This window comes from Hevea brasiliensis, chromosome 6 (assembly GCF_030052815.1).
Source record: "Hevea brasiliensis isolate MT/VB/25A 57/8 chromosome 6, ASM3005281v1, whole genome shotgun sequence".
In the NCBI taxonomy this organism is placed as follows: Eukaryota; Viridiplantae; Streptophyta; class Magnoliopsida; order Malpighiales; family Euphorbiaceae; genus Hevea; species Hevea brasiliensis.
In genome coordinates this window covers 1,002,449-1,074,537 of record NC_079498.1, presented here as the reverse complement: position 1 = coordinate 1,074,537, position 72,089 = coordinate 1,002,449, and the positions used below count along the sequence as shown (strand labels likewise).

The window sequence follows — 72,089 nt, the reverse complement described above, 5'->3', positions numbered from 1 at the left end:
AATTTACAGTGTTTCAATACTATACCTCATAAGTAATCCTGTCACACCTTACCCCTCTGTAAGGCATAACATGATCCCGTAGTATACCTAATGAATTACCGACTCCGTCTACCGATAACCCATTAAATACACTACAAGGGATTTTAAAACAATTTTCTTACTTTTTGAAAGTGGTGAGCATTTCTAGCAGGCATTAAAAACATTTAATTGAAGTTTAAAAGTTATGTCAAATTTTTATCTATTTTTATTTCTCCGCAAATTTTGGAAAAATTTCGGCAGAGTACCTGCTATATTTGAGAAAACCGAAAAAATTTTACCTGTGAAAAACACTTCCAAATATATCACTTCATCAAATCACAACCACCATTAAACTCAAGTCAACACAATTTTCTCCAAACTCCACAATTTAAATCAATTTCCACAATTCAGAATTCTCAATTCAATTATTCTAAAAAATAATAATAATTCATCTCATTTGCATTTCATTGAAGAAAAGTTTATTTACATTTATCAGTCCAAAATTTACATCAGAAAATTCAAAATAATATTATTACAAAATTTGTACAACTGCTCATGACCAATTTACAAATGTACATACAGTTACATATATCAAAATAAATATGTACAATCAGGGTCTAAAATTATACCCGTCAAAAGGTCCAAAAGCAGCACTGAAATCCTCAGTAGCTCACTCCACTGCTCTACTAGTCTATTTGTGACAGCAATAAACAGCCATCGCTGAGTACTATGACTCAGTGGTGCACAACATACTAAAATAAAATTTTATGCATAAATCAAATCACATTTATTCAAATATGGTACTAAAAATGAAAAACAAATACCAAACACAATTTATAATTTTAATCAAAATAATCTCATTTCGGAAGTCCCAAAACAGATTTCATAAAAACACAAAGTTATATCATGCCATTAGTACAATGTTCATCTCAATTGCTAGAGGCTTATGAGAAATCTCAAGGCTAGCTAGCTTAAACTATGGGTACCCATTCAATTTCTTCCTCTACTGGCACACACACTTCAGCCAGAGAGGGAATTAAAATTCAAAACTAATTCCTTCCACTAGTCATGCTAGTGAGGCATTCAGATATATGGTTATGACACTATGGTTTCAAAATTATCTTAACAATTTACTAAACATTTATTGATAATTCAAACACATACAATTAAATTTCTAACAATTTAAGTCAAAAGCATAATATTCATCTCATTCACAAATTTACAATAAAAATAAATCAAAATTTATTCATCAAAACAAATTGTCAAGAGAATTTACAGAGAAATTTTATATTGTGCACAAACCTTGTGCGAGTCGCCTCTAAACCATGACTCGATGTCTCGAGTTCTTTCCCGATATTCTTTTCAACTGAAACACAAAATTTCAGTGTTTTAATATCACAACTTATAATAAATCCAATAACAAATTCACATCTATTTATTTCTAGCTCTAATACGCTTAAATTAACGTTCTTTGAAATTTGCATTTTGGGGTTATTATTCATGACACTATTCAAGTCAAATTGTTGACTTTCTTATACTTAATAGGTATAGGAATTCCCATTACACCCACATACCACATTTTGGCTACCAAATTTGTTGATTTTTGGTTGTCCCTTAAATTTTTTGGTCTCCTAGGCACAATTTCAAATTTTCAGATTTGGTGTCCTGTTTGCACTATTCCATTGGTCAAGTTGCTATTGGAATTTGGCTAAGTGTTCTTCACAAAAGTTGTTCCTTATTGTCTTATCTTTAATTCCCTTTTTGAATCACTCCATTTGGACTTTTGTAGCCCAAGATATGGCCATATGAATATGGCTGGCCGAATTGGCCTAACCCAGATTTCTGGACACCTACTTTGGTTCTGGCAGTTTTGGACCACTAACTTTAGGTGGCAAAATGACTAGGTTATGGGCAGAATTTGGATTCGTGTTCTTCATGAAAGTTGCATTGCTATGTCATACCTTTCCAATGCCACAAAAATTAGGTCATTTGGACTTGTATAGCCCATGTTATGGCCAAATGAACAAATACTATTCATTTGGTCATTTTGGTACAGTGACAGTGCACTACACCCGGGTTTGACCTAATTGTTCACTATCCTAATGTCATTTTCTGAGCATAATTCCTAAATTAAAAATAGGCCATTATGTTTCCATTTTCATTTCCAATTGGCCTCACATCAATTGGGTTAGTAAATTTTCAGTTTTAGTCCCTGAAAGAGACCTAGGTCAAGCTGCCAGAATAGTGACTCTAACCAATCCGAATTGTAATTTCATTCTACCAATTCAAACACGCCACAAATGGTCCCAATTGACCATTTTCAACCTCACTTAAGGTCATTTGCATCATTTGACCAGTTTCTCAATTTTTCCCAAATTTTCAATAGGGTTAAGAACCCTAATTTCACAATTATGAGATTTAATGCACTTGAAGTGTAAATCCATTGTCTACATGTTTAATTCACCTCAAGTAGCCATTCACTTTCATCAAAATCATGCACTACTAACTCCCTTAATTGCTGGCCGAATTCCTAACTAATCCCCCATAGTTGTTTTCTTTTGATTTTAAGTTAATTTCTAGGTTAATTGAACTAAGAACACAAGTAGTAAACTAAACTTTCAATTTAAATGACTTACCTCAACTTTGAAGTTCAATCACCCAATTTCTTATCTCTTTTCTTCTTTCTTTCTTACTCAATCTCCTTCTCAAGGAAAGAAAATAAGGTTTTATGAAGTAATTATAGGATAATTTAGGGTTTGGTGAGGGATTTCAAGCTTGAATCAAGCTTTCATGGAGGTGTAAAAATGGAGGTTTGAGAGAATTCGAGAAGGAAGAGGACGGCACAACTTGGAAAAAAAGATGAAGCAATTTTTTTTTCTTTTAATTTTATAAGATTTTATGTGTCATTTTATGTATTTGACTTGGTTAATTATTGGGGGCAAATTAATTTTAATTTTTGACATCATTATTGATGTCATCACATGATGTAATAAATCAACTTTTCCTTACTTTTTCTTTTTCTTAAATTTTTCAATAGTTCTTTAATTTAATTCCCAATTTCGAAATTTTCATTTCTCCTATTTTATTGGACAGTTAGGTCAGGAGTCAGCTCTAGAGGTAAATTGACTAAATTGCCCCTCGCCGGTCTGATCCAGTTTGCGAGTAATTCAATATTTCTTTCGGATTCCTGACTTAATTATTCGACCTACTTAATAATTCTTTTCTGTGATTTTCTCTTTTGCACTATATTCGCAATAGTCCTAAGGACCGCAGCGTCATATTTTTCGGTTCAAAATTCAAGTTAAGACGAATCTCGCAGTCACTTCCCGGGAAGGTCACCCATCGCTGTGACTCCCGGCTCACTTAATCTTTTATGTTCTGTTTTTCTTATTTATACTTAACTATCTAGCAATCACTAATTATTTGCATTCAGGGCTTATCTAGGTGTCTTAGATATGGTTCTAATCTCCTTAATTATTCGGACCGACACCGGTCATCAGAACAGTGAAATATACCAGGCTATGCAAATAGGGGTGTTACAATTCTCCCCCCTTAAAATAAATTTCATCTCGAAATTTTATCTGATATCAGTTTCTAAACAGTTGTGGGTGTTGTCTCCTCATGTCCTCTTCTAGTTCCCAAGTAGCCTCCTAGCCTGAATAATGGTTTCACAACACCTTTACCAGTGGTATTTGCTTGTTCCGTAGTTGCTTCACCTCATAAGCAAGAATCTCATTGGGTCACTTGTTTGTACTGTTCCATTGGTCTGTCTACAGTAGAAATTTGGCCAACTTTCCTTCATCAAAGTTATTCCTTAATGTCTTAGCTTTAATTCCCTTTTTGAATCACTCCATTTGGAATTTTATAGGTCAAGTTATGTTAATTCTAAAGTAGCTGGCCGGATTGGTTCAAACCCAAAATTCTGGGTACCAATTTGGTTCTGGCAGTTTTAATGTACCAATTTTGGTTGACAATTTGACTTGGTTATGGGCAGAATTTGGGTTTGTGTTCTTCATGAAAGTTGTAGTACTATGTCATAGCTTTCCATTGGTATAAATTTCAGGTCATTTGGACCTTCCTAGGCCAAGTTATGATCATTTGAACAAGTACTGTTCATATGATCAATTTTGAATAGTGGCAGTGTGATTAATCTGGGTTTGACCTAATTTTACACCACTTTGTGTTCAGTTTTAGGGTTGGGTTTCTACATAAAAATTGTAGCTTTAAGTCTTAATTTTCATCTTCAATTGGCCTCACACCAATTGAAGCAACCAAATTTCAGTTATGGCCATTGACCAAGGTTAAGCTGCCATAATTGGCTATTTCACCTACACAATTTCAATTCCATTCCATGCATTCAATTACACTCTAAATCACACCAATTGACCAATTTCAACCTCAATTAGGTCAATTGCATCAATTTACCATTTTCCCCCAATTTCCCATGGTTCAAGAACCCTAATTCCTCAATAGCTTCAAATCATGAAATCAAAGTGTATAAATTGTATCTACACACTCATTCAAGCATACTCACACATTTAATTCAATCAATTCACATCAATTCCCTACTTGACATCAAGCTAGCCGAATTCATGGGGTCCCTCTATATGAATTTTTTTTTCAATTTCTTTTACATAATCAATTAATTCTTCATTATACTTAATCAATCTCACTAAAGAATTAGATTGAATTGACTTACCTCACTTGGAGAATTTCAAGCTTCTTAAATTCTTCACTTTTCTTCAATTTTTTTCTGCCAATCTTCTTTCCAAGACTAAATCACAAGTTTTAACTAAGGGACTTAAAATTTTGATGGATAAATTTAGGGTTTCTTCAAGCTCAAAGTGAGCTTTAATGGAGGTTTGGGAGAGAGAAAGGAAAGAGATGAGAGAGAAGATAATTCGGCCAAGGAAGAAGACAATAAGGATTTTATTTTTTTTTTTTCTCTTTTTTTAATTGTCTTTTGTGTTACAATTATCCCATAATATAAAATTTTAAAAATTAGAAATTATTGCATCATGCACACCTCATGATGATGTCATAATTTTCAAATTTTCTTATTTCCTTTTCCCTTTCTTTTACACAACTCTTCATATTTTAATCAATCTTTCATCATTTTAATTTCATATATTTTATTGGAAAATTATGTCAAAAGTCACCTCTAAGAGTGAATTGACCAATTTACCCGTTATCGGTCTGATCCGTTTTTCCAGTAATATTTAATTGCTTCCGGAACCCTTGTTCAATTATTTGAGTTGGTTCTTGGTTCTTTTCTATGGTTTTCATAATACCCTTAGCTTCGCAATAATTCTTAGGCCTGGAGTGCTACAATGTCCCACTCGAAAATAGGACAGCGATTGACCTGACAGTCACTTCCCGTTTCGATCACCCATCGCTGTGGCCTTGGCTCATTTAATCCATTATGCCTTGTTCTTTTATTTTCTATTTGACCTTCATCCAATTGCTATTAGTTTTTGTTTGTGGCTTTTCTAGATGACTTAATTCTGGTTCTAAGCCTCTTGACTGTTCGGACCGACACTGATCACCGGAACAATAAAATTATACAGGACTATGCATATAGGGGTGTTACACTGGAGCTTTGGATGGATGAATGGAAAAAACTGCTTTTCAGATTTCATCTAGAGTGACTTCTCTTATAAAAGAGGCATTCATATTATGAGTGATCCTAGGCTGAAAAGAATCCAAAGTAGAAGAAGTGATAGGAGGGTTACTAGTAGTATAAATATGGCGAAAATAATCCATAGCTACTTTAGTAACCTCTTGTTATCCTGTGTGCCAAACTTCAGAAGAATCAAGAATTCTTGAGATAGTATTCCTTCTTCGTCGTTAAACAACTTGAGCATGAAAGAAAGATGTATTACGATCCCCCAAATAAAGCTAGGATTTTCTGGATTTTTGAGCCCAAAGGGCTTCCTCATGTCTGATTGCATACGAAAGATCATGCTCTAATTGTTTGATCACTGTCATATTCTGTCCATGTGATGAGATTTTCACTTGTTGCAATTGTGTTTGGAGGTTGGAAATGCAATGGTTGGCATTAACACGATGGGTCTTACTCCAATGAGAGAGAGCACATCGACAGTTTTTCAATTTTGAAAAAACTCTAGAAAGATTCAAACCCCTTGACTCCCTTTGCCAGGCATTTTCTATAATTTGTTCCACCTTAGGATAATGTTGCCATCGACTGTCAAAATGAAATTATTTCCTAGATTTCATAGGAAGAGGAGCAATAGACATTATAATAGGACAGTGGTCTGAGCCTTGATCATCAAGATGAGTTACAGCAGCTGAAGGATATTTGAGTGACCAAGTAGGAGAAACCAAAAATCTGTCAAGCCTTTCCTATGTATTAACTGACCCATTTCGCCTATTATTCCATGTAGTAGGAAATCCATAAAAACCAATATCAATCAATCCCCAAGAGTCAATGAATTGAGTGAAGGCTTTGATTCTTTGTTGGGAATGATTATTGCCTCTAATTTTTTCAAGAGGAGAAGTAATGCAGTTAAAATCCCCTGCAAAAACACAATCTTACTGCACAAAAGACTCATATTGAAGTAAAGTTTGAAACTGACTATCTCTTATCTCATCATCACAATTTGCATATATTAAAATTAAGTCCCAATCATCATTCAAATAAGAATTTGTGATTCAGCAATGGAAGAAAAAATTGTCAACAGTTATAATATCAAGTTTAAGATCATCAATCCAAGCCACACACAAACCACCAGCAGTTCCTTTAGGATTAATGCAATACAAATTGAAATTTCCAAGTTTATCAATCTTGATTTTAACCACATGGTAAGCATTTTTTGTTTCCATCAAGAAGATCAAACCTGAATTGCAAGCCCGGATGATATTCCTGAGATTATTTAGCGTGAGAGGGCTTCGTAGCCCTTGGCAATTCCAACAGCAAATGTGCATAGCGAAGAACCAGAGCACCAACCCAGCTTAAGCTTTAAGGTGATGGAAAGTAAGAGGATTTCTCAGCCCTTGACAATTCCAGCGAAGCAATTTATGAATCCAACAAGAGTAAGAGGTCCCCAGATGCAAAGGCTACTCGTTTCATAGTAAGTCACTGAGGCATTTCGTCAAACACCTTCTATGCCAAGTCCAAGTATTACAAGAAAAACACGCTGAAAACCCAAACTGCAAAGCTGACCTTCAAGGCCTAATAACAGATAGAAAAGATAAAAGAAGATAACTTGTACCTTTAGTTAAGAATTCGATAAAGAAAATTAGAGCACTAGATAAAAGTAGCGCAACCCAATGGTTGAGAAGAGAGCTCGTCCCAATAGCTTGACGAGAAGTGTTTCTCAGAAGCAATGTTTACGATGCTGAAGAGGTGACTGGCATGGCCCTTGATTTTTATTAATATTAATCATAAAAGGTCTTGATTGTTAAAATTTATTTTTTAATATTAATTTTTTTATATGCAATTGATGAATGAATTTCTAATTTTAATGTGATTAAAAATTTAATATAATATGGTATATATTATTTTGCAGAAGTTTATTATCGTTGTTTCTTCTGATTATGTTTTTAAAACTGTTTTCATGAATATAATACTACAAACATTAGCAAAAAGTGAATTGTAAATTTATAATAAGAATTTTATTTTATTTTAAATTATTTATAACAATATTTTTATATTTAAGATACTTATAAATTTAAAATTATAATAATAATTTATTATTTTATAAAATTATTTATTATTTTATTATTTTATTATTATATATTAAAAAATTGTATACATTATAATTTTTTTTTAAAAATAATTTACTATTATATATACTTCACTGACTTAGTTTCCTGGCGCCACTACTGATTACTGCCATGTCCAATAGCTCCAATCCCTCGATTTTCTATGCTGTGTAACAATAATCGAGCTCAAATGAAAAATTAATACGGTGTAGCATTAAACTATTTAAAATTTGAAAAACTAGAAAGTAAATAACTATATTTAATTATTGTTATTAATTAGAGTACCCTACAAAAAATATGAATCTTTAGATGGCATTTGCGCTTGTAAGAAATACGCAACTTTCTCAATTTTTATCCTGATGGGATTCTAGGGGCTCTAAAGAGTGAGGTTTTACCGTCAAGTGCAAAGGCTTAGTCTCTTACCCCATGTTTGGATATGGAGAAAGTGATAGGGAAGGAAAATAAGTTGTGGAAAATGAGGGAGAATTCTCACTTTCCTTTATTTGGAAAGAGAGGGGAAAATAGGAGGGACGAAACTAATAGTTATTTTACTTTATTTATTTTCTCTCCAATTTAGAGAGAAAATAATAAAAGTGGAGAAATTGTGCATTAAAATTTATGCAATTATATATATTGCATTTATTTAATTTTTTATTTGTGTTTTTATCAAGTAAAATGATAAATACAATTTATAAAATAAGGATAAAGTAGTAATTTTAACTATTTTTTTCTTTCACTCATTCTCTTTGTAAACAAGGGAAAGTAAATTTATTTATTTTTCATCCAAATACAAAAAGAGAGAATAAAGGACAGACTATAAAAATATTTTTTCTTATGTTATTTTCCTTCCGCTCCCATAAATTATTTAAACAGAGTGTTAATTTTCATTGTTAATAAATGCAAAGCCAAAATTTGAGAAATTTTTACTTAAATTTAATTCATTATAAATTTAAAATGCAAATAGGTGGATCTGCGTATTTAATAAATAGATCCTATTATAAATTTTATATTTTAAATTTATGATAGATTAGATTTGGGAAAAAAAAATCATGAAATTAATATGCCCACTAGAAAATTATTTAAAACTTGGAAAACTAGAAAGGCCTGAGATGCCAGCATTATCTACAGTAAGCATATTGCGAGTGTATGAGGATATTGCAGATTTTATGATTTAATATATTTATTTCAGCAATATTATTATAGCATGAATTTTATTTCAACTCAGCTACATGATTTGGATTAAATGATATTTATTCAACTGACCTGTTCTAATATAGCAGAATTGGTACTATTAAGTGCCAAAATATTATCTGTTCCCCTTTGTTATTTATTTATCCGCTCAGTGAGTAGTTGTACTCACTCTCTTAATTTTTAATATTTCAGATTCTTTTGCTGATTCCATCAATAGCAGCCTCCCTTTCAATGTTGTCCTGTCTTCCACTTCACCAACTATAGAGTCTAGTGGAGGTCTGGCCAATATGCTTCTTTTGGATGTTTATTTTGTTATAGTTTACTGTACATATGTATAGACAGCTAGAAGTTTGAATTGTAAACATTCTCTTTTGATCCTCACAAAGAGGATGTATTTATAGTTGTGTATTTAAATATGTTTGATGGGCATGAAGTCCTATTTTATATGTCAGATGTATTTTAACAGGTTTCACATGTTCATTTAGCTATAAATTTAAGGAAAACTCTGTTAGTTTTCTAGGTTACATCAATCTCTATAGGTTAGAGACGGGTGTGACAGAGCCAATCTGGGATGGCTCCAATTTTAATTTCTTTTAGTTTGATTCTAGTTGAAACAATTTAATGATTGGAATTTTTTTAAATTTTTTTTGATGGATCAAACCGAACTGCTTAGCTGAACTGCAGGTTCCTATCTACTACAAGGTTCAAAAAGAGGTGACTGACATTGCCCTTAGGAGTCTGGATTCTGGATAGGTTCGGAATCATAAACCCATTAATAGTCTTGGACTTGAATTTAATCAGTCTAATTCAAATCCGATCTAATTTCTCAGTTAAATAAATAAATTTTATCGAATATCTTAACCTCTAAGAATTTTCTTAAATTTATCGGAGAACATGATAAACAAGGAATCACAAACAAATGGAGGATACAAAAACATTCAAAACCATAATATTATAGATCATTCCACTCTACATAACACAACACCTTAAATAAGTGTGTATAGCACTCACCATACATGCATTAATACTCTTAATTAAACGTCTCACACATATTTCTAAGCACTCCACACTAATCTACATAACACAACACCTTAATTAAACGTCTCACACATATTATTAAAGTTGAGGGATGATAAATGAAATTTAACTATAAATTAATTTAAAAATTAATAATAATAGTGCTTAAATTAAAATTGAAGGATATTTATATTATAAATTAAAATTAGTAGACGTTACTAATATAACTCATTAAATTGAGAGGATATGAATAAAAATAATACATATTTATTATGATTAGATAGATAAAAGAAGTGATAAAGACAAAAGAATTCGTTATATAATAATCATAGTATTTAAATTTGACAAAGACAAAAGAGTTCCTTATAGAATAGTCATAGTATTTAAGTCTCACTAGCCACCGATTTGTTTGATTTGAAGAGTTTTGGATTTTTATTTTAATGGTGTGGGTTGGGAGGGTGAGCAATAATGTATTTCATTTTCTGTGCAATTCTAAACCATTTGTGTTCAATTCTAAACCAATCAATGATGGGTATACTATGTGGACATGGTTCTTTTATTTATTTATTTTTTAATTTTTCACCAAATGAAATAAATAAATATAATTTTCATTAACTATATATTATTAAAATTAATTTTAAGTTAAATTTTATCTTGTGACCTTTTATTACATTTTTTTAAGTTAACTTATTACTAAATTTCACTGATCATCCGTCAACTTAAATAGCTTCATCATAATTATCCCTTAACTTTATAGTTAGTTTAAAATTTTAAATTTTTATTTATTTTTTATTTATTTAAAATAAAATCATACTTTTGGAAGAATTGTTTAATATTTTTATAAATATTTACAATTATTTAATTTATCATATAAAAATATTATTTTTACATATAATATATTATTTAATTTATCATATAAAAATATTTAACCCTAATTAAATATGAATGATTTATTTTTTTTATATAAGTTGATATTGTATATAGTTTTTATCTTTATTTATTAAACTCGCAAAATAATATATCCAATCTTAATTATTATTTAGTATATTTTGTATTAAAAATCATTTATATATTAAATTAAACTTTAAAGATTTTTGTGAAATAAATTAAAATTGAGGAATGTGTATGGCATATTATTGAAGTTGAGGGATAATAAGTGAAATTTAACTATAAATTCATCTGAAAACCTATAATAATGATAATCAAATTAAAGTTCAAAGTATTTTTATGTTACAAATTAAAGTTGAGAGATATTATTAATATAACTCACTAAATTAAAGGACTATAAAATAAAATTAATCCGCAAATGGAGGGACCAAGGTGAAATTAATCCGCATTTATCAAGATTAGATACATAGAAGAAGTGATAAGGACAAAAGAATTCGTTACATAATAATCATAATATTTAAATCTTATCAACCAACGGTTTATTTGATTTGAAGAGTTTTGAATTTTTATTTTAATGGTGTGGGTTGGGAGGGTAAGCAATAATGTATTTCAATTTCTTTACACTTCTAAACTATTTGTGTCCAATTCTAAGCCAATCAATAATGGATATACTATGTGGACATCGTTCTTTTTTTTAAAAAAAAAAATTTCACCAAATGAAATAAATAAAATATAATTTTTCATTAACTATATATTATTAAAATTAATTTTAAGTTAAATTTAAAAATTTTAAACAAATAATTTTTAAATTAAAAAATAATTTGCCACTATAATTTCAAACAAATTCTAATATAAATGGTTGTTGCATTCGCAAATTTAGTACTATCATATATATATATTATCTTAATAAAAAATTAAAATAAAGTTTTTTATATATTTATAAATAAATAAAAAAATTTAAATATAAATTCTAAATTTAAATCAGATTATCCAACGGACAATTATTTTTACTTACATCATTTATTAGCTAAGGTCATTTGTTAGTGGGGGTGGGGCAAAAATATAATGTCCAATTCTAAACCAATTAATTATGGAGAAATTACGTGGACAACACTCTTTTTGTATTTTTTATTTTATTTTGCTAAATAATAATAATAATAAAAAATAAAAAAAATAAATTTCATTTTAAAATTTTATTATAATAATATTTTTATTTTGCAATTTGCCTTTGTCATAGTATAATTGAATGGAATATTATAAGTATATTATATAGTTGTAACTGCGTATTTATCATGATTAGATAGACAGAAGAACTGATAAGGACAACAGAGTTTATCTAATAATCATAGTATTTAAATCTTCTGCATCTTATTTATTGACTTTAGATTTTGAATCCAACCAATTGTTTTTGGATTTTTATTTTAATGGTCCAGGTTGAGAGGGTGAGCAATAATCGATTAATTAAATTGATTATTTTACGTTAGTTTTTTTAAAAAATTAATTTAATTTTAGTTAAAAAAATATTTAAAATATATTTTTTAAATTGGGTTCAATTAATGACATTTTTCTCTTTCTTTTAAAATATAAAAATTCAAAGTGCTCAACAGTTAAAATGAGACTTTTTTTTTTCATTTAAATGAGTTTAAGTGAAGGAAAACACCCATTTAGATCAATTTCCGTGCAATTCTCCATTTGTGTCCAATTCTAAACCAATCAATGATGGATATACTATGTGGACATCGCTCTTTTATTTGTGAACTCTCAAGCTCAAGTATCTTGGTAGCCTCCCCCTAAGGGAACTCTCAAGTTTAATTGTGATATGGCATGGTAGCCGCTCGGGGATTTTAGCGGTGATAGTCAGGAACTGTTTAGGCAAAGTTGTTGATGGAGTAACGAAAAGAATTAGCTGTCATTCCCCCTTGATGGGAGAAGCTTATGCAGTTCTAGCTGCAGTCCGTCTTGCCATGAATTTGGGAGCCAAATCCATTGTGATAGAATCTGACTCGGCTTCAGCTGTCTCTAATCCACTTGCTGAGAAGGTTTGGGAAATCCATGCTACAGTGGAGTCTATTCTTTTCCTTAGTCATCAGTTTCCATATGTGGATTTCCTTCATGCCAATAGGAAAGCTAATAATGCTGCTCATTGTCTAGCCAAATTAGGTTATAAGAATTGCTTGCATTGTAATTGGATCTCGTCTCCCCCTGTTTCCCTCCTTTCTGCTTGTATTGTTGATGGCCAAAGGGCCTCGTAATGCAGAGTATTTTGAAATTCAAAAAATAAAAAATAAAACTTTTATCATTATTTTTTTATCAGCAAATGATAAAAAATATAAATTTTTATTAATTATATATTATTAAAATAGTTTTAATTCAAATTTAATATATTTTAAATGTAAAAAGTTGTTAAATCGTTTTTTAAATTATTATTTTAATAATATATTTAAATTAATATTTCTTAAAAATAATTTAGCATTACAATTTCAAATAAATTCTTCATTATATTTCATTTAATTACAATATACTTCATTATCATTCAGAATTTAGTTGACTTTAAAAAAGAAAAAAAAGGAAGCATGCTTGGACTGCCAACGCCATACTAATCTCACAAAAGACATGTACTCTGATGAAGACTACCAACAGGATGCTCCAAGGCATGGAATCCCAGAAGCAGCATTTGCCCGGAACTCGTCGTGAAATGGGGAATATATTCTTTTGCATATGTAACAGCTAGCAGAACCACCAACCACGCAATGCACAAATTGCTGAAACCATTTAATTGCTTCCCTGACGAGGATTGAAGTACCCATAGGCAGCAAAGAAAGACTGAAACATGGTGAGAATGAGGAGTATGAGAGCAGCTAAAGCAGACATAAATGCCCATGGACTATCAAAATAAGTATACTTGAATTCTGCCCATCTAACATGCCAGGTGTTCTTGTAATACTTATTCACTTCTTCAAACACCTTTGCTAGATAACTCCCTTTGATATTGAAAAGAATATCCTTGCTTACCTCATTGAAGTATTTAACAACTTCTTTATCAGTTCCAAAATAATTCTCAATAATTCCATGTTCCCGCAAGTATCCTGCATCACAAGTGGTATTGATGAGGCAGCCCATGAAAATAACATATGACGTAAAGTGGCTTGAGTGATCCTTGAAACATTGTTCAAATGCTACACAATTGAGCAAGAATGAGCCGATAAAATCATCTGTTATCAAACACGGGATTTCAAGAACTCCATGAGGTTTAAATTTAATGTCCAAGAAGCTCTCAGTAGCAGTCCTACTGCTTTGCTTGAACTTGATCCCAGATGCACGGAGCTTCTCGACAGGTTGGATCAATCGAAGATCATCATTGTTAGACGCTTTCTCTTGGGATGAAGGGATAAAAGTAGAGCGAAGAAAGTCTAATAGATGTTTCCAATCGCAGTTATTCTTAAACCTATCTCGGACTTTACGATGATGTTCCGGCATTGAATGATGAAAGAATTTTAAGATGAGTTCTGTCAAAGAGAGACCTTTTCTTGAATCAGCTGAAATTGACCGCTCAAACAAATTTCGAAGAACAAAGAAAGGGATTTGGTTCTCTAGCCTGAGAAGATCCCTGGAAATGGAATAGTATATCCACTGCGACTTGAATATAGGGTCATCAGGATCCTCTTGGACTAACTTTCCAACTTTGCAGAGGAGCTCAATAATGAAAATACCATCAAGTATCATCATTTCAATCAGTTGGCCGCTATCAAATCCATCAGTAGTCTCTGAATAACATTCCCTTATCTTCTTCTCGTCGATTGCTATGACCTTGTAAAATTCTTCCAATCCAACACCGAATTCTTGAGTTCGATCAAGAACAGCACCAAGAAATCGTCGTTTATGTTGTTGAATCATCTCTAGCTGTTTTGCTCCATAGTGGTATGGTCCAATGGAGACTATCTGAGGTTTAAAGGCCTCGGGGTGAATTTTCACCAGGCTTTGAGGCACTCGAAAGATGGAACAGGAGGCCTTACCAGCTGTTTTGTTCAGCAACTTGGGGACTTGTTCATTGATACTCTCTTCCACGGATTTTAACCATTCCTTATGTTCATCCTCTGGAACGATAATCACAAGTTCACAAGCTCCAGCCTTTTGTTTTTGGTGAAGCTCCGTCCAACGCGGATTTCCTATGAGGTCGTTGACTTCCCTTTTGGTCCGAGTGCCTCCAAACCGAGGCACTGTCTCAACTGCTGTCTCACTGTCTGATTCTGAGGGCTCAGATTCTTGCCACAGAGATGCTCCTACGATTGGTGATCTACGCCTAGATAATAAATTAAATAATCATTTTTAATTGAACCAAATTTTCGAAAACATCAAACTTGATTTCAATTGTCAAAAGTTGATACTAAAGTTCGAACCCTGGTAGTCCTGGAGACTCTACTAATATCCCATATTGGTTGTAATTGTTGATAGTTAAAAGCAATTAAGCCGATGATTAATGAATGTTCAGTTCAATTTGACAATAATTATGGGTTTGAAAACCTATTACGGTTTCCTTGGAGTTGAAGCGTACAATTCTTCAATCTCTGGGGGAGGTACTTGTTCAGAGGCTCCAATCTCTGGGTTTTGGTTACTGCGAAGCAGAAGCAGAGCCACAAATTTTGGTGAAAAAACAAATATACAATACAAGGAAATTCCATTTTAAATATAAATGAAATGTAGTAAAGAATATCTTGTTTCTAGGAATTGGGTTTAATTTAGCATGTACCTATGTCCATCGTCAGGTATGACCTCCTCATATCGATGCAAAAACTTGAGAAGCAACACCGATGGGTATTCAGAATCAGGAGAAAGTTGGGAGAGCAGCTCGGCGAAAATTCTAGCTCTATAATTTGAATCAATATGCAATTCTGATTCATCAATTGAAACTCTTTCAAGTAACTCATTACTGTCTTTCAGCTTCTGAATCTCCTCCTTTTGTTCATCTTCAAGAAGAGCACGGAACAAACTTGCTGCACGAATACGATCCTTGGTATTGTCCATTATTTCAGCCTTCTTGTTTCTCGCTGGTTCTTTTTGGTTGGGCTCTGTTTGATTTCATATGGATATTAGCTACATATTTTCTTTCAATTTGGCCAATTATTGCTTTTTAGAATGAAAGTTGAATTTTCAAAGTTAAACTAATAATTCAGCAAAGGAAATCTCATTATATAAGAGTCCAAATTTTGATATACGGTTTGTTTGATTTGAAGAGTTTTGGATTTTTATTTTAATGGTGTGGGTTGGGAGGGTGAGAAATAATGTATTTCAATTTTTGTGCAATTTTAAACCATTTGTGTTCAATTCTAAACCAATCAATGATGGGTATACTATGTGGACATGGTTCTTTTATTTATTTATTTTTTTTTTTAATTTTTCGCCAAATGAAATAAATAAATATAAATTTTTATTAACAATATATTATTAAAATTAAATTTAAGTTAAATTTCACCTTGTAACCTTTTATTACAGGTTTTTAAGTTAACTTATGACTAAATTTCACTAATTAGCTATTAACTTAAATAATTTTATCATAATTATCCCTTAACTTTATAATTAATTTAAAATTTTAAATCTTCATTTATTTTTTATTTATTTAAAATAAAATCATACTTTTGGAAGAATTGTTTAATATTTTTATAAATATTTACAATTATTTAATTTATCATATAAAAATATTATTTTTACATATAATATATTATTTAATTTATCATATAAAAATATTTAACCCTAATTAAATATGAATGATTTATTTTTTTTTTATATAAGTTGATATTGTATATAGTTTTTATCTTTATTTATCAAACTCGCAAAATAATATATCCAATCTTAATTATTATTTAGTATATTTTGTATTAAAAATCATTTATATATTAAATTAAAGTTTAAAGATTTTGTGAAATAAATTAAAGTTGAGGAATGTGTATAGCATATTATTGAAGTTGAGGGATAATAAGAGAAATTTAACTATAAATTCATCGGAAAACCTATAATAATGATAATCAAATTAAAGTTCAAAGTATTTTTATATTATAAATTAACGTTGAGAGATATTATTAATATAACTCACTAAATTAAGGGACTATAAAGTAAAATTAATCCGCGAATGGAGGGACCGAGGTAAAATTAATCTGCATTTATCAAGATTAGATACATAGAAGAAGTGATAAGGACAAAAGAATTCTTTATATAATAATGATAATATTTAAATCTTATCAACCAACGGTTTATTTGATTTGAAGAGTTTTTGAATTTTTTTTTTAATGGTGTGGGTTGGAGGGTGAGCAATAATGTATTTCAATTTTTGTGCACGTCTAAACCAGTTGTGTCCAATTCTAAGCCAATCAATGATGGATATACTATGTGGACATCATTTTTTTTTTTAATTTTTTCACCAAATGAAATAAATAAAATATAATTTTTCATTAACTATATATTATTAAAATTATTTTCAAGTTAAATTTACAAATTTTAAACAAATAATTTTTAAATTAAAAAATAATTTGCCACTATAATTTCAAACAAATTCTAATATAAATGGTTGTTGCATTCGCAAATTTATTACTATCATATATATATATATATATATATTATTTTAATAAAAATTTAAAATAATTTTTTTTATATATTTATAAATAAATAAATAACTTTAGATATAAATTCTAAATTTAAATCATACTATTCAACGGACAATTACTTTTACTTACATCATTTATTAGCTAAGGCCATTTGTTAGTGGGGGTGGGGCAACAATATAATGTTCAGTTCTAAACCAATTAATTATGGAGAAATTACGTGGACAACACTCTTTTGTATTTTTTATTTTATTTTGCTAAATAATAATAATAATAATAATAATAATAATAAAATAAATTTCATTTTAAAATTTTATTATAGTAATATTTTTATTTTGCAATTTGCCTTTATCATAGTATAACTGAATGGAATATTATAAGTATATTATATAGTTGTAACTGCATATTTTTCATGATTAGATAGACAGAAGAACTTATAAGGACAATAGAGTTTGTCTAATAACCATAGTATTTAAATCTTCTGCATCCTATTTATTGACTTTAGATTTTGAATCCAACCAATTATTTTTAGATTTTTATTTTAATGGTCCAGGTTTAGTGGGTGAGCAATAACCGATTAATTAAATTGATTATTTTACGTTAGTTTTTTTAAAAAAATCAATTTAATTTTAGTTAAAAAAATATTTAAAATATATTTTTTAAATTGGGTTCAATTAATGACATTTTTCTCTTTCTTTTAAAATATAAAAATTCAAAGTGCTCAACAGTTAAAAGGAGACTTTTTTTTTTTTTTCATTTAAATGAGTTTAAGTGAAGGAAAACTCCCATTTAGATCAATTTCCGTGCAATTCTCCATTTGTGTCCAATTCTAAACCAATCAATGATGGATATACTATGTGGACATGGCTCTTTTATTTGTGAACTCTCAAGCTCAAGTATCTTGGCAGCCTCCCCCTAAGGGAACTCTCAAGTTTAATTGTGATATAGCATGGTAACAGCTCGGGGATTTTAGCGGTGATAGTCAGGAACTGTTTAGGCAAAGTTGTTGATGGAGTAACTAAAAGAATTAGCGGTCATTCCCCCTTGATGGGAGAACCTTATGCAGTTCTAGCTGCAGTCCGTCTTGCCAAGAATTTGGGAGCCAAATCCATTATTATAGAATCTGACTCGGCTTCAGCTGTCTCTAATCCACCTGCTGAGAAGGTTTGGGAAATCCATGCTACAGTGGAGTCTATTCTTTTCCTTAGTCATAAGTTTCCATATGTGGATTTCCTTCATGCCAATAGGAAAGCTAATAATGCTGCTCATTGTCTAGCCAATTAGGTTATAAGAATTGCTTGCATTGTAATCGGATCTCGTCTCCCCCTGTTTCCCTCCTTTCTGCTTGTATTGTTGATCGCCAAGGGGCCTTGTAATGCAGAATATTTTGAGATTAAAAATTTTTTTTTATTATTTTAATTTTTTTTACCAAATGATAAAAAATATAAATTTTTATTAATTATATATTATTAAAATAGTTTTAATTCAAATTTAATGTATTTTAATCATAAAAAGTTGTTAAATCGTTTTTTAAATTATTATTTTAATAATATTTAAATTAATATTTCCTAAAAATAATTTAGCATTACAATTTCAAATAAATTCTTCATTTTGTTTCATTTAATTACAATATACTTCATTATCATTCATAATTTAGTTGACTTTTGAAAAAGAAAAAAAAAAAAAAGCAGGCTCTAATGACATGTACTCTGATGAAGACTACCAACAGGATGCTCCAAGGCATGGAATGTTGAGGAAAAAATGATAAAGAGACAACACAAAGAAAATAGAAATAAAGTTTGCAGATGCTTTATTGCTTATATCAGAGAGTACCCAAAAAAACAATTGTGATATGCCTATATATAGGCTTATATGGAAACTAAAAAAACAAAATTTTCGGAGGTCCACTACACTATCAGAGTTTTATTAGCAACAGAATCCACTATGCATTTGACCAAAATAAACTCACAATTCTCGGAAACTACTAACAACCCATGAGCCCAAAACTTGGTCAACCTTTGAATCACATCTCAACACTCCCCCTTGATTCAAAGTTGCACACACCAAGTAATCCCCTAATGTAGCAGAACTTCTCTTTTGATAAATCCTTTGTAAGTATGTCTGCCAGCTACTCATTGGTGCTACAATACTTCAAAGTTATCTCCTCTTTTGCAATGAGGTCACAAATGAAATGGTGACGAAGTTCGATATGCTTTGTTCTGCTGTGAAATGTTGGGTTTTTGGTCATGGAGATAATTGTTTTGTTGTCACAAAATATCTCTGTTGCTCCCTTTTGCTCTAGTTGAAGATCAGCTAACAGTCTCCTTAGCCAGATCGTTTGACAAGCTGCTGAAGTTGCTGCAATGTACTCAGCTTCCGAAGTTGACAACGCCACTGTTGCTTGCTTCTTTGAGCTCCAAGTGATCACTCATGATCCTAGAGTGAAAATATTTGCTGAAATACTCCATCTATCATCTAACGAACCTGCCCAATAGCTATTCGTGAACCCACATAATATGAAATTAGAAGTTTTAGAATACCAAATTCCATACTCCATAGTTCCAGCAATATAACGCAAGACTCGCTTTGCTACTTCATAATGAACCTTTGAAGGTTGTTGCATAAACTTGGAAATAACACCAACAGGAAATGCAATGTCGGGTCGAGTGTGTGTTAAATAAATTAGGCCTCCAACCAAGCTTCTAAACCTTCCAACATCTGCCATTTTGGCTCCATCTTCATGCTGCAATTTTTCATTAATATTCATGGGTGTAGCTGCCGGCTTGCAAATAAGCATGCCAAATTTATTGAGAAGGTCTCTAGTGTGTTTCCTTTGTGAAATAAAAATTCCATCTTCATCTTGATGGACTTCAAGGCCAAGGAAATAGTGCAATAAACCCATATCCGACATCTCAAATTCATTCATCATTTGAAACTTGAATTTATCCACAAGAGAGCCAGAGGAGCTAGTGTAAATGATATCATCAACATAAAGGCAAACAATGATGAAATCATTTTTACCTTCCTTTTTCACATACAAGGTGGGCTCGTTCTCACTTCTCATGTACCATTTTTTCTGAAAATACCCATCAATCTTGCTGTACCAAGCTCGAGGGGCCTGCTTCAATCCATACAATGCCTTTTTCAGCATGTACACCTTTGTTTCGTCACCCTCCTTTATGAAACCCTCTGGTTGTGCTACATAAACCTCTTCTTGTAAATCTCCATTGAGGAAAGCCGACTTGACATCAAATTGATAAACAGGCCACTGCAGTTGTGCTGCTAGTGCTAGAATAGTTCTTACAGTTTCAAAGTGAGCTACTGGAGAAAAAGTTTCTTCGAAATCAACGCCTTGTTGTTGAGCATACCCTTAGTCACAAGACGAGCTTTGTGCTTCTGTATGCTTCCATCTGCAGCAAATTTTGTCTTGAACACCCACTTCAATTTAATTGCATTTTTGCCTTCCGGTAAGTCAACCATCTCCCATGTTCCATTCTTCTCGATAGCTTTCATCCCTTCCACCATTACTTTCTACCACTCTTCTTTTTCAGCTGCTTCTTCATAATGTATAGGATCTGAAACAATAAGAGGAAATTGACAAGATGTATATAAGTTAGCCAAAGATCTATACTTTCTTGGTGGTGTCTCATTTGAAGACTCTTCAGGAGACGAGTTTCTGCTTGGTGTTGCTGAAGTTGACAAACTTGGTGACGCTGTGGAGGAACCAGTAGGTGAACTTGCAGGAGTTGGCTCTTGTCTTTCATCTAGAGAAATTTCAATAGGAATCTCTTGTCGCACCTGCTCTTCACCCCAATCCCAGCTCGCACTTTCATCAAATATTACATCCCTTCTAATTGAAATCTTGCCACTAATAGGGTTATACAATCTATATGCTTTGGATTGAGTACAATAACCAATAAAAATGCATTTTTTAGATTTTTCATCAAGCTTTTAACGATCTTGAGAATTTACCAAAGCATAAGCAACACACACAAAGACTCGTAAATGACTTACAGATGGTTTCCTTCCACGCCAAACTTCATATGGAGTTTGATTTATGATAGCCCTTGTTGGTGAGAGATTCAACAAATAGACGGATGTTACTACAGCTTCTGCCTAAAATTGGTTTGAAAGTCCCCTTGCTTGTAACATGCTTCTTGCCATCTCCACAACGGTTCAATTTTTTCATTCAGCGACATCGTTTTGCTCCGGAGTGTAATGAGTTGTTAACTCCCTATGGATGCCATTTTCTTCACAAAACAAATTAAATTCTTTGGATATGAACTCTCCACCTCTATCTGTGCAAAGAACTTTGATGTGACAGTCACTCTGGTTCTCCACCATAGCCTTAAATTTCTGGAACCTACCAAAAGTTTCTGACATGTTTTCTAGAAAATAAACCCAGCTCATGCGACTGAAATCATCAGTAAATAACAAGAAATAACGACTCCCACTCAAGGACTCACTTTGCATTGGCCCACACAAATCAGCATGAATTAGTTCTAAACATTCTGAAGCTCTCCTAGCTTTTCCAATAGGAAATGACTTCCTAATTTGTTTTCCATAAATGCACCCTTCACATAAATCAATAAAGCCAATTTTCGTAAACCCGAGAACCATACATTTTTCACTGAGCAGCTTCAGGCCCTTCATGTTGAGATGCCCGTACTTGAAATGCCATAGCTTCGAGTCATCCTTTACACTTGCAGCAAGGGAAAAATTCTCCATGTTAGAAACATCCAACGAAAACATCTTGTTTGAAGTCATGCTAATATGAACCCTTTGGCCTGATTTCTTATTTTTAATGACACATGCGTTGTCATCAAATAGAACGGAATATCCACCAGCCATCAATTGTCGAACGCTTAATAAATTGTATTCTAAATCAGGTACAAATTGAACGTTGTCCAATACTTTTACTTTACCATGGCTAGTGTCAACTTTCACCGTGCCTTTTCCTTCAACTTGCATCTCCTTATTGTTGCCAAGCTGCACTTTTATCCTTTGTGTCTCATCAAGCTCCTAGAACAAGGATTTGGTGCCCGTCATATGGTTCGAACATTCTTGACTCATGAGCTTGAAGGGATCCCATCAGTTCATCAACGGAAATAACTGACAAATCCTTAGCTTCTTCTATGGCAGCTACCACATGGTCAAATTTTGGAGTCAAGCTTCTCAACACTTTTGCAATAATTGTCTCATCCAAAATCTGCTCATCGTAGGACCGCATTTGACTGACTATTGCCATTGCTCTTGACAAAAAATCAGCAATTGATTCACCATTCTTCATAACCGAAGTTTCAAAATCACGTCTTAGTGATTGTAATTTCACCACTATGACCTTTGAATCACCTTGAAACTCCTTCTGCGGAATTGACCATGCTTGCTTCGATGTGGTTGCCGCTGCAATTCGTGAGAAAATAGTCTCATGGACTGCTTGCTGGAGAATGAACAAGGCTTTGGCATCCCTCTTCTTGGTTTCTCTCAGCCTTTCCTCCTCTTCTTCGTTGGGTTCTAGTATATCAACAAACCCATACTCCACCAAGTCCCATAGCTCCTACGATCTGAGCAATATCTTCACCTTGATGCTCCACCACTCATATTTCTCACCATTGAAAATTGGTATGAGTGGTTGAGAGGAAGAAAAAACTTGTTGCTGCTGCCATTCTTGAACAGCTTTCTTCAAAAACAAAATAATACTCACTCTCGTGTTTCCCTCAAGCACCCAAAAGTGTTTCACTCAATACCCAATGGACCCAAGCCTCACGTTTCACTCAATTGCCCAAAGGACCAAAGCCTCACGTTTCACTAAATTGCCCAAAGGACCAAAGCAGGCTCTGATACCAAATTTGTTGAGGAAAAAATGATAAAGAGACAACACAAAGAAAATAGAAATAAAGTTTGCAGATGCTTTATTGCTTATATCAGAGAGTACCCAAAAAAACAATTGTGATGTGCCTATATATAGGCTTACATGGAAACTAAAAAAACAAAATTTTCGGAGGTCCACTACACTATCAGAGTTTTATTAGCAACAGAATCCACTATGCATTTGACCAAAACAAACTCACAATTCTCGGAAACTACTAACAACCCATGACCCCAAAACTTGGTCAACCTTTGAATCACATCTCAACATGGAATCCCAGAAGCAGCATTTGCCCGGAACTCGTTGTGAAATGGGGAATTTATTCTTTTGCATATGTAACAGCTAGCAGAACCGCCAACCACGCATTGCACAAATTGCTGAAACCATTTAATTGCTTCCCTGACGAGGATTGAAGTACCCATAGGCAGCAAAGAAAGACTGAAACATGGTGAGAATGAGGAGTATGAGAGCAGCTAAAGCAGACATAAATGCCCATGGACTATCAAAATAAGTATACTTGAATTCTGCCCATCTAACATGCCAGGTGTTCTTGTAATACTTATTAACTTCTTCAAACACCTTTGCTAGATAACTCCCTTTGATATTGAAAAGAATATCCTTGCTTACCTCATTGAAGTATTTAACAACTTCTTTATCAGTTCCAAAATAATTCTCAATAATTCCATGTTCCCGCAAGTATCCTGCATCAAAAGTGGTATTGACGAGGCAGCCCATGAAAATAACATATGACGTAAAGTGGCTTGAGTGATCTTTGAAGCATTGTTCAAATGCTACACAATTGAGCAAGAATGAGCCGATAAAATCATCTGTTATCAAACACGGGATTTCAAGAACTCCATGAGGTTTAAATTTAATGTCCAAGAAGCTCTCAGTAGCAGTCCTACTGCTTTGCTTGAACTTGATCCCAGATGCACGGAGCTTCTCGACAGGTTGGATCAATCTAAGATCATCATTGTTAGACGCTTTCTCTTGGGATGAAGGGATAAAAGTAGAGCGAAGAAAGTCTAATAGATGTTTCCAATCGTGGTTATTCTTAAACCTATCTCGGACTTTACGATAATGTTCCGGCATTGAATGATGAAAGAATTTTAAGATGAGTTCTGTCAAAGAGAGACCTTTTCTTGAATCAGCTGAAATTGACCGCTCAAACAAATTTCGAAGAACAAAGAAAGGGATTTGGTTCTCTAGCCTGAGAAGATCCCTGGAAATGGAATAGTATATCCACTGCGACTTGAATATAGGGTCATCAGGATCCTCTTGAACTAACTTTCCAACTATGCAGAGGAGCTCAATAATGAAAATACCATCAAGTATCATCATTTCAATCAGTTGGCGGCTATCAAATCCATCAGTAGACTCTGAATAACATTCCCTTATCTTCTTCTCGTCGATTGCTATGACCTTGTAAAATTCATCCAGTCCAACACCGAATTCTTGAGTTCGATCAAGAACAGCACCAAGAAATCGTCGTTTATGTTGTTGAATCATCTCTAGCTGTTTTGCTCCATAGTGGTATGGTCCAATGGAGACTATCTGAGGTTTAAAGGCCTCGGGGTGAATTTTCACCAGGCTTTGAGGCACTCGAAAGATGGAACAGGAGGCCTTACCAGCTGTTTTGTTCAGCAACTTGGGGACTTGTTCATTGATACTCTCTTCCACGGATTTTAACCATTCCTTATGTTCATCCTCTGGAACGATAATCACAAGTTCACAAGCTCCAGCCTTTTGTTTTTGGTGAAGCTCCGTCCAACGCGGATTTCGTATGAGTTCATTGACTTCCCTTTTGGTCCCAATGCCTCCAAACCGAGGCACTGTCTCAACTGCTGTCTCACTGTCTGATTCTGAGGGCTCAGATTCTTGCCACAGAGATGCTCCTACGATTGGTGATCTACGCCTAGATAATAAATTAAATAATTATTTTTAATTGAACCAAATTTTCAAAAACATCAAACTTGATTTCAATTGTTAAAAGTTGATACTTAAGTTCGAACCCTGGTAGTCCTGGAGACTCTACTAATATCCCATATTGGTTGTAATTATTGATAGTTAAAAGCAATTAAGCCGATGATTAATGAATGTTCAGTTCAATTTGACAATAATTATGGGGTTGAAAAGCTATTTAAAACTTACGGTTTCCTTGGAGTTGAAGCGTACAATTCTTCAATCTCTGGGGGAGGTACTTGTTCAGAGGCTCCGATCTCTGGGTTTTGGTTTCTGCGAAGCAGAAGCAGAGCCACAAATTTTGGTGAAAAAAATATACAATACAAGGAAATTCCATTTTAAATATGAATGAAAAGTAGTAAAGAATATATTGTTTCTAGGAAATGGGTTTAATTTAGCATGTACCTATGTCCATCGTCAGGTATGACCTCCTCATATCGATGCAAAAACTTGAGAAGCAACACCGATGGGTATTCAGAATCAGGAGAAAGTTGGGAGAGCAGCTCGGCGAAAATTCTAGCTCTATAATTTGAATCAATATGCAAATCTGATTCATCAATTGAAACTCTTTCAAGTAACTCATTACTGTCTTTCAGCTTCTGAATCTCCTCCTTTTGTTCATCTTCAAGAAGAGCACGGAACAAACTTGCGGCACGAATACGATCCTTGGTATTGTCCATTATTTCAGCCTTCTTGTTTCTTGCTGGTTCTTTGTGGTTGGGCTCTGTTTGATTTCATATGGATATTAGCTACATTTTTTCTTTCAATTTGGGCCAATTATTGCTTTGTAGAATGAAAGTTGAATTTTCAAAGTTAAACTAATAATTCAGCAAAGGAAATCTCATTATATAAGAAGTCCAAATTTTGATATACGGTTTGTTTGATTTGAAGAGTTTTGGATTTTTATTTTAATGGTGTGGGTTGGGAGGGTGAGCAATAATGTATTTCAATTTTTGTGCACTTCTAAGCCAGTTGTGTCCAATTCTAAGCCAATCAATGATGGATATACTATGTGGACATCATTTTTTTTTTTTTCACCAAATGAAATAAATAAAATATAATTTTTCATTAACTATATATTATTAAAATTAATTTTAAGTTAAATTTAAAAATTTTAAACAAATAATTTTTAAATTAAAAAATAATTTGCCACTATAATTTCAAACAAATTCTAATATAAATGGTTGTTGCATTCGCAAATTTAGTACTATCATATATATATATATATATATATATATATATATATATATATATATATATATATATATATATATATATATATATATATATATATATATATATATATATTATCTTAATAAAAATTTAAAATAAAGTTTTTTTTATATATTTATAAATAAATAAATAACTTTAGATATAAATTCTAAATTTAAATCAGACTATTCAACGGACAATTATTTTTACTTGCATCATTTATTAGCTAAGGCCATTTGTTAGTGGGGGTGGGGCAACAATATAATGTTCAGTTCTAAACCAATTAATTATGGAGAAATTACGTGGACAAAACTCTTTTGTATTTTTTATTTTATTTTGCTAAATAATAATAATAATAATAATAAAATAAATTTCATTTTAAAATTTTATTATAGTAATATTTTTATTTTGCAATTTGCCTTTATCATAGTATAACTAAATGGAATATTATAAGTATATTATATAGTTGTAACTGCATATTTGTCATGATTAGATGTATTTAACAAGTTGATTCTACTATACATCTTATGTTTTACACCTATGATAGACTAGATTTAAAAAAAAAATCCTGAAATTAATATGCCAACTGGAAAACTATTTAAAACTTGCAAAACTAGAAAACTATTTAAAACTTGCAAAACTAGAAAACTATTTAAAACTTGAAAAACTAGAAAGGAAATAAAAAAAAATCACTTTAGATAACATGTGTGCTTAATATAAGAAAGAAACAAGGGACTTTAATGTTCATCCTTAGGGTGTGTTTGGTAGAAGGTTAAAAAATCAAGAGTTAAATGTTACTCTTGTAATTTTTAATATTTAATGAGGGTAATTATTAACTTAGGTCTTGATATATAGTATTTTTATAGAGTTAATTGTATTAATCCGTGTAATTATTTACTCTTTTAATTAATCTTAATTATAATTTTATAGTTTTATTTAGTTAAAAGTTAATTTCTTTCATTTTAATTGATGTTTGTTATTTTTAGGGAAAAATTATAATGAAGAATGAAGAATTGGAGAGAAGTCTAAAATTGAACAGAAAATCTCACCCCCAACTATGAGATTCACATGATTAGCTGTGGGATTGAAGAAACAAGTATGGCCTCTTGTGAGATGGAAGAAGGGCGTATGGCCAACCATGGGATTGCTTTCTACACGCATGGCTGGCCATGAGATGATCTTTTGAGAGTATTTTTCACCCTATAGAATTGTGACACCTCACCAAGTGAAGAAGAAGAGTCAAAATTAGAGTGAATTAGAGATTTTAAAGAAGAGGAGAGGAAGAGACGGTTTTGGAGGTCTCTTGGCACCCAAACACTCTAAAAAACTTCATTGTGTAGAAACAACAAGAATTTGAAGAGGATTTTCTTGGAGCATTTGGATGCTAGAGCAAGGGTTCTCCATCAAGCATACTTAGAGTTTATTCTTTTTATTCTTTCCCTTTATTTTCTTTTATTTGAAACTCATTTGTTAATTTGATGTTTGGATTTATTTTTATTGATTTTGAGTTAATACTTGACATTATGAGTGGTTAATTTCTTAGCTAGGGATTTGATGTAGCTTGACTTGATTTAATTTCTAGATTTTGACCAAATTTACTCTATTTTGCTAATAGTTCTTATTTTTTAGTTTAATGCTTTTGAGTATCATGATCAAATACTTGAATTATATTACATTTATAATCTATGGTTGAAAAATATGATTATGAGTTTGATTTGATAATAACTATCATAGATTTCAATTAAGAGTGAAGACTAAGATTGGATTTATGAGGTTTTATTGAAATAGTCTCTTTTTTTTATGCTCTAATCAATTGAATAATTCTCTATAGAAATAATAGGGGTTAATTCTTTAATTAGAAAGTTTGATGATGCCCAGAAGGGGTTATTAAATGCTTTTAATTATTTATCCTTTCAATAATAGTTAAAATTAATTATTAGACCAAATTGATTGAGATTAATTATTTGGTCAAGTGAAATCAATATTCCTAGCTATTTTTATTTGAATTTAAACACAAATACTTCATTGCTTTTATTAGTTAAATTCCAATATTAGTTAATTTCATTCTTAGTTCAATTTTAATTTCTTAAATTTAATCCAATTCGATTGTCTAGATATTATTAAAATTAACATAAATTTTGGTAAGTAAAAACAATCCTCGTGGGAACGATATTTTACTCACTCTTTATTACCTGTACGATTCCGTGCACTTGCGGACTAGTATCAAGCCTCCTAAAGTTAACATTTAATTTTTCAAAAAGGTATAAATATTAATGAGATAAAAAGTTAATTTATTTTCTTTTAAGTATCTAAACAACATTAATGAGGATTAAAAATTACAAGAGTAATAATTACCCCCTTGTGTTAACCTCGTGCCAAATAACTCCTTACATGATTGGAGGGGCTCCAGATTGGCTACTCCGCCCAAAGTTTCTGGTCTTTCGATTTTCTGTAATACCCCGAATTTTCAATATAATTATTTTATATGCAAATATTAATATTTTATTATGTTAAATATTTTGAGAATTTATTTGAAATTTTTTAAATTTTAAAAATTGGATTTGATTTTCTTAAAATAATAAATTTTATTAATTTTTAAAAATTAATTTAAAGATCACGTGACAAATTTAAAAATATATTTGAACTCTATAAATTTTTCTGAGTTTTTTGAAAATTTTTCAAATTTTTCGAGTCTCGTTTTGAGTTTCAGGGTAGAGTAAAAACTTAATTTTGGGTATCCTAAATCAAATTAACTTAATCAAACATGATCGGATCGGACCGATCCCCTTTTTCTTCTTTATCTCCTCTCCTGCGCGTCACCCGACTGGCCTCCTTCTCCTCTCATTTTCTCTCTCCTCTTTCCTCCCCTCGCCTGCCAGCTACCGCCCTCCCTTCCCCAGTCACCACCGCACCTCCCCTAAGTCTCTCGGCCACCAGCCGATATCCCAGGTGGCCGAAAAATCGCGCCAAAGTCCTCCCTTTCGCACGCGAGACTTTTCAAATTTCAAGGTCAAATCCGGTCGATTTGACCACCAATCGGACCAGGTCTTGTCCCAAACACCTTCTACTCCTCGAGAACTTTCTGTAGATACCAAGATCACAAATTTTCATCTAGCGAATTGTCCAGTTTTAGCCCAAAAAGTTTTAGCTCATTTTGACTTTTGGGCTAAATTTCTCCCAAACTAGGAACCCTACAAAAATTCTGAGAGCACCGGCATGCTTCACTAGATGAGAGCTTCGTAGTAATATAAATTTTAAAATTTTCTGATACAAAATATCTGGTGGATTCCATGGACTTCACAATAGTTTTTCGGGTTCTAAATGAGCTTATTTATTTTTGTAAAAATTATATTCTAACCCCTGGTAGTATGGGCTTTGCGTAGATACCTTTGTTTTGTGAAAATTTGACCAGCGCCCAGATCTATAATTTCGGATTGGACAGACAGACTGCCGGAGCCATTTTAGAATTGGATTGGAATTGTGGTCCTCCCTACCATTTGCAGACTCCCCAGACACATTCCAGGCATCATAATTGACGTAAGTAAACTCGAACTTTATATTTCTTCATTTACCTAGTGCCAGATTTAGAATAAAAATCCATAAAATATTTGTTGGTAGCTAGAAAATTATAATTCCTTTTGCATTAGCTTTATAATATTGTTAAGAGCCACGGGACAAAATTTTAGAAATTTAGTGCTCGTTTGAATGATTTTTATAAAATGTTAGTTTTAGGGATTAAAACATAATTTTTTTTTAATTTGGTGAGTATTACCTATTTTGGAGGGTTCAGGAGGGGCCATATGATGTTGATGGGATATAGATTGAGGTGTATGAGTCAAAAGTGTTATTTGAGCCCTTGTGCAGGTTAGGTAAATCCTAAAGCTAAATTTTTTGCAAAATCTAGGCTGTCTTTGACTCTTTTAAAATTTTATTTTAAGTAAATATTGATCAGTTTGTAATATAATTGTTTAGGTGAGTCGGGCCTACCTTCCTCCTTCGCCCAGCCGTCGTAGTGACTTGTGAAGTACTATGAGTAGATATTGATTTTACTTATAATTTCAATATTATTATGCATTCAAGGCATATTCATGCATCACTTGTAGATATATATACATAGTTATTTGCTAGGCATGCCTTGTATTGCATTTGTATTTGATGACATTGTTGTGGTTGTTGCTTTATAGCGATATGGAGCCGCGTGTGTGAGTTGAGCCGCGTGTGTGAGTTGATGTGCATGTGGTATGTATATGGAGATGGGTAGGACGGGTAGACGCAGCTGGAGCTTTACTCGCTGAGACCCGATCCTTATTATGGATAAGTCAGAGTAGGCACGACTTGAGTTGATCTCGTTGGCCCTCTTATTTGGATATTAAGAGAAAGTCCAGCTTTGAATTGATCTCGCTAGCAAAGGTTGGAACTAAGAGCTGTATAGGGGATCAATTCCTATACATATATATATGTGAGTATGGATTTGACACACGGGTGTGTGAGTGCTCCAGATTGCCTTTGGTGTGATTATGACTTGACTTGTTTAAATTGTGTGAAGATTTTACATTTCATTCTTAGGGATACACTAGACTTAGATAGTTATAGAAATTGTATATAAAATCAATATCTTACTCTATGAGTCGAACGCTAACTCTTGTTCATCATTTTTTTTCAGGCTACAGGAGGGCTTTTCTTTATGACTTACATGCTTTCTTCCTCGGAGGTCTACTAGTCACTGTATTTATATTTATATTATGTTATTGATTTAAACTCTAGAATTCCGCATGTGCTAAAAATATTTTATTGATTTTGGGTTATAAAAGATTATTAATTGAGGTTGTAAACTTAATATTATGTATATATAGTTGAATGGGATGGACATATATATATGATGGATGAGGGAGCTGAGCTCCCATTAGACTTCATTGATTGATTGAGGATTGTAAGGGTGAGCTGAGCTCTCCAAATTTGTATATTTTATTATTACAGGTCAGGTGAGTTGAGAACTCCCCGTTAGATGATTCAGGATATGGCCGAACTTTGTCCGGTTGATTTCTTGATAATGGGCTTGGATATGGGCTTTAAGGTTGGGCTAGAGAATAGTGAGGCTTACTATGGACTTTGGGGGGCCTTATGCTGATCCAAGTCCTAGTGCTAGTCCGGCCCGTGGGATCAAGTCATGACATTTTCATTGCTACGTGACAATGGTGGAGCCAAAATTTCAAAAGAAAAGTTAATATCAAGTCAATTGGGTATGATTTTTGCGAATAGCAAAAAATACTTTTTTGCATCATTATGAACTCTGGACTGGTCTCCACCTTGAGCAAGTTCTCTAAGTAAGCCAGAAGTTGTCATCTAGATGTTGGAGGACCTTGGGATCCATGGGGGTTTAGTTGACCAAAGAAATGCTGGTGGGTATTCTGAATTAGGAGGAAGTTGGACCAGAAGCTCGGCGAAACATCTTACTCTATTCTTTTCATCTGTTTCACCAGGTATCCTTTGGATTGAAACTCCTCCAAGCAAGATGGAAAGATTTATGATCTCGTCTTCTTGTTTATCAATAGGAAGAGAATTGAACAAACTTGCTGCGAGAATACGATCCTTGGTATTGCTATCCAACATCTTCAGCTCTTTACTCTTTGTCTCTTGCCGGCTATGTATATATGTTGTCAGAAAAATTCAGCCTTCTGTAGTTTGCCTTCATCATTACTGGAACAACTATCTATAGAGGACAAATTTTTATTTGGTCAGTTTATCATGAATTTAAAGTATAAATATGTGAAATTCAGAGTCTCACTATATATCTTACTCGTCTTGAATTCATGATAGATCAAGTTTAGGAAAAAAAATTTTATATAAGAGAAATTTATAGAGATAAATGTACATTTTGTTATTTAATTCTTCAATTTTAAATCTTTCGAATTAGGATTGTAAAGGAATATAATTTTAAATAATTATTAAAAAAAATCATGCCACTTAAATTTATCACATATTACCTATTCTATCTATCAATTACTCAGATAAATTTTTTAAAACTATTTCAATCATAACCTAGATAGATGAGATTTTGGCAATTTGTACTTTAGATTCAAGTGATATCACAATCAATTTGCCTGTATAGAGAATAGGATAAGTTATATATATAACCGATTCCTTAGTTTGGTTCACATTCGATATAACTGTGTTTTGATTCTTCATTAAAAATTAAAATTGAACTAAGTATTAATTTAACATAATTTTAATTTAGTATGATTTTTTTATTAAATTTGAAAATTAAAAATGGTGCACACCCATTGATATGGAAGTGTGAAAGATCCAAAGCAATGTTATCTCATTCACTTATTGCTAAAGGTGGAATTCAATTAACGTTTTCATTAATTTAAGAGTTCGAGTTTTATCAATTATTCTTCTCAATGATAGTCTATAAATTAATTTCTCAATGAGATTGAAGATATGTTTTAACTTGAAATAAGAACATTTCCCATCACTTAAACTTTTTATTTATTCTAAAATAATATAGATATATATTACGTGGAGAATTCTTTTTTTTTTATTATTTTTTTAATTTTTTATCAAATTATATAAATATAAATTTTTAATAATTATGAATTGTTAAAAATAATTTTATATATTTCAATTGTAAAATAAATTATTTTTTAATATAAATATTTTTCAAAAAATAAATCCACATTATAATTTTAAACAAATTTTAATATAAGCGATTGTTGCATTTGGTATTTAAAATTTTTTTTTTATCCGAACATAATGTTATATATATGTTTTAATTTGGTATCAAGGTTAAATTTAAAAAAAATATATTATTTTATATCTTATTAATATTTTTTTAATTAAATTTTAATTAAAATTTATTTAAAAATATACTTTTTTTTTCAATAATAATTCTAATAAGTAATAACAATGACAAATATAACGTTCTGTGTGAAAAAATATTTGAAAAATAATTCTTTTTATCTAAATTCAATTTATTATAAATTTAAAATATAAATTATATAATAAAATTTATATATTAAATATATAAATTTTATATAATCATGTCTCAAATTTAGACAAAAATATGAGCCACAAAAGTCCCATTAAAATATAGTTACATTGGATAACCATTTTAGTTTACGTCGTGTACCGAACATCATTTATTGTCGGAGGGCAGAGGTGGAGCAACAATGTCCACAAATTTCAAATCAAAAATAAAAAAAAAATAAAATTATGAGTCTTACCCAATATTAATATAAAAAGTTAAAATTTTATACATGCGAAAACACTAAAATTTAATATTTTTAGTGTATTATAAAATTAGCCAATAATAGATATACCACGTGAAAAATGCTCTTTTATTTTATTATTTTTATTATTATTTTAAATTTTCCAAATGATAAAAAAATATAAACTTTTAATAATGAAGTATCATTAAAATTACTTATAGATTGAATTTTATATATTTTATTTTTAAAAATATAAACTTCCCTGCTGGTTCTTTTTGGTTGGGCTCTGTATTTATCAGGATTGGGTTGAGAGACGTGACAAGGGCCATTACAAAAGAGTAGTCGTATGACGATCCTTTCTATCATTACTTGATTTTTGAAACAAACGTTGATTTCGTTACATTTCAACTTTTAGTTTTGGCCATTATGAAGCATGGAAATTATCAGGATGTGTCTATAGAAAGTTCGAGCCATTAAGTGTTTTGCAGAACAAAATGCCATATGAGATGTTGCATGGAAAGAAGCCAACTTATGCACACCTAAGGAGCTTCGGTTGCCTTTGTTATGCGCATGTGAATGATCAAATGCATGATAAATTTGCTCCTCGGGCCAGAACAGGTATCTTTGTTGGATATCCATATGACAAAAAGGGATACAAAATCTTTGACTTGGAGAACAAGATGATTTATGTCTCTAGAGATGTTGATTTCTTAGAAGAAAATTACCCATTTGCGCATATTTTCAACAACAGCCATTGATTCTCCAATTAATATGAATTCTTCTATTGTTGCTAATACTCCTTTTAGTGCGTTGGAACCACATAATTCTATTGGCAGTGTATCCAATGCAGATGACATAACCAGGGCCTGCCAATCATTGGATGGAGTTGAATCAACTAATATTCAATATGTTGCTCCAAGTGAATCAATGTCCATTTCACATGCTGAATCAGATTCTCATATGCCATCTATGTCCACAGCAATACTATCTTCAGCTATTCACATATTAGAAAATTCAAATGATAACGCTCATAATCCATTGGGTAAAAGGCAAAGAAAAGTCTCTCATTTACTATCAGGATATCATTATACTTTGCCTCCCTCTCTCACTCATTCGGCTGACTAGACGGCCTCTCTCACTCCATCAGCCAACTCGACGGTATATCCTCTCTCCCACTTTATTTCTTATTTCAAGTTTTCACCCACTCATGCTGCTTTCTTATCGGCCATCTTGTCAAATGATGAGCAAAAACATATCATTAGGCAGTCAAACATCAACATTGGAGGGACGCTATGACAAGAGAAATTTCTGCTTTAGAAGCTAATCGCACTTGAACCTTGCAATCATTGCCACCAGGAAAGAGAGCAATAGATTCCAAGTGGGTCTATGAAATCAAATATCAGCCAGATGGTAGCATTGAGCTCTATAAAGCATGTTTGGTTGCGAAAGGATACACTCAGATTGAGGGAGTTGATTTTCATGAGACTTTTGCTCCCGTTGCAAAACTAGTCACTGTTCGGTGCTTGTTAGCCATTGCTTTGATCAAACAATGGGAGTTGCATCAACTAGATGTCAATAATGCCTTTTCACATGGCGTCTTGGAGGAGGAAGTATACATAAAAATACCTCAAGGGTTTACCAAACAGGGGGAGCATCGTGTTTATCGCTTGCGAAAGTCTCTATACGGTCTATGACAAGCATCCATAAATTGGTATCAAAAGTTCACCACTGCCTTACTTGCTATTGGGTTCCAACAATCTATAGCTGATCATTCCTTATTTATTTTTCTCGTGGATCCTCTTATGTTGCTATACTGTTTTATGTTGATGACATCATAGTCACAGGCACTGATTCAGATCGAATTGCAAAATTAAAATGCTATTTGGATGATAAGTTTCATATAAAGGATCTAGGCAAACTCAAGTATTTTCTTGGCATTGAAGTGGCTCGTTCTTCAAAACGAATTGCTTTGAGTCAACGCAAGTACACTCTTGACATTTGGCCGAAAGTGGACTCACAGGTTGCAAACCCGTTTCTTCTCCCATGGAGCAGCAACATAAGCTTTCTCTTGAAATAGGATATATTTGTGCCAATCTAGAACAATATCGGTGACTTGTTGGTCAATTGCTCTACCTCACAATTACTTGTCCAGATATCAATTATGCAGTACACATTCTTAGTTAGTTTATGCATGCTCCAAGGAAACCACACTTAGATGCAGCATATCGTGTGTTACAATATTTGAAAGGTAATCCTGGCCAAGGAATATTGCTCCCTTTCGATAGTTCACTAGAATTACAAGCATATTATGATGCTGATTGGGCAGGGTGTTCTACTACTCGAAAATCTACCACTGGTTGCATCATTTTTCTTGGTTCCTCACCTATCTCATGGTGCTTGAAAAAGCAAACCTCCTCGGCCGAGGCAGAATATCGAGCAATGGCTACTACCACCAGTGAAATTATCTGGCTTAAAAGCTTATTACAAGATCTCCATGTTTCACACATTTCATCGATCCCTTTGTTTTGCAACAATCCTGCTGCTATTCACATTGCTGCCAATCCAATATTTCATGAACGCACGAAACATCTTGAAATCGATTGCCACTTTATCTGTCAACACATTCAAACCAAAGTCATCACTCCAACAACAATTTCATCCACTCATCAGTTGGCGAACATCTTCACCAAAGCGCTTGGTCGCGACCATTTTCATTAGTTACTGGTCAAGTTGGGCATTTCACAACTGCATGCTCCAACTTGAGGGGGAGTAACGAATGTATACTTTAAAGACTTACCTTACTTTGTTGATCTTGTATAAATTTACCTTAATTTGCTGATTGGGTTGTTTTGGTGTAATCTCTATTGATTATAATTAACATAATTTTAGGATTTGATTTGATACACTAGCTGTATATATAGCTTTGTAATCTTAAGGAGAAACACAAGTCAATTTTCTCATTCAATCTTTCTTTTCAGGAACATTGCTTGAAGACGAGATTGACAATCCAAACAAAGTGTGAAGAACAGACGAAGGAACTAGATTCTCTAGCATGAGAAGATCCGTCATGATAGAATGCAATATCCATGGCACATTGAATATAGGACCATTGTGATCATCACGTTCTCCTCGAAACTTGCGGAAGAGCTCAATAATGAAGCATCCATCAAGTACCATCATTTCAATGAACTCACGGCCTCCATATTTTATTTTGGTACTCTCTGGATAGCACTCCCTTATCGCCGCCTTCATATTTGCGATAGCATTGTAGAAGTCATCGTAGCCAACACTTGCTCGAGCAAGAATAGACTCAAGATATCGGAATTTGTGTTCTTGAATCATTTCGAGTTCAACTTTTCCATGGTGGTAGGGGCCGATGGACACAATTTGTGGTTGAAAGGCCTTTGAGTGAATTTTCATAAGGCTTTGAGGCACTTGAAATATGGAACAAGAGCTCCTACCCGCTGTTTTCCTCAGCAACTTGGGCACTTTCTTGGCTTGTTTCTCCATTGAATCAGAACATTTATTGTCCTGATAAATTTTAAATTATTTTTATTATTATTTTAAATTTATCAAATGATAAAACAATATAAACTTTTAATAATGATGTATTCTTAAAACTACTTATAGATTAAATTTTATATATTTTATTTTAAAAATTATTGAATTACTTATTTAAATTATTATTAATAATGATATTTTTCAGAAAATAATTTGCCATTATAAATTTTTATAAATTCTAATTCAAGTGTTTGTTGCATTTGCAAATTTAAGTATGATCATAAATATAAAAATAATCAAATATTATTTGATATTAAATATGTAAAAAATGGTCCTTTCATGGATTGAAACTCTTCCTAGTAATTCATCACTCTCTTACAGCTCCTGAATCTCCTCCTTTTGTTCACTTTTAAATAGAAAACAGAAATAAACTTGGCATTATCCATTTCTAACCCAGCCTTTTGTTTTCTGGTGGTTCTTTGTGGTTGGACTCTGTATTTATCAGGATTAGGCTGAGAGACGTGACAAGGACAATGGCAAAAGAGTAGTTATACGACAATGCATTCTCTTAGTGCTTGATTTTGAAAACAACGGTGGATTTCATTTGGATATATATATATATATATAGAGAGAGAGAGAGAGAGTGTTACATTTGGACTTTTAGTTTTGACCATTATTGGGAAGCATGGAAATTATTATTCCTTTTTAGATTCAAAGTTGAATTTTCAAAGTTATAAATACATCATTAAACTAATAATTTAGTAATGCAAAATATTTCTTATAGGGTGTAATTAATATATGCTTAACCTTATATATAAAAATAAATTTAATAACTATCAAGTCCAATAAGCTCTACTATTTTTTTATTTAAATTATATAAATCTTTATTGATTTATAGATTTTATTAATAAGATGGTCACTCAATGAATTATATCTAAAGAAAATAAAAATTGACTTTCATTCATTACTTTTATACAATTCATAATATTTTTAATTAATAGATAGTTATGTTACTTTTAAATTTCAAACAATTAATTCAACATGATTTATTTATCGTATAATTAATATATTTTCACACAAGTATATGCACTCACACACACATATATATAATTTTATATTTTGGTCCTCACAATGTGATAGTTAGCTTCACCATTGTTATTTACATTTGAATTCATGTATTTATTATACACACTTTAATTAATTTTATATGATTAAATGATCATAAAATTTATTCTCATATGAAATCAAACTTGTATTAAATGCATAATATCTCATAGTATCAGAGGTAAGAAGTTCAAATTTTGATAATCTCTATCATTTAAAAATTTTGAAAGTAATGAAATTTTTGATATTGTCATGGTTTGTTCTTCATTAAAAATAAGAATGGAATCAAAATAATAAAATAAATTTAATTTAAAATAATTTTAATTAATTTAATACCACATTCGTTCCATACAAAAGGATTTACTTTTGTTTGTAAATCCATATACTTTTGTTTGTAAATGATTAAAAAAATATACTTAATATAGTTCAAGTAATAAATTTTATTTAGTTTTTTTTTTCCAATATACCCCACTTATATTGATATGTTAAAAATTAAATAATTCATGCGATTAAATTATTATCATAATTAACAAATTTTATTTTTTTAAATGCATTTTAAATAAGAGTATAATAAGAAGTTAATAAATAAATTACTATCTTAAAAAATAAAATGGCCTATAATTTGGGATAGAAATATATCTTTGTGGAAAGGGAATATAATTTTCAATTTATAAAAGATTATTAATTGAGGTTGTAAACTTAATATTATGTATATATAGTTGAATGGGATGGACATATATGATTGATGAGAGAGCTGAGCTCCCGTTAGACTTCATTGATTGATTGAGGATTGTAAGGGTGAGCTGAGCTCTCCAAATTTATATATGTTGTTATTACAGGTCGGGTGAGTTGAGAACTCCCCGTTAGATGATTCAAGATATGGCCGAACTTTGTCCGGTTGATTTCTTAAAAATGGGCTTGGATATGGGCTTTAAGGTTGGGCTAGAGAACAGAGAGGATTACTATAGACTTTGGGGGGCCTTATGCTGACTAAAGTCCTAGTGCTGGTCCAGCCCGTGGGATCAAGTCATGACATTTTCATTGCTACGTAACAATGGAGCCAAAATTTCAAAAGAAAAGTTAATATCAAGTGAATTGGGTATGATTTGGCAAATAGCATAAAATACCTCTTTGCATCATCATGAACTCTAGACTGGTCTACACCTTGAGCTTCTCTAACTAGATCAAAAGTTGTCATCGGGATGTTGGTGGACATTGGGATCCCTGGGGGCTGATTTGACCAAGCAAACGCTGGTGGGTATTCAGAATCAGGAGGAAGTTGGACCAGAAGCTCGGCGAAACATCTTACTCTGTACTTTTCGTCTGTTTCACCAAATATCCTTTGGATTGAAACTCCTCCAAGTAAGATGGAAAGATTTCTGATCTCCTCTTCTTGTTTATCAACAGGAAGAGAACTGAACAAACTTGCTGCGATAATACGATCCTTGGTATTGCTATCCAACATCTTCAGCTCTTTACTCTTTGTCTCTTGCCGGCTATATATATATGTTGTCGGAAAAATTCAGCCTTTTGTAGTTTGCGTTCATCGTTACTGGAACAACTATTTATAGAGGACAAATTTTAGTTTAGACTCAGTTTATCATGAATTTAAAGTACAAATATGTGAAATTCAGAGTCTCACCATATATCTTACTTGTTTTGAATTCATGATAGATCAAGTTTAAAAAAAAAAATTTTATATAAGAGAACTTTATAGAGATAAATGTACATTTTGTTATTTAATTCTTCGATTTTAAATCTTTCGAATTAGGATTGTAAAGGAATATAATTTTAAATAATTATTAAAAAAAATCATGCCACTTAAATTTATCACATATTACCTACTCTAACTATCAATTACTCGGATAAATTTTTTAAAACTATTTCAATCATAACCTAGCTAGATGAGATTTTGGCAATTTGTACTTTATATTCAAGTGATATCACAATCAATTTGCCTGTATAGAGAATAGGATATGTTATATATATAACCGATTCCTTAGTTTGGTTCACATTCGATATAACTGTGTTCTAATTCTTCATTAAAAATTAAAATTGAACTAAGTATTAATTTAACATAATTTTAATTTAGTATGATTTTTTTATTAAATTTGAAAATTAAAAATGGTGCACACCCATTGATATGGAAGTGTGAAAGATCCAAAGCAATGTTATCTCATTCACTTATTGCTAGAGGTGGAATTCAATTAGCGTTTTCATTAATTTAAGAGTTCGAGTTTTATCAATCATTCTTTTTAATGATAGTTTATAAATTAATTTCTCAATGAAATTGAAGATACGTTTTAACTTGAAATAAGAACATTTCCCATCACTTAAACTTTTTTTTTATTCTAAAACAATATAGATATATATTACGTGGAGAATTCTTTTTTTTATTATTTTTTTAATTTTTTATCAAATTATATAAATATAAATTTTTAATAATTATGAATTGTTAAAAATAATTTTATATATTTCAATTGTAAAATAAATTATTTTTTAATATAAATATTTTTCAAAAAATAAATCCACATTATAATTTTAAACAAATTTTAATGTAAGTGATTGTTGCATTTGGTATTTAAATTTTTTTTTTATCCAAACATAATGTTATATATATATATATATATATATATATGTTTTAATTTGGTATCAAGGTTAAATTTTTTTAAAAAAATATCATTTTATATCTTATTAATATTTTTCTAATTAAAGTTTAATTAAAATTTATTTAAAAATATACATTTTTTTCAATAATAATTCTAATAAGTAATAATAATGGAAAATATAACGTTCTGTGTGAAAAGATCTCTAAGGAATGATTTTTTTTATTTATATTTAATTTATCATAAATTTAAAATATAAATTATATAATAAAATTTATATATTAAATATATAAATTTTATATAGTTATGTTTCAAGTTTAGATAAAAATATAGGCCACAAAAGTCCCATTAAAATATAGTTACATTGGATAACCATTTGAAATGTCCACAAATTTCAAATCAAAAATAAAAAAAAAATAAAATTATGAGTCTTACCCTATATTAATATAAAAAGTTAAAATTTTATACATGAGAAAATACTAAAATTTAATATTTTTAGTGTATTATAAAATTAGCCAATAATAGATATATCACGTGAAAAATGCTCTTTTACTTTATTATTTTTATTATTATTTTAAATTTACTAAATGATAAAAAAATATAAACTTTTAATAATGAAGTATCATTAAAACTACTTATAGATTGAATTTTATATATTTTATTTTTTAAAAAAATATTAAATTACTTATTTAAATTATTATTAATAATGATATTTTTCAGAAAATAATTTGGCATTATAATTTTTAATAAATTCTAAATTAAGTGTTTGTTAATTGGATTTGCAATTTTAAATATGATCATAAATATTTTTTTTATTTAAATAAAATTTTAGGTCAAATATATACTGATAATCATACATTACTTGATATTAAAAACGTAAAAAATAGTCCATTCGTGGATTGAAACTCTTCCAAGTAATTCAGTACTCTCTTACAGCTTCTGAATCTACTACTTTTGTTCATTTTCAAACAGAGAACAGAACAAACTTGGCACTGTCCTTTTTTAGTCCAGCCTTTTATTTCCTGCTGGTTCTTTTTGGTTGGGCTCTGTATTTATCAGGATTGGGTTGAGAGACGTGACAAGGGCAATTACAAAAAAGTAGTCGTATGACGATGCTTTCTATCATTACTTGATTTTTGAAACCAACGGTTGATTTCGTTACATTTCAATTTTTAGTTTTGGCCATTATGAAGCATGGAAATTATTAGGATACATCTATAGAAAGTTTGAGCTCATATATATTCATTATTAGATTGAATTTTTATATATAAATTCATATACTTTATATATACACTTTAATTAATTTTGTACATATTTCAATATAAATATTTAATTTAATGATAATTAAACTTATTCTCATATGAGTTCGAACTTATATTATATACACCCAAATTATTATTACTTTTTAGATTCAAAGTTAAATTTTCAAAGTTATAAATACACCATTAAATTAATAATTTAATAATGAATAATATTTTTTATAGGTGTAATTATCATACACTGAATTTTGTATAAAAATGAATTTAATAACTATCTTTATTGTCTTTGGATGAAAGGATAAAACTGGAGCGAAACAAATCTAGTAAGTGTACCCCATCCAGATTCTTGTGTTTAACTTGGATTTCAGCTTCAGTCCTCGTTATTATATGATTAAAGAATCGTAGGATTTGTTTTGTCAAGGGGGGGAACTAATGAATGTATACTTTAAAGATTTATCTTAGTTTGCTGATTTTGTATAGACTTACCTTAATTTGTTGATTCGGTTGTTTTGGTATAATCTCAATTGATTGTAATTAGCATAATTTTAGGATTTGATTTGATACACTAGCTGTATATATAACTTCGTAATCTCAAGGAGAAACACAAGTCAATTTTCTCATTTAATCTTTCTTTTCATAGTATCAAAGTAGGTTGTAAAATCTTAGCTTGTTGAACCATGGCAGGAGATGATTTGAACAATGAAAATACAGGAGATACTAGAGAGTTGGTCATGAGTGTCAATCAAAACAAAGCACCTGGAAAGTGAAATAATAGACAAGGAAAGCTGGGAAATCATGGATAAATCCGGCAACAAAGGGACAACAGTATAATGAATAAGACAATCCCCTCAAGAGCAGCTTTTACCGCTGTCATAGATGAGAGTGAGTCTCCAATTTCAGGGCTCACTTCTGCACAACATCAACAATTATCGGCTCTATTAAGTGGGCAAAATGCAGCACTCAACAAACCATCAGTAAACATGGCCACTTCATCAAGCTTTTCTGGTAAGACAAAAGACGCATGGATAATTAATACCGGAGCCACACATCATATAACAAATAAAATTGACTCTTTGTCAAATATGATTCCTGGCTCAAGTATACCTCCAATTCAAATTCCTAATGGAGAAATGGTAATAGAAGAAGCCTTGGGACAAGTTGCTATTGATAAAGAATTGGTTATTGAACAAGTACTCGGAGTGCCTAATTTTTGCTTCAATTTATTATATGTCAGCAGATTGACAAAAGATTTAAATTGTTCATTAACTTTCTAGTCAAATTTTTTGTCATACAGGACTTACACTCAAAAAAGCTGATTGGAGTGGGTAGAGAACAAAATAGTTTTTATTACTTGGAGCCATTGAGAGGAGGGAAGGCACTAGTGGCGAGGCACACTACTGCAAGTTTATGGCATTGTCGCTTGGGACATCTACCAATGAATAAATTATCTCTAGTTCCAGATTTTCATGTTTTTTTTTAATAGTGAGGACAATTCAGTTTGTGAAGCTTGTGACAAAGCAAAACAAACAAGATTACCTTTTTCTATTAGTACGAATAAAAAGATGCATGCTTTTGATTTACTTCACTGTGATATTTGGGGACTGGGGACCAAATAGAATAAGGTCACATTCTGGTTCATATTATTTTTTGATGATAGTGGATGATTTTAGTCGAGCAACATGGGTGTTTCTTATGAAGCACAAATGAGAAACCAATGGATATTTGCTACAATTTTTCAATTGGGTTGCAACCCAATTCAATGCGAAAATTAAAATTTTGCGAACAGATAATGGCTTGGAGTTTACTCATAGAGATTTGCTAAAATTTTATTTTGATAATGGAATGGAGCATCAGACCAGTTGCACATATACACCACAACAAAATGGCGTAGTTGAATGCAAACATAGACATCTCTTGGAGGTAGCACGTGCACTGATGTTTCAAGCAAGCCTACCTAAGATGTTTTGGGGTGAGTGTGTACTAACTGCTGTATATTTGATCAATCGCATGCCATTAAGTGTTTTGCAGAACAAAATGCCATATGAGATGTTGCATGGAAAGAAGCCAACTTATGCACACCTAAGGAGCTTCGGTTGCCTTTGTTATGCGCATGTGAATGATCAAATGCACGATAAATTTGCTCCTCGAGCCAGACCACGTATCTTTGTTGGATATCCATATGACAAAAAGGGATACAAAATCTTTGACTTGGAGAACAAGATGATTTATGTCTCTAGAGATGTTGATTTCTTAGAAGAAAATTACCCATTTGCGCATATTTCAACAACAGCCATTGATTCTCCAATTAATATGAATTCTTCTATTGTTGCTAATACTCCTTTTAGTGCGTTGGAACCACATAATTCTATTGGCAGTGTATCCAATGCAGATGACATAACCAGGGCCTGCCAATCATTGGATGGAGTTGAATCAACTAATATTCAATATGTTGCTCCAAGTGAATCAATGTCCATTTCACATGCTGAACCAGATTCTCATATGCCATCTATGTCCACAGCAATACTATCTTCAGCTATTCACATATTAGAAAATTCAAATGATAACGCTCATAATCCATTGGGTAAAAGGCAAAGAAAAGTCTCTCATTTACTATCAGGATATCATTATACTTTGCCTCCCTCTCTCACTCATTCGGCTGACTAGACGGCCTCTCTCACTCCATCAGCCAACTCGACGGTATATCCTCTCTCCCACTTTATTTCTTATTTCAAGTTTTCACCCACTCATGCTGCTTTCTTATCGGCCATCTTGTCAAATGATGAGCAAAACATATCATTAGGCAGTCAAACATCAACATTGGAGGGACGCTATGACAAGAGAAATTTCTGCTTTAGAAGCTAATCGCACTTGAACCTTGCAATCATTGCCACCAGGAAAGAGAGCAATAGATTCCAAGTGGGTCTATGAAATCAAATATCAGCCAGATGGTAGCATTGAGCTCTATAAAGCATGTTTGGTTGCGAAAGGATACACTCAGATTGAGGGAGTTGATTTTCATGAGACTTTTGCTCCCGTTGCAAAACTAGTCACTGTTCGGTGCTTGTTAGCCATTGCTTTGATCAAACAATGGGAGTTGCATCAACTAGATGTCAATAATGCCTTTTCACATGGCGTCTTGGAGGAGGAAGTATACATAAAAATACCTCAAGGGTTTACCAAACAGGGGGAGCATCGTGTTTATCGCTTGCGAAAGTCTCTATACGGTCTATGACAAGCATCCATAAATTGGTATCAAAAGTTCACCACTGCCTTACTTGCTATTGGGTTCCAACAATCTATAGCTGATCATTCCTTATTTATTTTTCTCGTGGATCCTCTTATGTTGCTATACTGTTTTATGTTGATGACATCATAGTCACAGGCACTGATTCAGATCGAATTGCAAAATTAAAATGCTATTTGGATGATAAGTTTCATATAAAGGATCTAGGCAAACTCAAGTATTTTCTTGGCATTGAAGTGGCTCGTTCTTCAAAACGAATTGCTTTGAGTCAACGCAAGTACACTCTTGACATTTGGCCGAAAGTGGACTCACAGGTTGCAAACCCGTTTCTTCTCCCATGGAGCAGCAACATAAGCTTTCTCTTGAAATAGGATATATTTGTGCCAATCTAGAACAATATCGGTGACTTGTTGGTCAATTGCTCTACCTCACAATTACTTGTCCAGATATCAATTATGCAGTACACATTCTTAGTTAGTTTATGCATGCTCCAAGGAAACCACACTTAGATGCAGCATATCGTGTGTTACAATATTTGAAAGGTAATCCTGGCCAAGGAATATTGCTCCCTTTCGATAGTTCACTAGAATTACAAGCATATTATGATGCTGATTGGGCAGGGTGTTCTACTACTCGAAAATCTACCACTGGTTGCATCATTTTTCTTGGTTCCTCACCTATCTCATGGTGCTTGAAAAAGCAAACCTCCTCGGCCGAGGCAGAATATCGAGCAATGGCTACTACCACCAGTGAAATTATCTGGCTTAAAAGCTTATTACAAGATCTCCATGTTTCACACATTTCATCGATCCCTTTGTTTTGCAACAATCCTGCTGCTATTCACATTGCTGCCAATCCAATATTTCATGAACGCACGAAACATCTTGAAATCGATTGCCACTTTATCTGTCAACACATTCAAACCAAAGTCATCACTCCAACAACAATTTCATCCACTCATCAGTTGGCGAACATCTTCACCAAAGCGCTTGGGCGCGACCATTTTCATTAGTTACTGGTCAAGTTGGGCATTTCACAACTGCATGCTCCAACTTGAGGGGGAGTAACGAATGTATACTTTAAAGACTTACCTTACTTTGTTGATCTTGTATAAATTTACCTTAATTTGCTGATTGGGTTGTTTTGGTGTAATCTCTATTGATTATAATTAACATAATTTTAGGATTTGATTTGATACACTAGCTGTATATATAGCTTTGTAATCTTAAGGAGAAACACAAGTCAATTTTCTCATTCAATCTTTCTTTTCAGGAACATTGCTTGAAGACGAGATTGACAATCCAAACAAAGTGTGAAGAACAGACGAAGGAACTAGATTCTCTAGCATGAGAAGATCCGTCATGATAGAATGCAATATCCATGGCACATTGAATATAGGATCATTGTGATCATCACGTTCTCCTCGAAACTTGCGGAAGAGCTCAATAATGAAGCATCCATCAAGTACCATCATTTCAATGAACTCACGGCCTCCATATTTTATTTTGGTACTCTCTGGATAGCACTCCCTTATCGCCGCCTTCATATTTGCGATAGCATTGTAGAAGTCATCGTAGCCAACACTTGCTCGAGCAAGAATAGACTCAAGATATCGGAATTTGTGTTCTTGAATCATTTCGAGTTCAACTTTTCCATGGTGGTAGGGGCCGATGGACACAATTTGTGGTTGAAAGGCCTTTGAGTGAATTTTCATAAGGCTTTGAGGCACTTGAAATATGGAACAAGAGCTCCTACCCGCTGTTTTCCTCAGCAACTTGGGCACTTTCTTGGCTTGTTTCTCCATTGAATCAGAACATTTATTGTCCTGATAAATTTTAAATTATTTTTATTATTATTTTAAATTTATCAAATGATAAAACAATATAAACTTTTAATAATGATGTATTCTTAAAACTACTTATAGATTAAATTTTATATATTTTATTTTAAAAATTATTGAATTACTTATTTAAATTATTATTAATAATGATATTTTTCAGAAAATAATTTGCCATTATAAATTTTTATAAATTCTAATTCAAGTGTTTGTTGCATTTGCAAATTTAAGTATGATCATAAATATAAAAATAATCAAATATTATTTGATATTAAATATGTAAAAAATGGTCCTTTCATGGATTGAAACTCTTCCTAGTAATTCATCACTCTCTTACAGCTCCTGAATCTCCTCCTTTTGTTCACTTTTAAATAGAAAACAGAAATAAACTTGGCATTATCCATTTCTAACCCAGCCTTTTGTTTTCTGGTGGTTCTTTGTGGTTGGACTCTGTATTTATCAGGATTAGGCTGAGAGACGTGACAAGGACAATGGCAAAAGAGTAGTTATACGACAATGCATTCTCTTAGTGCTTGATTTTGAAAACAACGGTGGATTTCATTTGGATATATATATATATAGAGAGAGAGAGAGAGTGTTACATTTGGACTTTTAGTTTTGGCCATTATTGGGAAGAATGGAAATTATTATTCCTTTTTAGATTCAAAGTTGAATTTTCAAAGTTATAAATACATCATTAAACTAATAATTTGGTAATGCAAAATATTTCTTATAGGGTGTAATTAATATATGCTTAAACTTATATATATAAATAAATTTAATAACTATCAAGTCCAATAAGCTCTACTATTTTCTTATTTAAATTATATAAATCTTTATTAATTTATAGATTTTATTAATAAGATGGTCACTCAATGAATTATATCTAAAAAAATAAAAATTGACTTTCATTCATTACTTTTATACAATTCATAATATTTTTAATTAATAGATAGTTACGCTACTTTTAAATTTCAAATAATTAATTCAACATGATTTATTTATCGTATAATTAATATATTTTCACACAAGTATGTGCACTCATGCACACATATATATAATTTTATATTTTGGTCCTCACAATGTGATAGTTAGCTTCACCATTGTTATTTACATTTGAATTCATGTATTTATATAAACACTTTAATTAATTTTATGTGATTAAATGATCATAAAATTTATTCTCATATGAAATCAAACTTGTATTAAATGCATAATATCTCATAGTATCAGAGGTAAGAAGTTCAAATTTTGATAATCTCTATCATTTAAAAATTTTGAAAGTAATGAAATTTTTGATATTGTCATGGTTTGTTCTTCATTAAAAATAAGAATGGAATCAAAATAATAAAATAAATTTAATTTAAAATAATTTTAATTAATTTAATACCACATTCGTTCCATACAAAAGGATTTACTTTTGTTTGTAAATCCATATACTTTTGTTTGTAAATGATTAAAAAAATATACTTAATATAGTTCAAGTAATAAATTTTATTTAGTTTTTTTTTTCCAATATACCCCACTTATATTGATATGTTAAAAATTAAATAATTCATGCGATTAAATTATTATCATAATTAACAAATTTTATTTTTTTAAATGCATTTTAAATAAGAGTATAATAAGAAGTTAATAAATAAATTACTATCTTAAAAAATAAAATGGCCTATAATTTGGGATAGAAATATATCTTTGTGGAAAGGGAATATAATTTTCAATTTATAAAAGATTATTAATTGAGGTTGTAAACTTAATATTATGTATATATAGTTGAATGGGATGGACATATATGATGGATGAGAGAGCTGAGCTCCCGTTAGACTTCATTGATTGATTGAGGATTGTAAGGGTGAGCTGAGCTCTCCAAATTTATATATGTTGTTATTACAGGTCGGGTGAGTTGAGAACTCCCCGTTAGATGATTCAAGATATGGCCGAACTTTGTCCGGTTGATTTCTTAAAAATGGGCTTGGATATGGGCTTTAAGGTTGGGCTAGAGAACAGAGAGGATTACTATAGACTTTGGGGGGCCTTATGCTGACTAAAGTCCTAGTGCTGGTCCAGCCCGTGGGATCAAGTCATGACATTTTCATTGCTACGTAACAATGGAGCCAAAATTTCAAAAGAAAAGTTAATATCAAGTGAATTGGGTATGATTTTTGCGAATAGCATAAAATACTTTTTTGCATCATTTTGAACTCTGGACTGGTCTCCACCTTGAGCAAGTTCTCTAAGTAAACCAGAAGTTGTCATCTAGATGTTGGAGGACCTTGGGATCCATGGGGGTTTATTTGACCAAAGAAATGCTGGTGGGTAATCTGAATTAGGAGGAAGTTGGACCAGAAGCTCGGCGAAACATCTTACTCTATTATTTTCATCTGTTTCACCAGGTATCCTTTGGATTGAAACTCCTCCAAGTAAGACGGAAAGATTTACGATCTCGTCTTCTTGTTTATCAATAGGAAGAGAATTGAACAAACTTGCTGCGAGAATACGATCCTTGGTATTGCTATCCAACATCTTCAGCTCTTTACTCTTTGTCTCTTGCCGGCTATATATATATGTTGTCGGAAAAATTTAGCCTTTTGTAGTTTGCCTTCATCATTACTGGAACAACTATTTATAGAGGACAAATTTTTATTTGGTCAGTTTATCATGAATTTAAAGTACAAATATGTGAAATTCAGAGTCTCACCATATATCTTACTTGTTTTGAATTCATGACAGATCAAGTTTAAAAAAAAAAATTTATATAAGAGAACTTTATAGAAATAAATGTACATTTTGTTATTTAATTCTTCGATTTTAAATCTTTCGAATTAGGATTGTAAAGGAATATAATTTTAAATAATTATTAAAAAAAATCATGCCACTTAAATTTATCACATATTACCTACTCTAACTATCAATTACTCGGATAAATTTTTTAAAACTATTTCAATCATAACCTAGCTAGATGAGATTTTGGCAATTTGTACTTTATATTCAAGTGATATCACAATCAATTTGCCTGTATAGAGAATAGGATATGTTATATATATAACCGATTCCTTAGTTTGGTTCACATTCGATATAACTGTGTTCTAATTCTTCATTAAAAATTAAAATTGAACTAAGTATTAATTTAACATAATTTTAATTTAGTATGATTTTTTTATTAAATTTGAAAATTAAAAATGGTGCACACCCATTGATATGGAAGTGTGAAAGATCCAAAGCAATGTTATCTCATTCACTTATTGCTAGAGGTGGAATTCAATTAGCGTTTTCATTAATTTAAGAGTTTGAGTTTTATCAATCATTCTTTTTAATGATAGTCTATAAATTAATTTCTCAATGAAATTGAAGATACGTTTTAACTTGAAATAAGAACATTTCCCATCACTTAAACTTTTTTTTTATTCTAAAACAATATAGATATATATTACGTGGAGAATTCTTTTTTTTATTATTTTTTTAATTTTTTATCAAATTATATAAATATAAATTTTTAATAATTATGAATTGTTAAAAATAATTTTATATATTTCAATTGTAAAATAAATTATTTTTTAATATAAATATTTTTCAAAAAATAAATCCACATTATAATTTTAAACAAATTTTAATGTAAGTGATTGTTGCATTTGGTATTTAAATTTTTTTTTTATCCAAACATAATGTTATATATATATATATATATATATGTTTTAATTTGGTATCAAGGTTAAATTTTTTTAAAAAAATATCATTTTATATCTTATTAATATTTTTCTAATTAAAGTTTAATTAAAATTTATTTAAAAATATACATTTTTTTCAATAATAATTCTAATAAGTAATAATAATGGAAAATATAACGTTCTGTGTGAAAAGATCTCTAAGGAATGATTTTTTTTATTTATATTTAATTTATCATAAATTTAAAATATAAATTATATAATAAAATTTATATATTAAATATATAAATTTTATATAGTTATGTTTCAAGTTTAGATAAAAATATAGGCCACAAAAGTCCCATTAAAATATAGTTACATTGGATAACCATTTGAAATGTCCACAAATTTCAAATCAAAAATAAAAAAAAAATAAAATTATGAGTCTTACCCTATATTAATATAAAAAGTTAAAATTTTATACATGAGAAAATACTAAAATTTAATATTTTTAGTGTATTATAAAATTAGCCAATAATAGATATATCACGTGAAAAATGCTCTTTTACTTTATTATTTTTATTATTATTTTAAATTTACTAAATGATAAAAAAATATAAACTTTTAATAATGAAGTATCATTAAAACTACTTATAGATTGAATTTTATATATTTTATTTTTAAAAAAATATTAAATTACTTATTTAAATTATTATTAATAATGATATTTTTCAGAAAATAATTTGGCATTATAATTTTTAATAAATTCTAAATTAAGTGTTTGTTAATTGGATTTGCAATTTTAAATATGATCATAAATATTTTTTTTATTTAAATAAAATTTTAGGTCAAATATATACTGATAATCATACATTACTTGATATTAAAAACGTAAAAAATAGTCCATTCGTGGATTGAAACTCTTCCAAGTAATTCAGTACTCTCTTACAGCTTCTGAATCTACTACTTTTGTTCATTTTCAAACAGAGAACAGAACAAACTTGGCACTGTCCATTTTTAGTCCAGCCTTTTGTTTCCTGCTGGTTCTTTTTGGTTGGGCTCTGTATTTATCAGGATTGGGTTGAGAGACGTGACAAGGGCAATTACAAAAAAGTAGTCGTATGACGATGCTTTCTATCATTACTTGATTTTTGAAACCAACGGTTGATTTCGTTACATTTCAATTTTTAGTTTTGGCCATTATGAAGCATGGAAATTATTAGGATACATCTATAGAAAGTTTGAGCTCATATATATTCATTATTAGATTGAATTTTTATATATAAATTCATATACTTTATATATACACTTTAATTAATTTTGTACATATTTCAATATAAATATTTAATTTAATGATAATTAAACTTATCCTCATATGAGTTCGAACTTATATTATATACACCCAAATTATTATTACTTTTTAGATTCAAAGTTAAATTTTCAAAGTTATAAATACACCATTAAATTAATAATTTAATAATGAATAATATTTTTTATAGGTGTAATTATCATACACTGAATTTTGTATAAAAATGAATTTAATAACTATCTTTATTGTCTTTGGATGAAAGGATAAAACTGGAGCGAAACAAATCTAGTAAGTGTACCCCATCCAGATTCTTGTGTTTAACTTGGATTTCAGCTTCAGTCCTCGTTATTATATGATTAAAGAATCGTAGGATTTGTTTTGTCAAGGGGGGGAACTAATGAATGTATACTTTAAAGATTTATCTTAGTTTGCTGATTTTGTATAGACTTACCTTAATTTGTTGATTCGGTTGTTTTGGTATAATCTCAATTGATTGTAATTAGCATAATTTTAGGATTTGATTTGATACACTAGCTGTATATATAACTTCGTAATCTCAAGGAGAAACACAAGTCAATTTTCTCATTTAATCTTTCTTTTCATAGTATCAAAGTAGGTTGTAAAATCTTAGCTTGTTGAACCATGGCAGGAGATGATTTGAACAATGAAAATACAGGAGATACTAGAGAGTTGGTCATGAGTGTCAATCAAAACAAAGCACCTGGAAAGTGAAATAATAGACAAGGAAAGCTGGGAAATCATGGATAAATCCGGCAACAAAGGGACAACAGTATAATGAATAAGACAATCCCCTCAAGAGCAGCTTTTACCGCTGTCATAGATGAGAGTGAGTCTCCAATTTCAGGGCTCAATTCTGCACAACATCAACAATTATTGGCTCTATTAAGTGGGCAAAATGCAGCACTCAACAAACCATCAGTAAACATGGCCACTTCATCAAGCTTTTCTGGTAAGGCAAAAGACGCATGGATAATTAATACCGAAGCCACACATCATATAACAAATAAAATTGACTCTTTGTCAAATATGATTCCTGGCTAAAGTACACCTCCAATTCAAATTCCTAATGGAGAAATGGTAATAGTAGAAGCCTTGGGACAAGTTGCTATTGATAAAGAATTGGTTATTGAACAAGTACTCGGAGTGCCTAATTTTTGCTTCAATTTATTATATGTCAGCAGATTGACAAAAGATTTAAATTGTTCATTAACTTTCTAGTCAAATTTTTTGTCATACAGGACTTACACTCGAAAAAGCTGATTGGAGTGGGTAGAGAACAAAATAGTTTTTATTACTTGGAGCCATTGAGAGGAGGGAAGGCACTAGTGGCGAGGCACACTACTACTGCAAGTTTATGGCATCGTTGCTTGGGACATCTACCAATGAATAAATTATCTCTAGTTCCAGATTTTCATGTTTTTTTTTAATAGTGAGGACAATTCAGTTTGTGAAGCTTGTGACAAAGCAAAACAAACAAGATTACCTTTTTCTATTAGTACGAATAAAATGATGCATGCTTTTGATTTACTCCACTGTGATATTTGGGGACTGGGGACCAAATAGAATAAGGTCACATTCTGGTTCATATTATTTTTTGATGTTAGTGGATGATTTTAGTCAAGCAACATGGGTGTTTCTTATGAAGCACAAATGAGAAACCATGGGATATTTGCTACAATTTTTCAATTGGGTTGCAACCCAGTTCAATGCGAAAATTAAAATTTTGCGAACAGATAATGGCTTGGAGTTTACTCATAGAGATTTGCTAAAATTTTATTCTGATAATGGAATGGAGCATCAGACCAGTTGCACATATACACCACAACAAAATGGCGTAGTTAAACGCAAACATAGACATCTCTTGGAGGTAGCACGTGCACTGATGTTTCAAGCAAGCCTACCTAAGATGTTTTGGGGTGAGTGTGTACTAATAGCTGTATATTTGATCAATCGCATGCCATTAAGTGTTTTGCAGAACAAAATGCCATATGAGATGTTGCATGAAAAGAAGCCAACTTATGCACACCTAAGGAGCTTCGGTTGCCTTTGTTATGCGCATGTGAATGATCAAATGCATGATAAATTTGCTCCTCGGGCCAGACCAGGTATCTTTGTTGGATATCCATATGACAAAAAGGGATACAAAATCTTTGACTTGGAGAACAAGATGATTTATGTCTCCAGAGATGTTGATTTCTTAGAAGAAAATTACCCATTAGCGCATATTTCAACAACAGCCATTGATTCTCAAATTAATATGAATTCTTCTATTGTTGCTAATACTCCTTTTAGTGCGTTGGAACCACATAATTCTATTGGCAGTGTATCCAATGCAGATGACATAACTAGGGCCTGCCAATCATTGGATGGAGTTGAACCAACTAATATTCAATATGTTGCTCCAAGTGAATCAATGTCCATTTCACATGCTGAATCAGATTCTCATATGCCATCTATGTCCACAGCAATACCATCTTCAGCTACTCACATATCAGAAAATTCAAATGATAATGCTCATAATCCATTGGGTAAAAGGCAGAGAAAAGTCTCTCATTTACTATCAGGATATCATTATACTTTGCCTCCCTCTCTCACTCATTCGGATGACTAAACTGCCTCTCTCACTCCTTCAGCCAACTCGACGGTATATCCTCTCTCCCACTTTATTTCTTATTTCAAGTTTTCACCCACTCATGCTGCTTTCTTATCGGCCATCTCGTCAAATGATGAGCCAAAAACATATCATTAGGCAGTCAAACATCAACATTGGAGGGACGCTATGACAAGAGAAATTTCTGCTTTAGAAGCTAATCGCACTTGAACCTTGCAATCATTGCCACTAGGAAAAAGAGCAATAGATTCCAAGTGGGTCTATGAAATCAAATATCAGCCAGATGGTAGCATTGAGCTCTATAAAGCGTGTTTGGTTGCGAAAGGATACACTTAGATTGAGGGAGTTGATTTTCATGAGACTTTTGCTCCCGTTGCAAAACTAGTCACTGTTCGGTGCTTGTTAGCCATTGCTTCGATCAAACAATGGGAGTTGCATCAACTAGATGTCAATAATGCCTTTTCACATGGGGACTTAGAGGAGGAAGTATACATGAAAATACCTCAAGGGTTTGCCAAACAGGGGGAGCATCGTGTTTGTTACTTGCGAAAGTCTCTATACGGTCTATGACAAGCATCCATAAATTGGTATCAAAAGTTCACCACTGCCTTACTTGCTATTAGGTTCCAACAATCTACAGCTGATCATTCCTTATTTATTTTTTCTCGTGGATCCTCTTATGTTGCTATACTGATCTATGTTGATGACATCACAGTCACAGGTACTGATTCATATCGAATTGCAAAATTAATGCTATTTGGATGATAAATTTCATATAAAGGATCTAGGCAAACTCAAGTATTTTCTTGGCATTGAGGTGGCTCGTTCTTCAAAAGGAATTGCTTTGAGTCAACACAAGTACACTCTTAACATTTGGCCAAAAGTGGACTCATAGGTTGCAAACCCGTTTCTTCTCCCATGGAGCAGCAACATAAGCTTTCTCTTGAAATAGGATATATTTGTGCCAATCTAGAACAATATCGGTGACTTGTTGGTCGATTGTTCTACCTCACAATTACTTGTCCAGATGTCAATTATGCAGTACACATTCTTAGTCAGTTTATGCATGCTCCAAGGAAACCACACTTAGATGCAGCATATCGTGTGTTACAATATTTGAAAGGTAATCCTGCCCAAGGAATATTGCTCCCTTCTGATAGTTCACTAGAATTACAAGCATATTATGATGTTGATTGGGCAGGGTGTTCGACTACTCGAAAATCTACCACTGGTTGCATCATTTTTCTTGGTTCCTCACCTATCTCATGGTGCTTGAAAAAGCAAACAGTAGTTTCACGCTCCTCGACTGAGGCAGAATACCGAGCAATGGCTACTACTACCAGTGAAATTATCTGGCTTAAAAGCTTATTACAAGATCTCCATGTTTCACACATTTCATCGATCCCTTTGTTTTGCAACAATCCTGCTGCTATTCACATTGCTGCCAATCCAGTATTTCATGAACACACGAAACATCTTGAAATCGATTGCCACTTTATCCGTCAACACATTCAAACCAAAGTCATCACTCCAACAACAATTTCATCCACTCATCAGTTGGCGAACATCTTCACCAAAGCGCTTGGGCGCGACCATTTTCATTAGTTACTGGGCAAGTTGGGCATTTCGCAACTGCATGCTCCAACTTGAGGGGGAGTAACGAATGTATACTTTAAAGACTTACCTTACTTTGTTGATCTTGTATAGACTTACCTTAATTTGCTGATTCGGTTGTTTTGGTGTAATCTCAATTGATTATAATTAGCATAATTTTAGGATTTGATTTGATACACTAGCTGTATATATAGCTTTGTAATCTCAAGGAGAAACACAAGTCAATTTTCTCATTCAATCTTTCTTTTCAGAAACATTGCTTGAAGCCGAGATTGACAATCCAAACAAAGTGTGAAGAACAGACGAAGGAACTAGATTCTCTAGCATGAGCAGATCCGTCATGATAGAAAGCAATATCCATGGCACATTGAATATAGGATGTGATCATCACGTTCTCCTCGAAACTAGCGGAAGAGCTCAATAATGAAGCATCCATCAAGTACCATCATTTCAATGAACTCACGGTCTCCATATTTTATTTTAGTACTCTCTGAATAGCACTCCCTTATCGCCGCCTTCATATTTGCGATAGCATTGTAGAAGTCATCGTAGCCAACACTTGCTCGAGCAAGAATAGACTCAAGATATCGGAATTTGTGTTCTTGAATCATTTCGAGTTCAACTTTTCCATGGTGGTAGGGGCCGATGGACACAATTTGTGGTTGAAAGGCCTTTGAGTGAATTTTCATAAGGCTTTGAGGCACTTGAAATATGGAACAAGAGCTCCTACCTGCTGTTTTCCTCAGCAACTTGGGCACTTTCTTGGCTTGTTTCTCCATTGAATCAGAACATTTATTGTCCTGATAAATTTTAAATTATTTTTATTATTATTTTAAATTTATCAAATGATTAAAAAATATAAACTTTTAATAATGATGTATTCTTAAAACTACTTATAGATTAAATTTTTTATATTTTATTTTAAAAATTATTGAATTACTTATTTAAATTATTATTAATAATGATATTTTTCAGAAAATAATTTGCCATTATAAATTTTTATAAATTCTAATTCAAGTGTTTGTTGCATTTGCAAATTTCAGTATGATCATAAATATAAAAATAATCAAATATTATTTGATATTAAATATGTAAAAAATGTTCCTTTCATGGATTGAAACTCTTCCTAGTAATTCATCACTCTCTTACAGCTCCTGAATCTCCTCCTTTTGTTCACTTTTAAATAGAAAACAGAAATAAACTTGGCATTATCCATTTCTAACCCAGCCTTTTGTTTTCTGGTGGTTCTTTGTGGTTGGACTCTGTATTTATCAGGATTAGGCTGAGAGACGTGACAAGGACAATGGCAAAATAGTTATACGACAATGCATTCTCTTAGTGCTTGATTTTGAAAACAACGGTGGATTTCATTTGGATATATATATATATAGGGAGAGAGAGAGAGAGAGAGAGAGTTACATTTGGACTTTTAGTTTTGGCCATTATTGGGAAGAATGGAAATTATTATTCCTTTTTAGATTCAAAGTTGAATTTTCAAAGTTATAAATACATCATTAAACTAATAATTTAGTAATGCAAAATATTTCTTATAGGGTGTAATTAATATATGCTTAACCTTATATATAAAAATAAATTTAATAACTATCAAGTCCAATAAGCTCTACTATTTTTTTATTTAAATTATATAAATCTTTATTGATTTATAGATTTTATTAATAAGATGGTCACTCAATGAATTATATCTAAAAAAAATAAAAATTGACTTTCATTCATTACTTTTATACAATTCATAATATTTTTAATTAATAGATAGTTACGCTACTTTTAAATTTCAAACAATTAATTCAACATGATTTATTTATCGTATAATTAATATATTTTCACACAAGTATATGCACTCACACACACATATATATAATTTTATATTTTGGTCCTCACAATGTGATAGTTAGCTTCACCATTGTTATTTACATTTGAATTCATGTATTTATTATACACACTTTAATTAATTTTATATGATTAAATGATCATAAAATTTATTCTCATATGAAATCAAACTTGTATTAAATGCATAATATCTCATAGTATCAGAGGTAAGAAGTTCAAATTTTGATAATCTCTATCATTTAAAAATTTTCAAAGTAATGAAATTTTTGATATTGTCATGGTTTGTTCTTCATTAAAAATAAGAATGGAATCAAAATAATAAAATAAATTTAATTTAAAATAATTTTAATTAATTTAATACCACATTCATTCCATAAATATGGATTTACTTTTGTTTGTAAATCCATATACTTTTGTTTGTAAATGATTAAAAAAATATACTTAATATAGTTCAAGTAATAAATTTTATTTAGTTTTTTTTTCCAATATACCCCACTTATATTGCTATGTTAAAAATTAAATAATTCATGCGATTAAATTATTATCATAATTAACAAATTTTATTTTTTTAAATGCATTTTAAATAAGAGTATAATAAGAAGTTAATAAATAAATTACTATCTTAAAAAATAAAATGGCCTATAATTTGGGATAGAAATATATCTTTGTGGAACGGGAATATAATTTTCAATTTAATTTAAAAATTAAAAATATAAAAGTGTGAAAGATCTATGGTAAAGGTATCCAATGGAGAATCATTTTAGCTAACGTCACTTATTGCTGAAGGTGTGGTAACAATGTTCTCAAATTCAAAACCAATCAATGATGGACATGTCTCCTGGCCAACGATCTGGATATAGATTTCTATCTTATTCTTTGGCTTGCTACGAGTAAGGAAGGCCAAGGTCAGTCTAGTCAAGTTTCCCCCCAAGTTTGGAAGGCATCTTGGAAGTTACCTATCTTCGAATGATGAACATTCTTTAGCTTCAAGAGATCCCATTCAAGCTCAAGTATCTTGGCAGCCTCCCCCTAAGGAAACTCTCAAGTTTAATTGTGATATGGCATGGAAGCATGGTAACAGCTCGGGAATTTTAGCGGTGATAGTCAGGAACTGTTTAGGCAAAGTTGTTGATGAAGTAACTAAAAGAATTAGCTGTCATTCCACCCTTGATGGGAGAAGCTTATGCAGTTCTAGCTGCAGTCCGTCTTGCCAAGGGTAGGGGAGCCAAATCCATTATTATGGAATCTGACTCGGCAATTCTTATTTCGGCTATCTCTTATACACTAGCTGAGAAAGTATGGGAAATCCATGCTATGGTGCAGTCTATTTATTCTTTTCCTTAGTCATCAGTTTCAATATGTGGATTTCCTTCATGTCAGTAGGAAAGCTAATAATGCTGCTCATTGTCTAGCCAAGTTAGGTTATACGAATTGCTTGCGTTGTAATTGGATCACTTCTCCCCTCTTTCATCAAGCCATCAGTTTTAGCTAGTCAAACGTTAGTTGTAAAGTTGTGATCATCCATAATTCAAGGGATGATTTCTACATAGAGTCTTGAAAAGTTCCCCATCCAGATTCTTATGGTTATTTCGGATTTCAGCAGGCCTCAGTATTATTCATTAAATCTCCCTTGAATAAAAATTAAAAAAAAAAAAAAAGAAAAAAGACTCTCAATGTAACCAAACTGAAATTTACTTCCCAACTTTTTTTTTTCTAAAGTTAGAATCTCATTTAATTAGATTATATTTCATGATCATTCAGAATTTAGTTGAGTTTTAAAAAAGAAAAAAAAAAAAAGCATGCTTTGATTACCAAGAGAATGCTCCAAGGCATGGAATCCCAGAAGCAGCATTTGCCCCGATCTCGTTGTGAAATGGGGAATTTATTCTTTTGCATATGTAATAGCTAGCAGAACCACCAACAACGCAATTCACAAATTGCTGAAACCATTTAATTGCTTCCCTGAGGAGGATTGAAGTACCCATAGGCAGCAAAGGACTGCAAAATGGTGAGAATGAGGAGCATGAGAGCTGCTAGAGCAGAGATGAATGTCCATGGACTATCAAAATAAGTAAACTTGAATTCTGCCCATCTAACATGCCAAGTGTTCTTGTAATACTCATTCACTTCCTGGAACACCTTTGCTAGATAACTCCCTTTGATATCGAAAAGAATATCCTTGTCTACCTCATTGAAGTATTTGACAACTTCTTTATCAGTTTCAAAATAATTCTCAATAATTCCGTGTTCCCGCAAGTATGTAAAAGAATTAAGAAATTTTGGAATAAGAATTCTGATGTTTATTGCCCCAGAAATCAAAGATATATATAAAAAATTACAACTAACAAATAGGTTCCTAATCAAGTTAAACTACCAAAATTGTATCAGAATCATACAACAAAAGATAAGAACAGATATGCACACAAAAATTTCTAAACAAATGCCTTAAATAGATGCAAAATAAGTGGCAGCTAACAACTGCCTTTCCAATAAAGTATCCTACATCAGAAGTGGTGTTGATGAGACAGCCCATGAACAAAACATATGATGTAAAGTGGCTTGAGTGATCCTTGAAACATTGTTCAAATGCTACACAATTGAGCAAGAATGAGCTGATGAAATCATCTGTTATCAAACATGGGATTTCAAGAACTCCATGAGGTTTAAATTTAATGTCCAAGAAGCTCTCAGTAGCACTACTATTGCTTTGCTCGAACTTGATCCCAGATGCACGAAGCTTCTCAACAGGTTGGATCAATAGCAGATCGTCACTGTTAGATGCTTTTTCTTGGGATGGAGGGATAAAAGTAGAGCGAAGAAAATCTAATAAATGTTTCCAATCAAGGTTATTCTTAAACCTATCTCGGACTTTATGATGATGTTCCGACGTTGAATGATGAAAGAATTTCAAAACGAGTCCTGTCAAGGAGAGACCTTTTCTTGAATCAGCTGGAATTGATCGCTCAAACAAATTTCGAAGAACAAAGAAAGGGATTTGGTTCTCTAGCCTAAGAAGATCCCTGGAAAGGGAGTAATATATCCACTGCAACTTGAATATAGGGTCATCAGGATCCTCTTGGACTAACTTTCCTACTCTGCAGAGGAGCTCAATAATGAAAAAACTATCAAGTATCATCATTTCAATTAATTGGTGGCTATTCTATCCATCGGTAGTCTCTGAATAACATTCCCTTATCTTCTTCTCGTCGATTGCTAAGACCTTGTTAAATTCATCGAGTCCAACGCCAAATTCTTGAGTTCGAGCAAGAACAGCACCAAGAAATCGCCGTTTATGTTGTTGAATCATCTCTAGGCGTTTTGCTCCATAGTGGTAGGGTCCAATGGAGACAATATGAGGTTCAAAGGCCTCGGGGTGAAATTTCACCTGGCTCTGAGGCACTCGAAAGATGGAACAGGAGGCCTTGCCAGCTGTTTTGTTCAGCAACATGGGGACTTGTTCATTGATACTCTCTTGTACGGATCTTAACCATTCCTTATGTTCATCCTCTGGAACAATGATCACATGTTCACAAGCTCCAGCCTTTTGTTTTTGGTGAAGCTCTGTCGGATGCGGATTTTCTGTGAGGTCATTAACTTCTTTATGGTCCCAAGGCCTTTCAAACGAGGCAGTGGCTCAACTACTGTCTCACTATCTGGTTCTGAGGGCTCAGATTCTTGCCACAGGGCTGCTTGTTTGCTTGGCGGTCCAAGTCTAGATAATAAATTAAATAATTATTTTTAATTGAACCAAATTTTCAAAAACATCAAACTTGATTTCAATTGTTAAAAGTTGATACTTGACTTCGAAACCTGGTAGTCCTGGAGCTTTCACTAATATCCCATATTGTTGTTAAGTGTTGATAGTTAAAACCAATTAAGCCGATGATTAATGAATGTTCAGTTCAATTTGACAATAATTATGGGTTTGAAAACCTATTTAAAACTTACAGTTTCCTTGGAGTTGAAGCGTACAATTCTTCAATCTTTCATTTAGCATTACAATTTCAAATAAATTCTTCATTATATTTCATTTAATTACAATATACTTCATTACCATTCAGAATTTAGTTGACTTTTTAAAAAGAAAAAAAAAAAAAAGCAGGCTCTGATGACATGTACTCTGATGAAGACTACCAACAGGATGCTCCAAGGCATGGAATCCCAGAAGCAGCATTGCCCGGAACTCCTCGTGAAATGGGAATTTATTCTTTTGCATACGTAATAGCTAGCAGAACCACCAACCACGCAATTCACAAATTGCTGAAACCATTTAATTGCTTCCCTGAGGAGGATTGAAGTACCCATATGCAGCAAAGAAGGACTGCAAAATGGTGAGAATGAGGAGTATGAGAGCAGCTAAAGCAGACATGAATGCCCACGGACTATCAAAATAAGTATACTTGAATTCTGCCCATCTCACATGCCAAGTGTTCTTGTAATACTCATTCACTTCCTGGAACAGCTTTGTTAGATAACTCCTTTTGATATCGAAAATAATATCCTTGCTTGCCTCATTGAAGTATTTAACAACTTCTTCATCAGTTCCAAAATAATTCTCAATAATTCCGTATTCCCGCAAGTATCCTGCATCAGAAGTGGTGTTGATGAGACAGCCCATGAAAATAACATATGATGTAAAGTGGCTTGAGTGATCCTTGAAACATTGTTCAAATGCTACACAATTGAGCAAGAATGAGCCGATAAAATCATCTGTTATCAAACACGGGATTTCAAGAACTCCATGAGGTTTAAATTTAATGTCCAAGAAGCTCTCAGTAGCACTCCTACTGCTTTGCTTGAACATGATCCCAGATGCACGGAGCTTCTCGACAGGTTGGATCAATAGCAGATCGTCACTGTTAAATGCTTTTTCTTGGGATGGAGGGATAAAAGTAGAGCGAAGAAAATCTAATAAATGTTTCCAATCAAGGTTATTCTTAAACCTATCTCCGACTTTATGATGATGTTCCGGCAGTGAATGATGAAAGAATTTCAAGACGAGTTCTGTCAAGGAGAGACCTTTTCTTGAATGAGCTGGAGTTGACCACTCAAACAAATTTCGAAGAACAAAGAAAGGGATTTGGTTCTCTAGCCTGACAAGATCCCTGGAAAGGTAATAGTATATCCACTGCGACTTGAATATAGGGTCATCAGGATCCTCTTGGACTAACTTTCCAACTTTGCAGAGGAGCTCAATAATGAAAATACCATCAAGTATCATCATTTCAATCAGTTGGCGGCTATTAAATCCATCAGTAGTCTCTGAATAACATTCCCTTATCTTCTTCTCGTCGATTGCTATGACCTTGTAAAATTCATCCAGTCCAACACCGAATTCTTTAGTTCGATCAAGAACAGCATCAAGAAATCGTCGTTTATGTTGTTGAATCATCTCTAGCTGTTTTGCTCCATAGTGGTATGGTCCAATGGAGACTATCTGAGGTTTAAAGGCCTCGGGGTGAATTTTCACCAGGCTTTGAGGCACTCGAAAGATGGAACAGGAAGCCTTACCAGCTGTTTTGTTCAGCAACTTGGGGACTTGTTCATTGATTCTCTCTTCCATGGATTTTAACCATCCCTTATGTTCATCCTCTGGAACGATAATCACATGTTCACAAACTCCAGCCTTTTGTTTTTGGTGAAGCTCCGTCCAACGCGGATTTCCTATGAGGTCGTTGACTTCCCTTTTGGTCCGAGTGCCTCCAAACCGAGGCACTGTCTCAACTGCTGTCTCACTGTCTGATTCTGAGGGCTCAGATTCTTGCCACAGAGATGCTCATACGACTGGTGATCTACGCCTAGATAATAAATTAAATAATCATTTTTAATTGAACCAAATTTTCAAAAACATCAAACTTGATTTCAATTGTTAAAAGTTGATACTTAAGTTCGAACCCTGGTAGTCCTGGAGACTCTACTAATATCCCATATTGGTTGTAATTATTGATAGTTAAAAGCAATTAAGCCGATAATTAATGAATGTTCAGTTCAATTTGACAATAACTATGGGTTTGAAAACCTATTTAAAACTAACGGTTTCCTTGGAGTTGAAGCGTACAATTCTTCAATCTTTGGGGGAGGTACTTGTTCAGAGGCTCCAATCTCTGGGTTTTGGTTATTGCGAAGCAGAAGCAGAGCCACAATTTTGGTGAAAAAACTATCATACAATACTAGGAAATACTATTTTCAACTAGAATGAAAAGAAATAAAGAATACCCTGTTTCTAGGAATTGGGTTTGATTTAGCATGTACCTGGTTTGCGCTAGCATGTACGTCCGTCCATCTTCAGGTTTGAGTTGCTCATATCGGAACAAAAACTTGGCGACGAACGTCGTTGGGTATTCAGAATCAGGAGAAAGTTGGGAAAGCAGCTCAGCGAAAATTCTTGCTCTATAATTTGAATCAATTTGCAATTCTGGTTCATAGATTGAAACTCTTCCAAGTAATTCATTACTTTCTCCCAGCTTCTGAATCTCCTCCTTTTGTTCATTTTCAGAGAGAGAAAGAAACAAACTTGCTGCCCGAATACGATCCCTGGTATTGTCCATTTTTAATCCAGAGTTTTGTTTCTTTATGGTTGGGCTCTTAATTTATCAGGAATGGGTAGAGAGAAATCACAAGGACAACAGAGTTGTATAAAAATCACGGGATTAAAATCTTCTGCATTCTATCGATTACTTTGAACCAACTGGTCGATTTTATTTGGGTAGCGAGGAGTGACAAGCACAGAAGTGTTGTTGGATTTTTATTTAGAGCTTAAATTTAAAATTTTATAGTTTTAAAAATAATTTAAGAATCATTTAATTAAAACACAATAATAGCAGGAAACTTTTTTAAAAGTACAAACAATAACAATCTGATCTTAATTTTAAATTAATTGACTTTGAAATTCGTTATATCATTTTTTTTTTATATTTATCTATAAATTGTTATTAACAACAACAAAGTTAAATACTCTTATTGATAAATTAACTAATTAATTTCAATTTAAGAGTAATAAAAAAAAGATTCCTTAAATTGATAAATAAAAACTCATATATTTTAAATCATATATATATTTAAGGAAATGATATTCAGTCTACTATTAATTTAACATATATGATGAAATTCACTTATTAAATAAAATCTATAAGTCTTATATATTTGTATTTTAAATCTATAGTGAATCGGTTTAGATGCTATATGAAAACTTATGCATAAGGCTAAAGTTATCATTTTCATTTCTTTTGAGCTTGCTTTCTGATATTTTTTTTTTAGATTTTATTTTCTCTATTTTCATGACTTAAGCAACATTGTTTTGGCTTATTCATAATTATTATGTATTATTTTATATATTAGTAATTTTATATTTTTTTTTATTTTACTTTCTAAGGTTAATTAATACTTATTATTATTATCATTATAGTCAATTTATGGCTATTGAATTGAAACAACCAAGTAAATGTAAAACATTTTATTGTTATAAAAAATGAATTTAAATATTTTTATTATCAATTTTTAATTAAATAATATTTAATTATAAAATTAAATATTTAATTCTTTCAAAGTTATTAGTTATTATTTTTTAAAATTTATTTATTTAATTTAAAAAATAATATATATTTTTAATCTTTATTATATTAACAGAAAATGATGATATTTTAAAAGTTTAATTTTTATGAAATATATTTATCTTATATAACAAATTTATGTAAAACAATAATTATTTTTGTGAAAGAATTATTTTATAAAAATATATCAGATTAATTAAAAAAATTACACTTTATAAAAATTTTAAAAATTTAAAGACATAGTATTTTTAAAAAATAAAAAAATGTTATTTTTAATTAATAATAATGTTATATATTTAATTATTATTAAAATAAAATAATTCAATTTATTATTAATAATTTAATATATTTTTTATCATATTAATAGCAAAAAAAATTATATTTATATATTTTTTAAATAATATAATTTTCTAATTAATCTAACATATTTTTTATAATCTAAAAAAAATCTATTTACATAAATTATGAGATAAAATATAAAAAATTTTTAAATTTAAATTATTTTTTAAATAAAATAATTTTATTACTAAAATGAAATAGTTATGGAAACTACTATATATATATATATATATATATATATATATAATTAAATAGGTATTTTAATTAATTACACCATAAATTAATTAAAAATTTATTATTATAATAGATAAAAATTTAATTTAAATTAAATTAAATAAGATAAAATTTAGTTAAAAATTAATTTAATAAAATAACTTATATTATTTAAAATGTAATTAAAAATAAAATTAAAAAAATTTATAAATCATCCATCATAGTATAAACATTATGCTAATTCTAAGTTTAAAACAGACTATCCAACAGACAATTATTTCTGCTTATATCATTTAGCTAACGTCATTAATTGGTGCAGGTGGGACAACGATATAATTTCAAATTCTAAACCAATTAATTATGGAGAAATTACGTCGATAAGATATATATATATATATATATATATATATAGTATTTTACCAAATAATAATAATTATAAATTTTAAATTTTTATTATTAATAATATTTTTATTTTGTAATTTTCCGATTTGCCGTTATCATAGTATTATTGAATGGAATATTATAAGTATATTATATAGTTTCTAACTACATTTTTCATTATTAGATAAATAAAAAAAGTGACAAGGACAAACGAATTATTGTATAATAATTATAGTATTTAAATCTCATGGTACAGGTTAAAAGGGTGATCAATAATCGATTAATTAAATTGATTATTTTATGTTAGTTTTTTAAAAAAAAATAATTTAACTCTGTTTTGATTAAAAAATATTTAAAATATAATTTTTCAATTGGTTCAAACACAATGCTCGTCTGTCAATTTCCTTGACTTATCTGGGATTTCGTCATCAGGTCTTGGTTTTGTAATCAAAGAATTTCTGGACAAGTTCCGTCAAGGTGCGAAAAATATTTGAATCAGAAGATTTTTAACATCTTTTCCATATTAGCTCTAACTTGAGTGTTAGAAGACACTCATTGAGAATACCTATAGTAAACTTTTGATATATTTATTATTTATTTTATAGATTTATGCTCATAATAAATTTTTATAGATCACAATCCTTCTATCTCTAAATTATTGTATTTATCCTTTTCCTATAAAAAAAATAGAAGGAGTGAGTATGATGTTAAATAATTCATTATTTTGAATAATTCAGCAAGTGTTGAATTCAATAAGATCAAAATATCTCCACTTTAAATAATTCATTATTTTATTTACAAAAATTCTAACAACTTCTTATTTTATTTACAAATAAAACAATTCACGTCTCTTATAAATGATTAACTTTTTAAAAAATTTATTAATTTATATATCACTTTATTATTAATTTATCATTCCATATAAAAATTTTAATATGAAATTACGAATTCATAATATAATTTATGTAAACTATGTGTCTTGTTCCTTTAGTGATTATAAATGGGGTTATATTCTTTGAAATTAACAAGCTGTATAGCCATGGATTGGAGTGGGATCGACAAGAATGAAAGCTTCTGAAGTTGGTCTGGCTTGGGCCCAACAAACCATGGACCTAATAAAGACCAAGGCCCATGTGTTTCAAGGCATGAGCATCCTTTCTTCAAGTGCCGCAACCTTTATAATGGCTGTAACATAGATTGATTTTGTTGAAAATTAAAATCCACTACTTCTACATATACATAGAAAGATCTAATTCTTAAATTCTAGTAGACAACATTTCAATTGAAAAGGACATTTTTTTTGGTACAATCTTGATTAATATTGGGACTTTAACTCAAGACTTCGCAGTCTTGAAGAATAAGTTAAAGCTTGACATTTTATTGTTACACTTGCTGTTCACAAATTGCTAATTACTTATTGAGGAGGATTTACATATCCATAGACAGCAAAGAAGGCTTGAATAAAGGTGAGAATAAGGAGAATGAGAGCGGTTGAAGCTGACATGAATATCCAAGGGCTGTCAAAATAAGTGTACTTGAATTTTGCCCATCTAATATGCCATTTGTCTTGATGATATTCATTCACATCCTCGAACACCTTTGTTAGATAATTATTTGAAAGTTTGAAAATAATATCTTTGACGGCATCATTGAAGAATTTAACAACTTCTTTGTCAGTTCCAAAGAAATTCTGAATAATTCTTCGGTCTCGCAAATACCCTGCATCCGTAAGTGAGTTGATGAGGCAACCCATGAAAATAACATAGGATGTAAAGTGGTATGGGCAAGGCTCATGCTGATAACATTGTTCCAATGCCACACAATTCAGCAAGAAAGGGCCAATGGAGTCATCTAATGCCAATTGTGGGATTATGAGCACTCCATGATCACGTCTAAATTTAATGTCTAAGAAGGTCTCAGCTGTCCCATGTTTCTCGAAATTGATACCAGCTTCACGGAGTTTCTCAACAGGTTGGATCAATTGACGTAAATCTGAATCCCTGTCTTTGGGCGAAGGGGTGAAACTGGAGTGAGAAGGGATGAAACTGGAGCGAAACAAATCTAGTAAATGTTTCCCATCCAGATTCTTATGCTTATATAGGATTTCATCAGGCCTCTTTATCATCCGATTAAAGAATCCTAGGGCGAGTTCTGTCAAGGAGGGAACTCGTGCTAAAGACTTCTTAGACATTTCGAACAAACTCTGAAGAACAAAGAAAGGAATTTGATTCTCTAGCCTGAGAAGATCCCTCATGATAGAATACAATATCCATGGCTGATTGAATATAGGATCATTGGGATCAGGTTGGACTAACTCTCCAACTATGAGGAAGAGCTCAATAATGAAGCATCCATCAAGTACCAGCATTTCAATGAAGTCATGGTCGCTATATTTATCAGTACTCCCTGAATAGCATTTCATTATCTCCTTCTGCACATTTGCTATGGCTTCCCAGAAGTCACCGTAGCAAACACCGTAACACTCTGTTCGAGCAAGAATAGCATTAAGATATCCACATTTGTGTTGTTGAATCATTTGGAGGTGTTCTCCTCCATGGTGGTAGGGGCCAATGGACACTACTTGAGGTTGAAAGGCGTTTTGGTGAATTTCCGTAAGCTTTTGAGGCACTCGAAAGATGGAACAAGAGCTCGCTTCCGAACTGGAACAGTTTTCCACAAGCAAAAGCATAAAAAATTTATCAATTCTAATTAAAAGAAAGAAATGAGCAACCTTTTTTTTTTCAGTCTTCACGCATGCTTACCCGGGCACTGGCATGTCAGATGGATGATTGAAGCTATAGCCAAAATCTGAGGACATGGGTACTAGTTCTGAACTCATCTGACTATCAGGTAGAGAATTCGAGTGTTAATTAGGGCCAATTATATTTTTAAAAAATTGCAATTAAAAAAGCATCCAACTAACTTCATGAACCCAAAAGCGAAGAAATTTTTAGGCTAAAAAATACCCTTTATCTATATATCTATAAAATATATAAATATATGAATGGAAAAACATTGACCTTGATGAAATTGCTTTTCATTAATTATAATATTCATAATTATATTTTTTTTAATATTTAATTTAATTTTAAAATTTATATAAATTTAAAATTCTTAATCCTTCTTATATTTAAAGTCTACTTAATTAAATTTTTATTATAATATAATTTTAAATAAAATTTTATAAAAAATACCTTCATATTTATATTATTTAGAAAAATAGAAAGATATTTTATTTATATAAACAACTTGAAAGATATTTTATTTATATAAACAACTTTTTTAATGAATTCTAATAAATTTTTATCTCTATTATATAATTATTTATGTAAAATTATTTTAATATAATTATATCTAAATTTACAGAAAATAACAAGAAAATAAATTAATTTTTATCAACTAAACATATGAATTCCTATTGTTAATGTTTTTGAAATTTTTACTTAATTTAATTTCTTATAAGTTCATTAAAAAATATTTCATATAAAATAAACTTATATTTTTCTTAATTATAGATATATTTTAAAAAATTTTAACTATTACATTAATATATAAATTAGTTCTAACTAAAATTGAATTTACAAATCCGATGTAAATACTATTAATAGACAAGCTTTATATATATATATTCAACAACTGATCGAAAAAATCATATCGTTGATTTATAAAAAAAAATGTGAATAGACAGAAATAGATAGACACATATATATATATATACCAAAATAGATAGACAAATATATGCAAACATAAATAAAGATAGAAATAAACAAATAGAGAGACATAGACGTAGATAGACAGATATAGATACAAGTAAAAATATAAAAATAAATAGATAAATATACGCAAAAATAAATATAAACACAGATATAGATAGATGTACAAACAAACAACACATACGTAAATAGATAGACAGACACATATACAAAAAAATAGATAGAAAAAATAGACGATGTATGCAACAATAAATATAGAAGGGTATTTTTGAAAAAATAGCATTTTGAATTGAATTTTTTACTCATATCAAGCATAAAATTCATTTCATTTTAAATGTTTGGTATATTTAATAAAAAATATATCAAATAATGAAATTCATTTATAACTGAATTATATCATAAAATTTAATTGTAAATGAATTTAAAAATAAATTTTATCATAAAATGAAACTAAACAGGATTTTAATTAATATTAAATAGCCCTCTATTCAAAATAAAAGCAAAAATCACAAATGTAACCATCTAAACAGATTAAATAGAAGGAAAAACCTCAAAGAACACAAACTAGAATGCTTAAATGCGAGGGAAATGGGAATGGCAATGTGATGGGTTGGGGCGGAAATTGCTCCTCTATCCCCACCCTGCAAGAGTTCGGGATGGGAATTTTTTTTTTTAATTTATTAATATATATTATAAATTTATTTATTAAAAAATTAAAATATAATTAAAAATATAAGTTCTACTTGTTATTTGAATAATATATTCATATATTTTATTAAAATTATAATATTTAAATGTATAAATATATAAAAATAAATTATTTTTTAATAAAAAATAATATATTATTTATGAGACGAGTTAAAGGATTTCAAGACGAGGAAAAGGCCTCCTGTCTCTATGCTCCACACAAATCAAAATTAAGACAAAATTAAAAAAAAAATGATTGAATTTTAGACGAATCAAATCGGATTTGACAACTTTTATCATCCCAAAAGGAAAAGCAGTTAAACTAAGCATTAATTAAATATAAACTCATTTAAAATGAAAGCAAACATTAAATAAGATGAGCTAATTGAAAAACCATTTAAAATAAAGTTGAAGGAAAGACGATGACCTGCAATCAAAAGGGAAAATATATTTGGTTTTAAGCATAGGTCAAATAAAACAAAAGAAGAAAACAAAATAGAAAAACATATCACAACTTAACAAAGAGCACAACACTGCAGACAATGGAAAAACCACTACGTCCATATAGAAATCCACCTTACTCAGGAAGGAGGAACAGAATAAAGTAATCAAGAGAAAGAAGCTCCATCAAAAGATATGCCACTGAAAAAGCAAAATTGACCTCTAGATATGGAGCAAGACACTGTTTATTATAGATTGACATAACAGAAACTCGGCTCTCCTACTCATTGAACCTAGGAAAGCTAAAGATTAAACATTATCAGCCAAAAAAGCGTATTTAAAAAGCATTTCTTTTTCTGCAATAACACTAAGTGTGGATAGGTGAAAAGAAAATGAAAAAATAATAATTTAAAAAAATATATATAATTCAATTACAAATCAATGGAGGGCTCACCAAACATATGAAGACATAATTGACCACCTATAT

The 72,089-nt window shown here is 31.2% G+C and overlaps 5 protein-coding genes and 1 pseudogene across 6 annotated transcripts; all 6 read right to left on the bottom strand.

Annotated features, from left to right (window-relative positions):
• Nucleotides 1–13,311: 13,311 nt before the first annotated feature.
• On the bottom strand, nt 13,312–16,065 carry LOC110649303 (UPF0481 protein At3g47200-like). 2 transcript variants are annotated; one of them, XM_058148149.1, is made up of 3 exons: nt 15,587–16,065; nt 15,392–15,451; nt 13,312–15,139 (listed from the first exon to the last, which is right to left on the bottom strand). In XM_058148149.1, exons 1-3 carry the CDS (start codon nt 15,859–15,861, stop codon nt 13,612–13,614), a joined length of 1,863 nt encoding a protein of 620 aa, XP_058004132.1. In that variant the 5' UTR covers nt 15,862–16,065; the 3' UTR covers nt 13,312–13,611. The 2 variants fall into 2 exon arrangements, with proteins under 2 accessions (XP_058004132.1, XP_058004131.1); XM_058148148.1 differs by having other exon boundaries at nt 15,368–15,451; nt 15,587–16,063.
• A 7,256-nt stretch (nt 16,066–23,321) lies between these two features.
• LOC110642056 (UPF0481 protein At3g47200) lies at nt 23,322–26,140 on the bottom strand. The gene is made up of 3 exons (XM_058148147.1): nt 25,669–26,140; nt 25,453–25,536; nt 23,322–25,216 (listed from the first exon to the last, which is right to left on the bottom strand). The coding sequence occupies exons 1-3, from the start codon at nt 25,941–25,943 to the stop codon at nt 23,689–23,691; spliced, it is 1,887 nt and encodes a 628-aa protein (XP_058004130.1). The 5' UTR covers nt 25,944–26,140; the 3' UTR covers nt 23,322–23,688.
• A 10,504-nt stretch (nt 26,141–36,644) lies between these two features.
• Nucleotides 36,645–37,193, bottom strand: LOC110649305 (UPF0481 protein At3g47200-like). Its single transcript, XM_021803824.2, has one exon. It carries the CDS (start codon nt 37,191–37,193, stop codon nt 36,645–36,647), a length of 549 nt encoding a protein of 182 aa, XP_021659516.2.
• A 9,459-nt stretch (nt 37,194–46,652) lies between these two features.
• On the bottom strand, nt 46,653–47,201 carry LOC131180929 (UPF0481 protein At3g47200-like). Its single transcript, XM_058149239.1, has one exon. The coding sequence runs from the start codon at nt 47,199–47,201 to the stop codon at nt 46,653–46,655; it is 549 nt and encodes a 182-aa protein (XP_058005222.1).
• Nucleotides 47,202–60,185: 12,984 nt separating this feature from the next.
• On the bottom strand, nt 60,186–63,856 carry LOC110664686 (uncharacterized; annotated as a pseudogene).
• A 4,139-nt stretch (nt 63,857–67,995) lies between these two features.
• LOC131180928 (UPF0481 protein At3g47200-like) lies at nt 67,996–69,579 on the bottom strand. Its single transcript, XM_058149238.1, has 2 exons — nt 69,524–69,579; nt 67,996–69,421 (listed from the first exon to the last, which is right to left on the bottom strand). Exons 1-2 carry the CDS (start codon nt 69,577–69,579, stop codon nt 68,176–68,178), a joined length of 1,302 nt encoding a protein of 433 aa, XP_058005221.1. The 3' UTR covers nt 67,996–68,175.
• Nucleotides 69,580–72,089: the final 2,510 nt, after the last annotated feature.

Coding starts and splice junctions, on each gene's coding strand:
- LOC110649303 (XM_058148148.1), bottom strand. CDS start 15,861: ATGGACAATACCAAGGATCGTATTCGTGCAGCAAGTTTGTTCCGTGCT. Junction 15,452..15,586: donor ATACCTGACGATGGACATAG/GTACATGCTAAA, acceptor TCTGCTTCGCAG/TAACCAAAACCCAGAGATTG. Junction 15,140..15,367: donor GCTTCAACTCCAAGGAAACC/GTAATAGGTTTT, acceptor TTTATTATCTAG/GCGTAGATCACCAATCGTAG.
- LOC110642056 (XM_058148147.1), bottom strand. CDS start 25,943: ATGGACAATACCAAGGATCGTATTCGTGCCGCAAGTTTGTTCCGTGCT. Junction 25,537..25,668: donor ATACCTGACGATGGACATAG/GTACATGCTAAA, acceptor TCTGCTTCGCAG/AAACCAAAACCCAGAGATCG. Junction 25,217..25,452: donor GCTTCAACTCCAAGGAAACC/GTAAGTTTTAAA, acceptor TTTATTATCTAG/GCGTAGATCACCAATCGTAG.
- LOC110649305 (XM_021803824.2), bottom strand. CDS start 37,193: ATGGAGAAACAAGCCAAGAAAGTGCCCAAGTTGCTGAGGAAAACAGCG.
- LOC131180929 (XM_058149239.1), bottom strand. CDS start 47,201: ATGGAGAAACAAGCCAAGAAAGTGCCCAAGTTGCTGAGGAAAACAGCG.
- LOC131180928 (XM_058149238.1), bottom strand. CDS start 69,579: ATGTCCTCAGATTTTGGCTATAGCTTCAATCATCCATCTGACATGCCA. Junction 69,422..69,523: donor TCTGACATGCCAGTGCCCGG/GTAAGCATGCGT, acceptor AAACTGTTCCAG/TTCGGAAGCGAGCTCTTGTT.